We start from the raw sequence: 60,948 nt of genomic DNA on the forward strand, positions 1-60,948 counted from the left end.
TTCGTGTTCAGTGCCTGAGTCCGGTACTCCGGGGCGGGGCCCAGCAACCGCAGTGTAGTCCCCGCACGCGATTCTGATGCGCGGCGAGGAACGGGAACCACTGTCCTTGGAACAGGCGGTTGACCGAAAAGGAAGTACAAACAGTCAGTCAACATACGAAAAGATATTCAACCTCCCAGTTAGGGAACGACAAATAAAAATAACAAGAGGATATACATTTTTATCTGACAGGTTGCTAAAAATTAAGAAGATTGATAATATCTAGGATGGCAGTAGGAGACAGGAAGCCGATACTCTCGTATACGACGAGCGGAAGGATGAACCAACACATCCTTAGAGGGAAATTTGGCCGTTGAATTTAAAATTTGAAATAGGTATATCTCATGACCATGAAATTTCCCCTCTCGGCCGGCCTCCTAGAGAAAGACCTGGGGCCCGCGCATCAGCAGACACGCACACAGGTACTTAGTGGGCGGTTTCAGGGATGGGGGACACTGGAGAGCACCCACCTGTTTGGTCAACACAGGAGGAGGTCCGAGTACACTGGGCCCAGCCTTGCTGTGGGTCTCCGCGCAGCCGGGGTTCCCCGTGTGCCCGTGGGGACCCCGCCCCCAGACTCTGCAGAATGCAAAGTCATGTGGCAGAAATATATTATATATACGGTACCGTTTAAGAAAAACACACCCAAATCCTCGCAAGGATCCTCACCCAAGTCCCTTTGAGGGTGCATAACCGTGAAGACGCATAGAAAAGTCAAGCAGTTATTATTTGTTCGGGGGATAAAATTAAGGGGGACAGAGCTGGAATAAAAGTATGAGACTTCAGGCTTACCTGTCATTTTTACATTTCTTATAAGGTTTATGGATTTCTTGAGCAATGAAAAACAATTTTTCAGAGTGAAAAACGTATCTATGGAAATAATATATTAATTTTTTTTATCAATGGTTCTTAAATCACTTTTTGGTCATGACCCCTGAGAATCTAATGAAAGTCACTCCCCCCACCCCCCCCCCCCCAAAAAAAAATTCCATGATGGCATAAAAAATTTGGTTCCATTTCTGGGAACTTGTGGATACCTTGAAGTCTTGCATGGACCCCTGAAGGGGGAGAGAGTTTCTGGCCTGACATTTGAGGACCCTAAATAGCTTTCCTTTTTTTGCCCCGGGCTCCGTGACCCCTGCTCCATCTGTGTCCCGGAGGAGTCATCATGTCTGAACGCTATTTTTATGAGCGTCAGCAGCTCTCCTCCGGCAGATCGAATTTCCCCAGAAGGCAGATTTTCGCTGACATCTTAGTACTTGGAAGGAGCGGTGATCCTTGAGGAGTGAGTGAAGGCAGCATGTGGTGCGCGGAGCCGCAAACAGAAGCTGAGCCGTGTCAGGAGAGCGGCGAGCGCTCCACACTTGCTTTCGGGCATCAGCGCGAGCTTTTTTTAGGTTCTGCCGTGTCATTCTCCCTTCACGCGCCCACGGACCCTTTTCCACGTGGCTGTTGAGAGGAGCCGTTTGTTTTTTGTGGGTTTTTCTTTTCTTTTTTCTTTTATGCTTGTAAAGAAGCAAGAGGCAAGAAAAAGGTATCTTGCCTGACCTGTGGTGGCGCAGTGGATAAAGCGTCAACCTGGAAATGCTAAGGTCACCGGTTCGAAACCCTGGGCTTGCCTGGTCAAGGCACATATGGGAGTTGATGCTTCCAGCTCCTCCCCCCTTCTCTGTCTCTCTCTCCTCTCTAAAAAAATGAATAAATAAAATTTAAAATTCTTAAAAAAAAAAAAGAAAAAGGTATCTTTTCACTCCAGAAATCTTTATCAGTTTTCCTCCTGATAGTCCCAAATGGGTACACAAAGCAGGTTTTTATTAGTTTACTCTGAGCTGTCTCACAGGCAGTCAGCGCTCGTGAAAGTGAGGCCCTGTGCTCCCCTCCATCTTATTAATCCCTGAGCTGCCGTCGGAGGGTGGTCCTCGCGCACCGAGTCCGCTCACCGCGAATGGCTGCGCACGGGGTCCCGGGAAGCACTTCCGACCACCTCTCTGGGCCATCCCAGGTCCCCCGTGTCCCTCCCACCTGGGCAGGTTCCAGAGCACCCTGCCTGGGGAAGTGGGCTGGGAATGCGTCTCTTCTTCGCTTCTCTAGTTCTCCACTGATTCAGTCACATTGTCAGTAGGAGACAAGATGGCAACCCTCTATGGCATTTTCTAAGAACTGTGGATAGTCACCCCTTTAGAACAACTACAAACAACTATGAGATCTGTGCAAAAAGGATGCAACTGAGTGCTCTGTGAGTCTTTCTCCTCTTCAAGACTGTTTTCTGCAGCTGCTGCCTGGGCCAGGGCAGCCTGTCCTGTCGGCTGACTGCCTGCGTCCGTGCACTCTGGGAGCCAGTCCCTCTAGAAACCCCTTCCTGCGCTGAGCCCTTTGCTCAGGACCTTCGGACCCACCCTCCTGCGGCCCGCCCACATGGTGTTTCCTTTATTTACACGGTCCACGTCCCCTTCGCAATATTTCAGGTGGCCTGTGCTCGTCAACCCAGCCAACAGTGCTCATTCTCCTTTGTTTACACGGTTCGCTTCTGCTCATAGGTACTTCTCCGTGGAGTGCTGAACCGTAGCTGCCCTCAGCAAACGTGTCTGAGCACTCACTATATCCCAGGCGTTCTTCAGGTTCCGGGGATACAAACAAGGTTCTATTCCCGTGGGACCCATATTCTAGCACGCGAAACAGGACGAACAAGTCCATGGACGTATGTGGTGGTGTCAACGAGGGACGGGAACGAAGCAAGGTGATGTGCAAAGGGACTGAGGAGGAGAGAGGGACAGCATTCTCTGAGATGCTCAGGGGGGGTTTCTGTGAGGAGAAAGCGTTTGAACCGAGATCTGGAAGATACAAGGTACTCAACAGGCAAAATTAGAAAGAGAATATCAGGTAGAAGGAGCAGCAAATGCAAAGGCCCTGAGGCAGGAAAGAGCTTGGCATGTGGGTAATCCTAGGTTTCCTCTTAAAAAAAAAAAAGCACTTTTAAAAGCTGGCTCTATTTCCTCCAGCATCTAGCATATAGTGAGGCTGACAGACCGACATCTCCACGAGGGTGGATTTCCTGTCTGACTTGTTTTCTGTGACTAGAATATTGATTGGCACACAATAAACCATCAGCTTGATGACTGGACGGTGGATGCTCTTTGAATAACTGGGTGGCTTGTCTCTGGCCTGATAGCAGAGCCAGAACGGACAAAAGAACCCCATCTTCTACGTGTTAGTCTGTGCTGAGCCGATGCCCTCTAACCTCTGTGCCCTTCATTCAGAGAAGTGGGCACAGGGCCCTCACCTCCTCTTTGGAGGAACATTGGACATGAGCTCTCACAGGCGCAATGTCTGGACCTTTTGGAAGCCACTCAGTAAGTGCAGGTGATTCCTACTGCATGGCTCGGTAGGGAAAACCCAACTCACTGCACACTGAATTACTGCATGGCTCGGTAGGGAAAACCCAACTCACTACACACTGAATTACTGCATGGCTCGGTAGGGAAAACCCAACTCACTACACACTGAATTACTGCATGGCTCGGTAGGGAAAACCCAACTCACTACACACTGAATTACTGCATGGCTCGGTGGGGAAAACCCAACTCACTACACACTGAATTACTGCATGGCTCGGTAGGGAAACCCAACTCACTACACACTGAATTACTGCATGGCTCGGTAGGGAAAACCCAACTCACTACACACTGAATTACTGCATGGCTCGGTAGGGAAGACCCAACTCACTACACACTGAATTACTGCATGGCTCGGTAGGGAAGACCCAACTCACTACACACTGAATTACTGCATGGCTCGGTAGGGAAGACCCAACTCACTACACACTGAATTACTGCATGGCTCGGTAGGGAAAACCCAACTCGCTACACACTGAATTACTGCATGGCTCGGTAGGGAAAACCCAACTCGCTACACACTGAATTACTGCATGGCTCGGTAGGGAAGACCCAACTCACTACACACTGAATTACTGCATGGCTCGGTAGGGAAAACCCAACTCGCTACACACTGAATTACTGCATGGCTCGGTAGGGAAGACCCAACTCACTACACACTGAATTACTGCATGGCTCAGTAGGGAAAACCCAACTCACTACACACTGAATTACTGCATGGCTCGGTAGGGAAGACCCAACTCACTGCACACTGAATTTTACCCCAGCAACACTGGGAGGCTGTCTGACCAGATCCTGTCCTCGCCACCACAGGGTTCCAGAGCTGGCCCCTCTTTCAGGTTTTGGGAGTGTGGATAAAGCATTCTCTCGAGTCAGCAGGACACTGTTTTCCCCGCCCTGCTGCTAAATGTATCGTTGTGGGAACCCAGGGCCCCACCGGGCCTTTCTCTCGCATTCTCTCACGGAGAAGGTTGTGCTACAGTCATACAAACTAATCCCCAGTGGAATGGTGTTTTCAGTGTACCTTCAAGAAGACTACTTATTCACAGAAGCAGTAATGTTATAAGATCCGTATAGAACGAAGAATATAACCAAGAGCTTCGTTGAAGTAATGAACCGCTCTAAAACCGCCATCTCAAACAACAGCAATCGTTGGAGCTGCAGGTCCACCTCAGCTTTCCTGGGGACTCTCAGAAACATAAACCACTCTAAGCATTTTTCTTCATTTTTTGTTTTTTTTTATGAGAGTTGAGTTTCTTTGGGCCAAACTGACTCTGAACATCCCTGAAATGTATTTGAAAGTGTTCTGTTTCTTTCCAGTACCACTACTTAGGATTATAAAACAGTAGAGATAGTGGCCAGTCATTCAAATAGGGAAATGCATGAAGGAGTCCAATGCTCTTCTTCCAGTGACGCCAAGACGTGGTAGTTCACCTTCCCGAAGGGTCCCTCTTTCTCAGCAGCAAACAGTGGGTGCGCTAGGAGTGCTGTTTCCCAGAAAGAACGCTCAGCCTGTTTCCACACCCACTGTGCCGCTATTCCCACGGCTGACGGCAGACCAGACCTGGAGTGGGTGTGCAGGGAACGTCCGCTGACGACCGCGGAGTGATTCGCGAGCCAAGCTGAACCCACGGCTCGGCCGAGTGTCCGAAGAGCTGAACCCACGGCTCGGCCGCGTGTCCGAAGAGCTGAACCCACGGCTCGGCCGCGTGTCCGAGGAGCTGAACCCACGGCTCGGCCGAGTGTCCGAAGAGCAGCAGGCAGCCGGGCTGAGCGTTTCTTAGCGCACAGCGTCGCCGCTCTCCCCACTGAACTTGAACGATCAAGCCCAGCAGCGCCCGGCAGGGTGGCCGGAGTTGAACACGGTGTGCGTGCTGGTGCTGTCGAGGCTGGCGAGGGTGGGAAGGGGAGGCAGAGGGTGAAACGACAGGGCTGAGACCCCCAGGCTTAGCCCCTCTCTACCCCCCGACCATCACTCTCTGAGAGGGCAATGCCTCGCACACAGTGTGAGCTCAGACACGGGCACATGCTAACCCGGGGCCTTGTCATGTGATACACGCGTATTTGCTGGTTGAATCAGGGGTCAGTGTGGCAGCTGGATTCCCTAAGAATTCCCTGCTGCACGAGCACAAAACACTGTCCAGCTTCCGCCTGCGAGGGCCTCTCCCCTCCCAGGGCCCACAGTCCAGATGTTCCTAGGCCAGGCACCGGGGGCCCCGTGCGAGCAGGCCCCAGGCCTCTTCGATGGAGAGCCATGTGGAATGAACTGGGAAGGCCCACAGAGCAGCACAAGGGCACATCAGGACGGGCTACCACTCGCCACATGGTTATAGTAGACTTATTTCTAAATGGTTTCTATTTATTTCCAAAAGAAGCAATTTCCCCTCTTTGTCAAGAGGGCCCAGGAGGGAAGGTTTGACTGTGAGAAGTCAATAAATGAGGAAACTCTCCTTGAATCCATCTAAATAAAACATCTTCCCATTACACCTCGTGTGTCATCAGATAAATCCAGTTTTCAGAACATCTGTTCCATCCTGAACTACTTTTTATAAGAACAAAATTCACAGCTAGATGAATACAAGCTCAGGGTTTGCTCAGTGGACGAGCACTGGGTCTAATTTAGCTTTTGCCTTGAATTCTTTTGTTATTTGGGCAATATGGTTCTGAGACAAACAACAATGATGAGTCTTAGAGGTGCAAATGCGAATGCAAAACAAGGATGTCTAAACTCCTAAATATATGATAGCTTCCATTTAAACTCACTTCATGCACTCACTCATACCACTGATACTTTGAGCACCCAGCATACATTTAGGGAAGCAGTACTTACCACAGACATGAGTAGAAGAAGGCGAGACACAAACAGATTTGCCTCCCCAGTGGGCAGGGCAGCCGTGAACACAAATGATAAAAAGCACTACACTAGAGGCTGGATGTGACAGTCTAAACAGTGTGGTAAAGGCACCGTGAGGACAGGAAAAGGTATTCTTACAAGACTCGGATGGGTTTCTCTGACGAGGGGACAGCGTTGGCCTTTGCCAGACAGAGAACAGAGAAAGCACATTCCTAGCATGTGGGACCACGTGGGCAACATATACCACAGGGAGAGATAAGAAAGCGGGATAGGTCTGGAGAGAAGTCCATGGTCCGGGGTAGCTATTGCCTGAGGTTTGGCAGAGAGAGTGCACGACAGAATTATCTGGAGAGCTGTGTAGAGGTGAAAGACAAAGGCTCTTCGGTTAGTTCAGTTCTGGACATCAAGAAACAGATGCGACCATTAATCAAAACCAAAGGGCTCTCCTGCCTACCTGTACACCTGTTGTGTCACTGAGACCCAGAGGTCAAGATTTAGGTGGTAAGAGGGTGGGCTTTGGTGTGTCATGGAACTGGGTTTTCTTCCTTGGACCCAAAACCTACTGTAATTGTGTTTTTAGAAAATGATTAGCTCTCCCCAACCCTCAGTTTTAGTATCTTGTAACACAGAGAAGAATAGCACCTTAACCAGGAACGTAAGAACATGTAAGAGAGGCCCTGGCTAGTTGGCTCAGCGGTAGAGTGTTGGCCTGGTGTGCGGGGGACCCGGGTTCGATTCCCGGCCAGGGCACATAGGAGAAGCGCCCATTTGCTTCTCCACCCCCCCCCCCTTCCTCTCTGTCTCTCTCTTCCCCTCCCGCAGCCAAGGCTCCATTGGAGCAAAGATGGCCCGGGTGCTGGGGATGGCTCCTTGGCCTCTGCCCCAGGCGCTAGAGTGGCTCTGGTCGCAGCAGAGTGACGCCCCGGAGGGGCAGAACATCGCCCCCTGGTGGGCAGAGCGTTGCCCCTGGTGGGCGTGCCGGGTGGATCCCGGTCGGGTGCATGCGGGAGTCTGTCTGACTGTCTCTCCCCGTTTCCAACTTCAGAAAAATACAAAAAAAAAAAAAAACACGTAAGAGAATGTAAGCTACACACGGAACAAATGTTGACTGGCGAGCAAGCACTCTACGAGGAAGACTAACTAATGTGACCGATAAGAGTGTTTCCTTTGTCAAGGTCAGTGGAGAAGCCCAGGGTCAGGCAGGTCACCTGAGGGGAGATGAGTCCATCAGTCGGTCACTGAGGACAGTCTGGAAGGGGTTTACGGCTATGATCCCGTCTCTCGGCCAGATTTGTAACGTCAGGAGGACATGCCCAGCAGGCTCACTCTGTCCTTAGATTTCTTTCCCCACGGGGATTAAGAAGGGGGAACTGAAGGCTCGGATTATGAAGACATTCTTGCATCTGCCTGTGTAAGATGATAATGTCAAAGATTCCTGGCACCAAGCGAGGGAATGTGTCCCCTGTCCAAGGCTCCTTGTCCTCACAGGATTACCAGGTGCCTGCAGATATTAGACCGTGGGGACCATCTTCAAAGTCCTTGTTTCTTCCCCCTTCTGCCTTTGTGTATTTAATAGCTAAGTTGTACAGGTGGGTACAGGCTATGTTTCCACCTCCTGGCAGTAATTGTTGACTTAAAAAATTTTTAATAGACTTTATTGAAAGACTTTTTAGGTTCACAGAAAAATTGAGTAGAAAGTAGAGAGTTCTCACCTACACACCCACCCCACATACAAGCACTGCCTCCGCACAATGAACATCCCCCGCCGAAGCGATACATTGTTACAGTCACTGAGCCTACATTGACTCTCCTCATCACACAGATCCCATAGTTCACATTAGCGTTTACTCTTGGTATTGAACCTCCTGTGGGATGTTGTTGATTTTTTACACTGGCAGTTGTCCTGGGAAGGTCTATCCAAACAATTTGGGACATGGCTGGTGATGCTAGTCTGTTTCCAAATAATATATTTTGGAGAAGAGCATTTAAGATTGAGTTGAACTAGGAAAGCAAGAGCAGGGTGGGGAGGAAAAAGAAGGAAGGAGGGAAGGAAGGAAGGAAAGAGGGAAGGAAGGAAGGAAAGAGGGAAGGAAGGAAGGAAGGAAGGAAGGAAGGAAGGAAGGAAGGAAGGAAGGAAGGAGAGAGAGAGAAAAAGAGAGAGAGAGAGGCATAAAGAAGGAAGAAAGAAGAGAAGAGAAAGGACCATCGGCTCACGAAGGCAAGTCCCCCCCTCAGTTTCTGAAGCTCTTCACAGGTAGGGGTCAGTGATAATTCTCGCCTAGAACGTCCACACTCTTCTCCTGTTTCCTAAATCGGCTTCCTCCGCCCTGCAACCATCTCCGGGTCCCCCTCTCCCTGCAGAGATAACACTGACTTGTATCTTTCCTTTGCAGGCTTCCCCCACACGTCCTCAAGGGCTACAGGATGGAGCCCCCAAACTGAGACAGGGGAACGTTTGATTTGGAAATACAGCTCTCAGAAAGGGGCTGGGCAGTTTTAGAAAGATTTTGTTTTCTTAAGCACCTAAGATTTTTACTTGCTCTTGCAGAGTTCTTGTAAAGAAATCTAAGCCAGCCTCCTGCGTTGACAGACGAAGCCCTGTGGGAAGTTGGCTGTCCCAGGAGCCCCAAGGAACACTGACATGTCCTCCCAAACGGGGGTGCCAACAGCTGAAGGGCTCTAGTTACCCGAGAGGTGAGTGACAGGGACGCTTTGCCAGTTGGAGAAAGGAACGGAGTGGGGCAAGGAAGGTGATGGAGGGAAGGACAGAGGAGAAAGGACGGTGACAGGAGGGCGGGGGTGGGGGGTGAAGACAGAGTGAGGAGGATGTGATGAGCCACAGCCGTCAAACAGCCTGGAGGAATGGAGTGGGAGCCCCGGTCCCCGGCCACACCCCTGCTGCACTTTGGGGGACCAGTGTGGCCCCCACCTTGGACCTCAGTATATGGTTGGTGATTTACCAACCCAAATGACACCTTGCTGGAATGGAAACCATGCTGGCTGATGTCCCCAGGACCCTGAGGACCCTCTCTCAGCAGACAACTGTCCTACAGGAAGCTAGCCACCTGCAGCTGGGAAGTGGCATCTGTCCTAACCCTTCGATTCAGGATTTAAATATATACACTAAGTGTTTTCAAACAGCAAATGAAAGCGCACACCCAGTTAAATGTTTTTATTTCACCTTGTTTTTGCTCATTTTGCGTTTCCTGTATTTTTCTAAACTGAATAGGGATTGCATTGGGAATAATAAAAATAAATTGTTTTCAATTATAAAAACTGAATCAGCTTGGAAAAAGTTCACAAAGCAATTTTTTAAACACTTATAGAAAAAGTGGTGAAGGGTTTCCTATCAAAATTTTAATTTTGATTGATGCGTGAGATGGAGGTGGCATTGGGACAAAAGGTGGAGTTTGTTAGCTTTTTCAACTGTCTCCTTATTGATTGACTTGTTAAAATAGTGTAATAATGTTGTCACTATTAAAATAAATTCAAGGAAAAAAGAAATTAAGAAAAACATTTTGCAATGTGTGTTTGTTTGTTTTTTTTTAAAAAAAAACTGTTTCACTAAGTGAAACACTTTTAATTCACTATTTTTTAAATTGTGTAAAAAAGTGTTTTTTTCCGAAGTTAGTAGTGAAGAGGTAGCCTGACAGACTCCCGCATGCGCCTGACAAGGATCCACCTGGCACGCCCACCAGGGCGCGATGCTCTACCCATCTGGGGCGTTGCTCTGTTGCAGCCAGAGCCATTCTAGTGCCTGAGGCAGAGGCCATGGAGCCATCCTCAGTGCCCGGGCCAACTTTGATCCACTGGAGCCTTGGCTGTGGGAGGGGAAGAGAGAGACAGAGAGGAAGGAGAGGGGGAGGGGTGGAGAAGCAGATGGGTGTTTCCCCTGTGTGTCCTGGCCGGGTATCAAACCCAGGACTTCCACACGCTGGGCCAATGCTCTACCACTGAGCCAACCGGCCAGCGCTAACTTGTGTAAAATTTTAATTAAACATTATTTTCTGAACTTTTTAGTAAATCTTTGCTGCCAATCTTACACATGTCAGCCAACAGTCAAAAGCTGAGTTTTGCATTTATCCCTCAGTATGGACCATACAGGCCTTTTAAAAATATGTATTTCTTTATTTTTCAGTTACAGTTGATATACAATATTATGTTAGCGTCGGGTGTAGAAATCAATGACTAGTCACTGTATCACTACGTACTAACGAGCATCCTGATGAGCCAGCACCCATCTGGCATCATGCATAGTTATGACCACATCAGTGCCCATTATTCCCCAGCTGTACTTCAGGCCCCCATGACTGTTCTGTAACTACCAACCTGCACCTCTTACTCCCTTCACCAGCTTCCGGTCCCACCCCCACGCCCCTTCCACTGGCAGTTTTCAGCTTCCGGTCCCACCCCCACGCCCCTTCCATTGGCAGTTTTCAGCTTCCGGTCCCACCCCCACGCCCCTTCCACTGGCAGTTTTCAGCTTCCGGTCCCACCCCCACGCCCCTTCCATTGGCAGTTTTCAGCTTCCGGTCCCACCCCCACGCCCCTTCCACTGGCAGTTTTCAGCTTCCGGTCCCACCCCCACGCCCCTTCCATTGGCAGTTTTCAGCTTCCGGTCCCACCCCCACGCCCCTTCCATTGGCAGTTTTCAAAACGTTCTCTGTGTCTATGAGTCTGTTTCTTTTCTGCTTGTTTGTTTATTTTGTTATTTTAGATTCAATTGTTGATATCTATTTATTGTCATTTTATTCTTATTATTCTTTTAAAAAACCCTATAAAATTTCATGTAATACTGGTTTGAGGATGATGAATTCCTTCCTTTAGCTTTTTTTTTTTTTTCTCTGAGAAGTTTTTTATGACCTTTGACTCCAAATGATAACTTTTCTGGGTAAAGTAATCTTGGTTGTAGGTCCTTTCTTTTCATCATTTTGAATATTTCATGTCGCTCCTTTCTTTGGCTTGAAAAGTTTCTGTTGAGAAAGCCGCTGACAGTCTTAAGGGAACTCCCTTGTAGGTAACTAACTGCTTTTCTCTTGCTGCTTTTAAAATTCTCTCTTGGTCTTTAATCTTTCGCATTGTAATTCTGATGTGTCGTGGTGTGGGTCTCTTTGGGTTCATCTTGTTTGGAATTCTCAGTGTTTCTTGGACTTTTATGTCTATTTCCTTCACCAGGTTAGGAAGATTTTCTGTCATTATTTTTTCGCGTAGGTTTGCCATTCCTTGCTCTCTCTCTTCTCCTTTTGGCTCTCCCATGATGCAAATGTTGGTATGCTTGAAGTTGTCCCAGAGGCTCCTTACACTATCTTTATATACATATTTTTGCATTCTTTTATTCTTTTTGCTGTTATGATTGGGTATTTTCTGCTTCCTTCTCTTTCAGATCTCTGATTTGATCTTCTGCTTCATCTTCCCACTATTAATTCCCTTCAATGTATTATTTTTCATTTCAGTTAATGTGTCCTTTATTTCTAATTTGTTCTTTTTTATATTTTCTAGTTCAACTTTGTTTCCTATCTCTTTGTTGAAGTTCTCACTAGGTTCATCTACTCTTCCTTTCAGTTCATTGAGCATCTTTACAACCAGTGTTTTAAACTTCTCACCTAATAGATTGCTTGCTTCATTTTGCTTAGTTCTTTTTCTGGAGGGTTTTTTAATGTTTATTTGGGACACCTTTCTTGTTTTCTCATTTTGACTACCTCCCTGTGTGTATTTCTATGTATTATATAGAGAAGCTACATCTCCTAGACATCGTAGGGTGACCTAACGTAGTAGGTGCCCTGTAGGGTCCAGTGGGAAAGCCTCCTCATTCACCCAAGCTGTGTACTCCAAGTGCATACCCCGCCCCATGTCAGCTGTATGTATCCTCCAGTTGTAGTTGAGCCTTGATTGCTGTTGGCATATCAATGGGAGGGATTTACCTTCAGGCCAATCAGCTGCAAGAACTGGTTGCAACCACCAACTATCTTGGAGGATTAGCTATGAAAGGGTCCACTCTATAAATCAAGGCTTGCATCAGCAGGGCTCCGGTACTTACTGAGTTCATGCCATGAGAGTGTTGCGTGTGCATGTGGTTGTGTGGTGCTTTGATGTTGTCTGAAACTGTCTATTGAGTGTGCCGGCTCTGGGGCCTCCCCAAAAGTGCAGGCCAAGAGCAGCTAAAACCTGTGTTATACCTGGCATGAGCTACAAAGTGATTTTCAAATAACTGTATTTGTGCCGGGCTGACAGGTGCCCAGTAGAGCCCAAGCTGTGAACCAAGGCTGGCTGCCACTAGTGCCAGGCCTGGGACCACTTAACAAGAGATGCAGGGCAAGGTATTGCTTGTTTGAGAGATTTTAGGAAAGTCTGAAGCATGAGACAAGAGAGGTCATTCATATGGGAAAGCCACTGGCAAGAGCTCGAGTGGGGCCACAAGTTAAGTGCAGTGGGGTCGCAGGGAATCACCAAAGTGGGAAACAGTGACAGCCAGGTGGAAAGGGACTCCAATGTGGTGCCCGCCTGCTGGCTCTGTGGGGGAGGCTCAGCAGTGGAACAATGGCCTTTGCCAACACTTGGGTCTGGGAGAAAGCTGCCCCTCCAGCTCTCAGCAGATGCCAGACACTTCAGTTCCTCCTTGTGTGTTCTGGGTGCCTTTTGAGCTGCTGGCCCTGGGCTGGAGCTCGGAGAGAATGAGCCCAAGTAAGTCTGAGCATGGCCTGTTTAAGAGGAACACCTGGGACTCCAGCTGCCCTCTGTCTTGCTCAGCCACCGTCCCCATTGGTTTTCACAATCAGGAGTCTCTTCCTGGCAATGGAACCCTGAGCTGGGGGACCTGGTATGTGCCTGGGACCCCTCATTTTTCACTTTTCAGGGGTGACCTCCACCACTGAGATATTTCTCCAGATTTTACACCACTGCACTTGGTACCAGCCCATTCCACAGCTCCACCCCTCTACCAGTCTTTTTTTTTTTTCTCTTTTTTTGTAATTTTCTGAAGTGAGAAGCAGGGAGCCAGAGAGACAGACTCCCACATGCACCCGACCAGGATCCATCTGGCATGCCCACCAGGGGGCAGTGCTCTGCCCATCTGGGGCATTGGTCTGTTGCAACCATAACCATTCTAGCACCTGAGGCGGAGGCCATGGAGCCGTCCTCAGCACCCAGGCTAACTTTGCTCCAATGGAACCTTAGCTGTGGGAGGATAAGAGAGAGATAGAGAGAGAAAGGAGAGGGGGAAGGGTGGAAAAGCAGATGGGCACTTCTCCTGTGTCCTGGCTGGGAATTGAACCTGGGACTTCCACATGCTGGGCCAATGCTCTACTGCTGAGCCAACTAGCCAGGGCCCCTCCTACCAGTCTTGATGTGGCATCTTCTTTAATTCCTTGGTTGCAGGACTTCCGTGCAGGTAGATTTCAGGTGTTTCTGAATGATACTTGTTCTGCAGTTTAGTTGTAATTGTGCTGTGGTAGTGGGAAGTGGTGAGTGCCACAGTTACCGACTCCACCATCTTGACTTGAATTTTCCACCAAATCATTCATATATTTGCATTTAATTCAGAGCTTCAATAGCTTAAATAACTTTTCTTCAACTATGAAGTTTCAGGGTGACAGAAAATTCAGGAAAAATAATTTAATAAATATTCACAACCCATTATCTAGATTTAATGAATGTCATTTTTCCTTTTTGTTTAGACCCTTAATAATAATTTTAGTAAATAATAATAAAATACTGTCTTTTCCCCAATGTTTTATACTTTTTTATCTGTGTATCCTTAAACTATATAAATTATTATTTTATATTTTCAACCTATACTAAAATAGTTATGGCACTTTACTGATTTTCTTTTTTTTTTATTAATCAATGCTTTTTTGAGATTTATTCAAGTTGATGCATGTGGCTCTGGTTCATTCATTTTAAATGCTGTATATCATTTCATTGTATCACTCTACTGTAACCTATTTATTCTCTTATTGATGGACATTTAAGACATTTCTAATTTTTTTCTGTTATTAAAAATGCTGTATGAACACTCTTGTCTGTGTCCTCTTGTGCACTTGACTCAAAGCCCATCCCAAGATTGTCTTAGCAGCACAACTGCTGGACATTGAAACACCTTTTTCAATTTAAGAGTGAGAGGGGAGAAAAACGCACCAAGTCTTAGGTCTTCTGCAGGAAGGTTGGTTTTAATAAGGATTCGGGCCATTTTGTTTCATGTGAGGATGATGCCTTCACTTCCTTTTACCACTTTTCTCCCAAATTTGAAAACTGAGACACCTGTTCATCAGAGCCCTGATTGTGAAGAATTTGTTACTTGAAACTCAAAGAGCTAGCTCATCCTGAAGTGAAACTGATGATGAGACTAATGAATATGTCATTTCCCCTCCTTTTTCTCAGAATGTTGCACAGCAAGGGAAAACATGTTAAACAAGATATGAACATCAGTGAGCGTATTCATGAAAGAAAAATGTCTGCATAAGTAGTATGAAAAATTAAAAATTCTGAATCTTTATGAACCCAGACTGAAGAATATCCGTGTGCAGTGACTTGATGAGTCTCCTGTAATAGAATATTCTTTCTTTCTTTCTTTCTTTCTTTCTTTCTTTCTTTCTTTCTTTCTTTCTTTCTTTCTCTCTCTCTTTCTCTCTCTTTTTCTTTCTTTCTTTCTTTCTCTCTCTCTCTCTCTCTCTCTCTCTCTCTCTCTCTCTCTCTTTCTTTCTTTCTTTCTTTCATGTGAGAGGAAGGTAGATAGTAGATAGAATCCCGCACATACCCCAACTAGGATCCGCTGGCAACCCCGGTCTGGGGCCAATGCTCAAATGAATGGAGCTATCCTCAGCACCTGGGGCTGATGCTCAAACCAACTGATCCACTGGCTGTGGGAAAGGAAGAGAGAGAGAAGGGGGAGAGGAAAGAGAAGAGAAGCAGATGGTGGCTTCTCTTGTGCCCTGACTGGGAATCGAACCCAGACGTCCATATGCCAAGCTGACGCTCTATCCACTGAGCCACTGGCCAGGGCCACAGGTTATTAGTTTCTAACAGGAACCATTCTGGATCCAAGAAATGGAAACTGTCTTTGCCTCCATGCAGTCTCTTTGGTGAATGGGATCAGAGTGTTACTTGGTGAGCACAGAATAAAAACTGGAAACAGCCCAAGTGTCCATCAGTGGACGAGTGGATTAAAAAGCTTTGGTAAATATATACTATGGAATACTACTCAGCCATAAGAAATGATGACATCGGATCATTTACAACAACATGGATGGACCTTGATAACATTATACTGAGTGAAATAAGTAAATCAGAAAAAACTAAGAACTATATGATTCCATACATAGGTGGGACATAAAAATGAGACTCAGAGACATGGACAAGAGTGTGGTGGTAACTGAGGGGGGGGAGGAAAGAGAGGGAGAGGGAGGGAGGAGAGAAGGGGCACAAAGAAAACCAGATAGAAGGTGACAGAAGACAATTTGGGTGAGGGGTATGCAACATAATCAAATGTCAAAATAATCTGGAGAAATTTTCTCTGAACATATGTACCCTGATTTATCAATGTCACCCCATTAAAATTAATAAAAAAAAAAAACAAAAAAACTGAATCTTCTTACATGTTATTTCTATCAAGCTCTGCTTATCTTATCACCTGGCGTTCAGTTCTGTGACTCTATTTTTCACGTAAAGGGCCAGGATCAGTCATCCAGGCGCAGAGGGCCCGTTGGACCTCCTGGTGACACACTGAGGGGTGCTCGTTCTCCAGCTTTTCCCTTCAGATATGGATGCAGACCACCGTCCTGCCGCTGACCCTCGTTACCACAACACCCAGCCCCCTAAGTGTCGGCTCGTTGCTCACTGAGATGGGCGGCTTGCTAATGACACTTGGCACTTCCATCTCCTCAGTAAGGCCACTGCACATCTCTGTGCAACACGGGCTGGTTCTGGCAGCGGTCCTGTACACAGCTAATCCCCTCCTTCTTGCAGACTTGACTTACGGAGGTGCTGACCCTACGTTTTGGGAGACGCCTTATTTTGAGGGCCATGGTTCTTTTTGTCTACCATCTACAATTACCACACTAAGAATACTTGGAAGGGTAGAGAATCTTCAAGGGGACTTCGCAACTGGACTGGCATGATAATATTTCAAGGCTACAGCCTTAGAATAAGCTGCCTATTACCTGCTTGATCAATAGTTCGTGTTATAGTTATTTATAAACCAATTTTTATGCTGAACCTTGTGATTATATTACCATTTCCTTGCAAATGGCCCCGGCAACCATGTCACCTGCGATTTTCCTGATCAAACCTCACTACCCAGAATTAGCTACCTTCCCTGTGCAGATGCCAACACTGCGTTTTCCTCGACAGCGGCAGTAAAGGTAAGCCTCCAGCCACGTGTATCAGCCACAGTCCTCCTACATGCCACCTTCACCCCCTCCCGCCGAGAGCACGATTCGTGAGCTTCCGCATGAACCCCACCTCCGAGAGCAGGGATGGCTTTGTGGGGCACAGGCGCTGGTGTCGGTCTAAACACCGAATGTGGATGACGCTGCTACAGGTTCAAACTGAACTGCGGTAGGTTTCTAAATCTCCGTGTGTCACTGATTTAATGAACCCTGAGTCCCTAAGAGTCACTCGGGTACCAGCAAGTTGGCCGTCAGGCTCGCGGGCAGGAATGTGCTGGGCTCCGCCCCTTGCTTTAGTGCACTTCAACCAGACGAGCTGCTCCCGCCGTCTGAAAATGTTGGGGCGACTCCGAGGACCACAACACCCAGCTCTCATACTAGGGAAGCTCTCTCCCTTAAGATTAATTTACAGTTTTCCTCCTACGTGATTTTCAACCTTTTTCATCCCACGGCACACACACATAGAGTAATGACTAAAATTCTGCAGCACAGAAAAATCTATATTTTTTGCCAATCTGCCAAAAATAATAGGTATAATTTTGATTCATTTACACTGGGCGGCTACTGTTGTGTACATTTATTTGACACTCTAAGAGAAAAGAAGTCAGCGCCCCTAGCTGAATAGGCATCACATGTTTTAAACATTCTTGCAGCACACTTGTTGAAACTCGTTGGTCTAACTGAACCACGGGCCAATGAATGTGCGTGTGGGTGTGGTGGTGGGGGGGGTACTTGTACATGAATAGGACATTTATGGAAGGCTATACAAGAAACTAGAAACAGTGATTACTTTAGGGATGGGAACTGAAGAACTGAGGTAGGAAAGAGAGTTTTTTTTTTTAATTTAAAAAAACCTTTTTGCTATTTTAGATTGCTTCCCATCTATTAAATAAGAGATTATACCCAAACGATCATGCAATCTTCTAAGTCCCTTCACTAAAAGTCTATAATTCTCATGAATTGAGTACATTTGGTACTTTCTTTCTCTAAGCTCTACGGAGTTCAACTCTGTTGGTTATTTAGAACACTTCATTTTCTCAGCGTTGCCTGAGAATGAAAGTTTTACACTTTGAATTGTCCAAGTAAATTAATCTAATCTCTTTAAATTGTTGAAGTTTGGAATCATTTATAACAGACTATTTATAGGTTGTATCACATACATTCCTATCTTCCTTTTTTTTTTTTGCACCTTTGTCAATATGTTTCACATACTGTAACATTCACCTGTTAAAAGTTTAGTGGTATTTAATATATTCACAGAGATGTGCGAATATAATACTATTTGATATTATTATCACCACAATCTAATATTAGACTATTTCAACATGCCCAAAAGAAACTCCATCCCATAAGCAGTGACCCCCACTGATCTGTTTCCGTCTCTATGGATTGGACTATTCTGGACATTTCACAGATGTGGAATTATATACAACGTGTGAGCTTTTGTTCCTATCCTCTTTAACAGAATCAAAAGTATCTTACATTTTCTTAATAATTTAAGCTTATTATTATTAACAGTTTATTCATCGTGACCTCAAAAAATACCGAGACAGGAAGGCTGTTTGTTTGCCTCTAGATTCCATGGCCCATTAAAACACACAAGACTCTGTCAGAGCTTTGTTGCTCAGGTCATAAGGGGAAATTTTGAACACCTTATCTTATAACTTTTAACTCTTCTTTTATTCATCATTCTTTTCTGGTCCTCCCATTTTTACAAATTTGGACATTGGTACATCATTCAGGTTAGGCCTGAGGTCTCATGTCTTCTCTTGGCCCAAGCTCATAATGGAACTCAACTCTGAATTTCTGGTGGGTTTCTCTCCTCCTCCTAAAGTGATTAGACAGACTGAAATCTTTTCTTCTTTTAGTGCTACCTTGAGCATCTTGTATGATTCAGTCAGCTAATATTTTATGAGCTCTCCGGTTTACGTGGCGCTAAGAACCCTTAGATTCTGTATATCCTCCCCCTTTCTTAAAGTAGCCTGTAGCTCGAGATCCAAGATGGCAGCAAAGTAGGTGGAGGCTACACTCACCTCCTCCCAAGACCACACTGGAGTTATAACTGAATTTAAGAACAATCATCCTAAACTCCCTCCCCCAAAAAAACTCAAGACTAAATGAAAAGGAGTCTTACAACCAAGGATTCACAGAAGAAGCCTCATCAAAATTGGTAGAAAGGGCAGAAAGCCGAAAAGCAGTGGCCCCCTCCCACGTGGCTGCAGTTCTGGAGGGACATCTCAGCTGCAGAAAGGGAACGCTGGGACGTGTTCATAGCATCGTATGTTATGAACAGCTACATGCCAACAAACTGGACAATCGGGATGAAATTGAAACACATAACCTTCCAAAACTGAATCAGAGGATCTGAAAAGACAGAATATAGTCAGTGAAACTGAAGCAGTAATAAGAAGAACTCTCAACCAACGCAAGTCCTAGACTGGATGGCTTCACCGACGAAGCCATCTTCTGAATGTTTCCCAAACTTTCAGAGAAGCATTAACATCTGTACATCTCAAACTATTCAAAAATATGTCAAGAGGAGGGAAGGCTCCTACCCTCATTTTATGAGTCCAGCATTATCCTAATTTAAAAACCAGATAAAGACACTACAAAAAAGAGAAAATTATAGGCCAATATTCCCGATAAACATAGATGCTAAAATCCTCAACAAAATATTAGCAGATGGCATGACACTGTATACAGAGGGCCCTAACGAGTTCACCAAAAAGTTACTAGAACTGATAAATAAATTCGGTAAAGTAGCAAGATACAGAAAAAAAATTCATTTGAATTTTTATACACCAATACTGATCTATCAGAAAGGGAAATCAAGAAAACAATACCATTCATAATTGCTTCAAAAAGAATACAATGCCTAAGAATAATAAATTTAACCAAAGCTGTAAAACACCTGTACTCAGAAAATTATAAGACACTGAAAAGGGAAATTGAAAAAAACAGACAAGTGGAAGCATATACTGTGTTCATGGATAGAAAGAATTAACATCATCAAAATGTTCATATTATCCCAAGAACCTATAGATTCAACAAAATTTCTATCATGATACCAATAGTATAAATCACAGACCTGGAACAAAAATTTCAAAAATTTCTGTGGAATTAAAAAAAAACCAAATAGCCACAGCAATCTTGAAAAAAAAAAGAACAAATTTAGAGGAATCACACTACCTGATATCAAACTATACTACAAGGCCATAGTAATCAAAACAGCATGGTACTAGTATAAAAACAGACGTTTAGATCAATGGAACAGAATAGAGAGCTCAGATATCAACTCATGCCTACCTAGTCAATTAATATTTGACAGAGGAGGCAAGCACACACAATGAGGTAAACACCATCTCTTCAAAAAATGACGTAGGAAAAATTGGAAAGACATATGCAAAAAATATGAAACCAGACCACTTCTTATACCACACACAAAAATAAACTTAAAATGGATCAAATACTCAAATATGAGACTCAAAACTATAAGAATCCTAGAAGAAAACAGGCAGTAAAATCTCAGACATTTCTTGTAGTAATATCTTTTTAGATATATTTCCTAAGGCCAGGAAAATGAGAGAAAAAATAAATAAATGAGACTACATAAAACTAAAAGTTTTTGCACAACGAGGAAAACCAACAAAATGAAAAAACAATGCACTGAAATGGGAGAACATATTCACCAATACATCTGATAAGAGATTAATATCCAAAATTGATAGAGAACTTTAAAAACTCAATACCAAAGAAACAAACAGTACAATTAAAAAATGGGCAAAGGACTTGAATAAACACTTTTCTAAAGAGGACATACAGATAGCCAATAGACATGTGAAAAGATAATCAACATCATTTATCATCAGAGAAATGCAAATTAAAACCACAATGAGATATGACTTCACACTTGTCAGAATGGCTATCATCAACAAGTCAACAAACAAGTGCTGGTGAGGATACACAGAAAAGGGAACCCTCCTGCACTGTTGGTGGGAATGCAGCTTGGTGCAGCCACTGTGGGAAGTAATATGGAATTATTCCAAAAAAAACTAAAAATGGAATTTTCTTCTGGGAATAGATCCTAAGAATCCTGAAACACCAATTGGAAGCATACCCCCGCCATGTTCATTGCCGTGTTATTTACAGTAGCCAAGATCTGACAACAGCCCAAGTGCTCATCAGGAGATGAGTGGATAAAATATGTGTGGTACATTTACTAATAGAATACTACATGGCCGTAAAAAAGAAGGAAATCTTACTTCTTGTGACAGCATGAATGGACCTGGAGAGCATTGCGCTAAGTGAAAGAAGCCAGTCAGAGAAAGACAAGTACCGTGTGATCTCACTCATCTGTGGAATCCAGTGAACAAAGTGAACTAACAGGGGAAATAGAAACACTCACACACAGAGAGCAGGCTGTCAGGAGGGAGGGTTGTGAGGGAGGTGGAGGATCTTACAAAACAGGACAAAATAAATAAATAAGTAAATAAACCCTCCTGGACACGGAAAACTGTAGAATTTGCTGGGGGGGGGTGGGGAGGAAGGTGGAGGGGGATACATGGTGATGGACGAAGACTTGACTTGAAGGGGGGTGAACACACAGTATGGAGTACAGAGATGTGTGGCGGAATTGGGCGCCTGGAACCTGTTTCATTATGTTAACCAATGTTATCCCTACAGATTCAATTTAAAATAATAGTCTGTAGCTCTCGTGTCCAAGACTTTATTGACTTCTCTGTCTTTAAATTACATAATTATATAAGAACATTTTCCTTATTTCCCTTGAAGTTGATGCATAATCCAAATACGATTGGGTGCAAAGCTCCGGGCGGGCGGGCAGGGCAGCCCTCACACCAGCAGGGCACCTGTCTGCCGTGCCTGAGAGCATGGTTGTTTGACAGGGAGACAGGGCCTTTGACATCTGAACTGTAGGGTTTGGAAAGCAGTCCCTGTATTTTTTTTTACCTTTTGATGAGAATGGGGTGAAGGGGAGTCAGACTCACCTGGGGCACCGTCCCAGGTCTGGGTCACACTGTTACAGGGCTTGTTGGAGGTTTGGGTCAGTCTGGCGGGTGTGTGTGTGTGGGGGGGGGGGGGTGTTGTCGCCATTCTGAATCTGGCTGGAGGAGCAGGGCACGGTCTGGCCAGGAGCCTGTCTTGGGAATTTAAGATTTCAGGGCTTCTCCTCGTATACCCACTGTCAGGACGAGCCCAGGGGTTTGGGGCACGCTTGCTGAAAGCAGCCCTGACTTGTGAATCTGGAGACCCAGGGAAATGCGGTCTGTGTCAGGAAGCCAACGCGCCGTCGGGCCGACACAGGCCGGGAACCCAGGGCAAGCAGGGGAGTGCCTGGCACACAGCACATGCTCAGTGAGGATCTGCGGGGCCCCTGAGTCTCTGCTGTTGGGTGTGAGCCCTCGACAGCGACTGTCTGGCATGGGGTGCTGGGGAAGACCCTCAGGCTCCCCTGGGCGGGAAATGCTGTGACCTGGGGTGGATCGGTCATGGGCGCGGGTGAGCGACCGGCGAGGAGCCTGAGAGGAAGTCCTGCGGTGGGAATGGGAACGGGAACAGAAGCCCAGCTGGAAGGCATTGGCGTGGCCCCGCATTGCACCTGGGCACCAGGGAAGCTGAGCGGAGGCCAGGGAACTCCGCTGAGCTCAGACCTGGGGAGAGCAGCAGGCAGGATAACCCCAAGGTGACCGGAATTGGGGCAGCCTCCACAGCCGCCATGCCTGGTGGGTCTGCACTCATTTGACGGACCAGGACCACTTCCTCCATAAGTGACCCTGCGCTGCCCTCTGGTGGTGAGTTCCATCAAATGGATTCTCTCCGGAGAATCTTTGACAGTTTAGCAGATGCCCTCCACATTGAGCTTTGGGACTAATTTTCTGACCTACATTAACCCAATACAGGGTGGTGTGAGCATGATAATCAGGAACAGTTATGTACTGTATGCTTCAGTCTGGTTCCACCAATAGCCTGAGCCAAATTCTGTTAGCATTTAAGAACTACCACTTAGGCCTGACTGGTGGTAGCGCAGTGGTTAGTGTACACCTGGGATGCTGAGGTCCCAGGTTCAAAACCCTGAAGTCTCTGGTTTGAGTGCAAGCTCACCAGCTTGAGCATGGGGTCTTGGGCTTGAGCGTGGGATCATCAACATGACCCCATGGTCACTGGCTTCAACCCAAAGTCGCTGGCTTGAGCCCAAGGTCGCTGGCTTGAGCAAGGGGTTCACTCGCTCTGCTGGAGTCCCCAGGTCAAGGCACATATGAGAAAGCAATCAATGAACAACTAAGGTGCCGCAACTATGAGTTGATGCTTCTCATTTTTTTCCTTTCTTCTCCTTTCCTCTCTCTTTCTCTCGCATTCCCTATCACAAAACAAACAAAACTACCACTTAGTAAACACGCATTGTGATTGGTCCTACGTCTTACAGATGAGGAAACAGGATCAAAGAGGCAGTGTCGCTCTTGCTGCGAGAATATGGCGTTCAGTTCTGGGGGGGCCCACCGCGCCCCACCCCCTCAGCCCAGAGAGTGGAAACGAGAGGGCAAGGAAGGGGCAGGAGCACCTCGGTTTTATGTTTGACAAACAGTTTAGTAATGAATATAGATTACGTTTCTCCATGTTGTACAATGTAGACTAAACTCTGAGTGTGTCACGTGATGAAGGGACATGACCAGTCACGTATGTCCCGAAGAAGAGAGGAACTTTATCCGCGGGAGGCGCAAGGGTTCATGGGACCGTGGTGGCCGCGCTAAGCCCGCGGGAGAGCCAGCGGAGTAGGGTCATCGGTGCGTCTGCAGCGCGCAGGCCCGGAGCCGAGGGACCAGAGCCCTCACGGCAGATCTCGGCGGGCTGCCTGTCCAAGCATGAGACTAGCCAGCCAGGAGCGGCTGCCCCTCGGGTGAAAAGGGTGGCCTGCGGAGGTGGGGCATCTCCGGAAGGGCTCTGGACGGAGGTCCCTGCCCAGCTCACACAGGAGAATCCTTTGTGGGGAGAAGACAGGTTCTAAAGCCTTGAGGTTTCCTAGGTCCACGTGCCCGTCCAGCCTGAGCCTGCCTGCGGGCAGCGGCACCTGCTCCAGCCTGGCCGTAGCGGGTGGCAGGTGGCAGTCTTGCTCGGTGCGAGCCCAGTCCTGTTTGGTTGCCTGGCGTTCCCGTTTGGGGCTGGGCATCCTTTCACTTGAGGGGTTTACCAACTTCCGATGGGGGGGCAGTGGGACCATCTCAGCAGAGATTCTGCTTTCCTGGGTCCTGCGTGAGGCCTGGGCCTTGGGAACTTTAGGGGCTCCAGGCGGTTCCTAAGGGGGTGACTGTCTGAGTCAGAGCTTTGTCCTGCGGCATCTGTTGGCTCAACGGGCAGCTTGTTTCTCTTTCTTCTCTCTCACCGTAGCCTGCAGGGGGTCCCGGGCCCAAGGGAAAAAACTAGGAGCCTCAAAGGAGATGCCAGCAGGAGCTGTAAAGAATACTAGCTCATCAAAGAAAAGAAAAGAGAAAGGGTTCTCCCAAAGCCAGAGGGAGGGAGGACTTGGAGCCAGTCAGCGCACAGGGCGGAGTGAGAGGCCCCTGGTTCCCTGGGGACAAAGACTGGAGTGGTGCAGAGGGCCAGGGAATTCTCCAGAAGGCAGGGTGATATACTGGGCTGGGGCAGGAGACCGTTCTTCTCCAGTAGCAGGGGCATCGCTTGTGGCCAGGCAGGGGCGGTTCTGGGATTCAGGAGTCTTTGGGGACCGGGGATGTGGGCTGGTCGAAGTGGGTGTGCGGGGACGTGAGGTGCCTCCTGAGGCAGAGCTGTCCTGGGAGGCACGGGGCTCCCACTGGTGACAGTGAGCTGCCCCAGCCCACAGCCGCCACCCCGGGCTCAGCCCTGCCCCAGGTCAGGATCTCACAGACAGAAGGCACCGCCCCCAATGGGCAGAAACAGCTATTTCCACGAGACTTCAAGACAGGGGGCCACAACCCACGTTGCTCCGGCCCAGGCCGGGGCTGGGGTCAGGCAAGTGATCGTAATGTTTAAGGGGACATAACAAAACAAAACAAAAAACCTGGTGATTAATAACATTTCAATGTAATTTTTTTTTTTCAATCAAAATGAATGTGAAAGAATCCATGGTGAACATTTTCTATTAAGACGGGAGGGTATCAGTGGGTATTCCCTCTGCTTGAGCTCCAGCATGGCATGTCACTGTCTGGACTTCTCTGCCAAGGGTAGGCAGAGGGCAGAGGGGACGTCCTCGCCCGCTTACACCGCCCCTTCTCCAGAGCCACCCTCAGCCGTGGCCCCTGGAGAACTTCATGACTTGAGTCCTGTCTGGGGACTGCAGCGGCTGGCAAAGCCGTGGTGCCACCTAGTGGGGACTCCGGGCGCCAGGGAGTGAAGGTGATGCCAGCAGAGTGGCCGGGTGCCCAGAGGCTGCCCAGGAGAGAGGAGTTGTCCAGGAGAGAGGAGGTGTCCGTGCCGCAGGAGACGCCCCCGGGGCGTGGTTGAGGTCGGGCAGCCAGGGGCTGGGGAGCACATGGGCCCGGAGGTGGGACGTGTGACCAATCGTTCCTGAAAGCTGGGCACCCCCAGCAGCAGGAGATGCCCACTACAGTGTTAGCCCTGCCGTGAGCAGGTGGGGTGACCTTGAAACGGTCACTTGTCCTCTACGTCCTCCTCCGGGACATACGGGGTTGGGGTATCTCCGTGGCTCCCCTCTTCTTCAGCGTTCTGTGACCAAGCCTCTCGTTCCAGGGACCAGTGAGAAAACCGGCTCTGGGGAGGACCAGCGTGCTCCCGGCAGGAGCTCCAGGGGGCTCCCCCGGCAGCAGTGGGGAGCAGTGTCGCCCCACCACCAAGGCATACCCACGTGTGTAGGGAGGGGCGGGGGCGGCACCCAGCCGCAGGGATGTGCCTCACTCCGGAAACCTTTCCGATATCTGTGTCAGACTACTCAGCGCCTAACTAGTTATCCTGGTAATGAATTCATAGACCCTCAGGCCCTCGGGTTGGTGAGTAGGAGTTTGTGAGTGCCCGAGGAGATGACGAAGAAGAATCATAGATTCATAGAATCTTTTTTAAAGGCTCTTAGCTTGAAAGATTCTGAGGACTCGTCCAAGGCAGTCATTCTCAAGGTGGATTCCCCGGACCAGGAGCGACGGCGTCACGTGTGGACTTGCTTAAAATGCTAAGTCTCGGGTTTTACCCCAAACCTGAAAATCAGAAAATGGGGGATTTGGACCCGCTGATATGAGCTTTAATTGAACCTTTCTGAGGACTCGGGGGCATGTGCTGATTGAGAGCTACACTTCTCAATCTCTAGGGTGCCTACTAGTCCCCGGGGGACCTACGAGAGCACAGACCCGATTCAGTGCCCGATGGTGGGGGGGGGGGGTAGGAGAGTCTGAGGGGTGTTAGGTCCCGGCAGGAGGTGGCCAGTGGGAGGAGCAAAGGACAGCCGTGTTTGTGGGCATGTGGATGTCGGATAGGGTGTCGGTCAGAGGCATGTGGGCTCAACAGAGAGGGCGAGGGGCCATGGTGGTGTCTGGGCAGAGTGAGGGCCAGTGTGGAGTTCTAACCGGGAAGACTGGCGAGGGCCACGCTGTACCAACTAATCTGGATGGGCTTGGCTCTGACCTCAGTTGCTTTAACCTGACACCCTCTTCCTGCCGAATGGCCTGTGACCCACGTAGATCACCACACCTTCCTGTCCCCAGCCTTAAAGTCCAAAAGGGGGTTCAGTGAGACCACAGAAGGTGGGAAGGGACCATTGAAAACTGCTTCTTCCTTTTGTCTTTAGAGTGATGATTACCGTTCGCACCATCTTTTTTTTTTTAATCTCAGGAGCTCAAGATGATTTAAAACAGGGGTCCCCAAACTTTTTACACAGGGGGCCAGTTCACTGTCCCTCAGATCGTTGGAGGGCCGGACTATAAAAAAAACTATGAACAAATCCCTATGCACACTGCACATATCTTATTCTAAAGTAAAAACACAAAACGGGAACAAATACAATATTTAAAATAAAGAACAAGTAAATTTAAATCAACAAACTGGCCAGTATTTCAATGGGAACTATGCTCCTCTCACTGACCACCAATGAAAGAGGTGCCCCTTCTGGAAGTGTGGCGGGGGCCGGATAAATGGCCTCAGGGGGCCACATGCGGCCCGCGGGCTGTAGTTTGGGGACCCCTGATTTAAAATATAGAACTGCTATAAATGTTTCCTTACAGAGATAGTTTGGGCCACAAGAAAAAAAAAGGAGGGGCCTGCATGCATCTTCAATCCCATATTCCAGACAGTGAAGCAAAAGCAGCAGTTTATTCGGGGTTAAAGGCAAGACAGAGCTGAACAGAAGGGGGAGGCGTGAGAACCCGGGTCAAACGAGCAGCCTCTGTGAGCCAGCCTCGCAGAAATGTCCCTGGGGGCGGAGTCAGGGACTCAAAGCTCAGCCTCGGGAGCCGTCTGGGGTTCCAAAGTTTGGGGGTCCCTGCTGATTGGTGAAAGGACTGACTCCAGGCTAAGGGACAGCCCAGCTGGACTGCCCTCTGAACCCTTCCTAACGGGATAGAAGGAAGGGGCAGAGACAGGGGGTGGGAGACACTGGTTTAAGCTGCCCTCTGATGGCAGTAGGACCCACTGAGGTCGCCGCTGAAGTGTGGATCTCCCCAAAGGGAGCGGCTCTTCTCGGGCCTTTCTGAAAAGGTGGGAAGGAGTCTCCTGGGGTTGTGCCCTCGCTGTGGGAGGGTGACTGTGGTCACATCCAGTTTAATCAGTGTGTGTGTGTGTGCGTGCGGATCACGGCTTACACTGCAGGGAAGGCCCTGTTGTGGCCTGGGTCTACTGTGGGGCTGAAAGCAAGTCACTTCAAAAGGTAAAACCCTGCATCCTTTGAATTCACTTTCCAGCAGAGACCGTCTGTGTGGGACTCCGGCCGTAGTGGCCTCAGGATGGCCATGGGGTGAAACCGGATGCTGGGCATTAGACGAGGGCCGAAGCAGTGTGACCACAAGCAGGCGGGCTCCAGGGGGCAGCTGTGGGCGCCCCTGCCCCTGCGCTGCTGGCCCAGGGTGCCAGGCCTCGTGGTGGGGCTGGGGGAAGGGCGGCGTCTCCACCTCCCAGGCCTTCCTCTGCTCAGCAAGCTGCTCGCAGGCAGAGCAGGATGCCAATGGTGGGTGGAACATACACCCTCCCCTCTCGGACCCAGGGAGGGGCTCAAACCCAAACCCACCCCATTCCCCCAGCCCACAGCCTGTGAGGTGGAGATGAGACGGGCCAGGTGACCACAGTGGCTGCAGAGAAGGAGGAGGTTTTGTTTCTGGCTGAGGACCGTTACTTGAAGGCTGGCTTTGCCCCTAAGAATGGTGCCTGGACCCAGAGGCAGATTAAGGTCGGTGAGGCCCTGGGCGCAGAAGAAAATATTGGGCCCTTTAAAAAAGAGAGAGAAAATAAAAATATATGTTAACCATAGTTTTAAATAAATAAAAAATATGATGTACTATTCATATTAAAATTGCACATAGGAAACCAAACTTGGTGTCATTAGAAAAAAGTGTCACGTTGGGGTTTTGCGGGGCCCTTCGGAAGTCAGGGCCCAGGGCGTGGCCCGGTGCGCCCGCCCTTACGTCTGCCTCTGCCTGGATGGCCGCCTACTGAGCACCACGTCTTAGGCCTGTTCTCGGGGGTCCGCACCTGTGGCCCACAGGACACAGACCCCAGGCCCAGAGATGGAACAGATGCCTCGATGCTAATCTCGCCCAGGACTGAGGACGAACCACGCTGGGAATGTCTGTCCCTCCAGCCACCCACCTGCTGTCCCCCCACCCCAGTCTTGGGGCCCCGAGACAAGTGTTGGTTCTCTGTCCCTTCTCCTGGTCTAGCTTCTTGGGGACTTCTGAGTCGCCTGTTCCCCGTTGCTGGGCGCGTAGCAGGCAGTTGGAAAGTGGCAGGTGAGTGAGTTACGTGTAAAAGGACCCCAGCTCAGGACTCCCGGGGTACAGAGCCTGGGGAGCTGGGCCGCGAGCAGACCAGTCCTGTCCTGTCTCCACAGCGGCACCTGGCCCCAGGGCCCTTCTCTCTGACACCCAACTCCCTCCAGGCTCATCAGCCTGCTCAGACTGCAAACAGCTATGCCCACACCCTTGTTTCAGAAAGCCAAGAAGATCAAGTTTGTGGTCAGAATCACTCACAAGTTTGCAAAGAGCCGCCTCTGTGTTGTTAGGGTCTCTTTATTGCTGACACGCAGAGGCAGAAAGTCAGGGCAGAAAAAACTTCCATCCCTCGTGTTACTTTTCCTACTCAGAATTCAGTTCCAGGTGTGCACTGAACACCAGCTGTGTACACAGACAGCACCTGGCTCATTGCTAACGGAACTGACTCCTTTGGTCTCGGACCATGAAAGCATGTCGCCCTGTTGCCTTCCTCAACTTCCCAGTAACTCTGATTTGCTTCCCATCCTTCTTGTTTGAGCTCCTAGATTTTCTTCACCGTCCTTGAGTGTCAAGGTTCTGTCTCATTGATTCTCGTGTTCCTGGGTCACAGGGTTACGCTGGTGACAACAGACCTTTTCTTTATCTAAGCTGCCCCTGCCCTCAGCATGCTGCTGTCAGGATTCTTGACAAAGGTGGCCAAAGGTGTCTGTCACCTGCTCCCGCCTCCCCGAGGCTCCTGAATGGGGGGCGCATCTCATCAGAGAACATGAAGCAGGCCCACCCAACGCCAGGCGCGGGGGGCTTCCTGCTCACTGCACGGGAAGCCTGAAGCATCTCAGCTAGAAACAATCCGTGCATCCTGGGCCCCAGCTCCCGACGGACGGTGCCTCCGGACCTTCTCAGCGTTGCCCGGGGACCTGGACGGCAGCCTCAGAACTCTCCCTGGGCTGTTTTTAGCAGAGGGATGGTTGGCAGGGGTGGAGGCAGACCTCCTTGTTCCGGGCGGCTGCCTCAGCCCGCATTCCCCGGAGCTCTGCGTTATTAAAGTGCTCAGCTGTCGCGGCTGTGTGGGTGTGGAGAAGGGAAAGGCTGCCCTCACCAGCTGGGGTGGGGGGCAGCCTGCAAACCGCAAGTGCGCCCCCCCATGAGGCCATGTTACTCTTCTTAGAAGCCGCGTCCCTCACATGTCCTTAAGAAGGGGGCCACCTGCCAATCGTAAATCAAGATCTCATCTGTTCCAAATAAGGAAGGAGCCTACCATCCTAGCTGGTCTCCCTTTTATGGCTGACAGCCATAAAATATATATATAATATATATATAATCCTGTGCTTGAGTGTTCTTTCCTGTGTAATTAAAATTTTATTAAAAATAATAAAAAATAGAAATCTGGTGCTTAAAAACTTGAGGCATAGGACAGAATTCAGAAAGTCAGAGGTTTCTGGATATTTTAAAACTTACAGTAGGAAAATTAAAATAATAATGAAGGAGAAAAGTGAATCTATTTATTTATTTATTTATTTATTTGCATTTTTATGAAGCTGGAAACAGGGAGAGACAGTCAGACTCCCACGTGCGCCTGACTGGGATCCACCCGGCACGCCCACCATGGGGCCACGCTCTGCCCACCAGGGGGGATGCTCTGCCCATCCTGGGCGTCGCCATGTTGCGACCAGAGCCACTCTAGCGCCTGAGGCAGAGGCCACAGAGCCATCCCCAGCGCCCGGGCCATCTTTGCTCCAATGGAGCCTTGGCTGCGGGAGGGGAAGAGAGAGACAGAGAGGAAGGAGGGGGTGGGGTGGAGAAGCAAATGGGCACCTTCTCCTGTGTGCCCTGGCCGGGAATCGAACCCGAGTCCTCCGCACTCTAGGCCGACGCTCTACCGCTGAGCCAACCGGCCAGGGCAAAAAGTGAATCTATTTAGAAAACAGATTCACTTTAAATCAGTGGCCCTGATTTAAAGTGGCCCTTCCTTTGGAGAGAGTGGGAAAAGAAGTCAGCTGGAAGAGAGAGGACCTTGCACTCCTTCGGCCATCCTATCTGGGGGGGCTCATGTGCCGAAGAACCAGTAGATATCACAGATGAGCTGAAGACCATCCAAGTTCCTGCCGAAGGACCAGACGGCCCGCTGAGGGGACAGCCTGTGAGGACGGGGCGGGCTGAGCCCGTGGGCAAGAGAAAGGGTCTAGTGAGGTGCCCGGAGGAAGGGAAAATAGTCTCCAGGCAGAAAGGGGCGGGGGGGGGGGGGTGGGTGCCCGGTTGTAACAGCCTTGCCCGCGCTCCACCTGCTCAAGGTATGTCTCACGTGTCTCGCCAGCTGCCCGGGGCGGCGGCGCTTTGTGGTGGGAAGGAGCCGAGGGGTCTAGAGAGAAGCAAGTTATTCTGGGCTTCGGTTTCTCCTTCCTCCGCAAGGCAGGGCTGACAGACCCGTCCCCTCCGGTCATGGCGCGACCTGGGGCCGTGCGTCCCGGGAACCCGCGGCGAGAGCTCAGCAGATAGTGGCTGAGGTCACCCTCCTGGTCTCCACGCCAGGACCAGGCCACCCCTGCGGCTGGGCTGGGCTGGGCTGGGCGGGCGCACGGGTCCTCGTGTGGAGTGAGACGCCTGCTTTCATCTTCCTCTCCTCGGTGACCCGGCTGATGTTTTCCACCGTCACAGGCACCCTTCGCTTTGTGGGATAAATGAACACTGGCAAAGGTGCTCATAATATGAATGCTTCGAAAATGAGTTTTTCCTTTGATAGCCTTCATAGAATCAGAGCCTGAGATGAACAGGGATAAGCTTCCCAAACCCAGCTCCTCCCCGCCCCTCTGTGGGCGGTGGCATGCCTCGCCGGCGCATGCGCCCAGCAGCTCCTGCAACCTCAGCGGTTCTCACGCCGGTGGCCCCTTGTTGCCTAAAGCGCATCAGGGGCCTCTTTCATCGATCCTTTCTGTCTGAAATTCTATTACACAAGTTCACGTCAAAGATGCCACCCTTCCTTCTTCCCTTCCTTTCTCCTTTTGTTTTCTCCCTTTCTTCTCTGTATTTCTGTGTGTATTTTTAAAATAATGACTATTTGAGAAAACATAATTGCAATATCACCTCCCCCATATCGTTGTGAAATATTCAGTCGATTTTCAAACTTCACCAACTGGGTTAGGAGGATGTGTGCACGTGCGTGTGTGTCCTAACAAAGTCCATGCGGTGCAATTGGTGGGTAGTTTTCATTTAAAAATCTATTTTAATCTATAATCTATAGTCACCTCCCTTCTATTTCTTTGATATCCTTTTCTTGCAATTTATTTACTGAAAAACTAAGTGGTATGTTCAGTTGAGCTCTCCATATCGTGGAGTTTGTTAGTTGTGTCCTAGTCCTGCATTTCCTATAAGCTGGTGGTCCCATGTGGGGGCCTGCTCAGATCCAGGTTAGGTTGCTGGGCAGGAGTCCTCCCGTGGCAGTGGGAAGCACTTCTCCCACGAGGCGTGTCGTGTCTGGTTGTCTGTATTTTTTGTGAGACTAGTAGTCACAATTTGCTGTGGACTCACGACTCACATAACAGTAGTGATGGTCTAGTTCTTTCATTCCAATTTGAATACCAATTTGAATACTTCTGTAACAAGAAACTCCACTTGCTTTCTCTGTTACCCACTTTCCACGGAAGGCAACCCCAGGAAGTCCCGAGAGGCTCTGAAGGACTACCGCTCACGGCACCCAGCCCCATGCCCGGGTCAGACTTGTTCTCACTGCTGTGATGTCTGTGTGGGGACAGCCACCCCCAGAAGGACAAGCCACGTTTTGTCGCAGTGTTACCATGAGTATTGAAGGCAAGTAAAAAAAAAAAAAAACCAAACAAACAAACAAAAAACACAAAACAAAATGTGGTCTGTGAGACAGAATTATACGAAACCATGGATAGGCCAAATCTAACATTATTCATGGCTTCCTTTCTGTAAATGACCAATGTAGGAGGTGCTCAACTCGGTGTTGGGTGCCAGAGAGCCCCCCCCCCCGGGTCTGTAATTCTCACACAGTCAAACGGGTCCCCCCGTAATCTTCTAGAGTTAGACAAAGAAGGGAATTTACAGCTATTCCTGATAAGTTTAATGACGGCAGCAGACAAATGATGCTAGGTTAGAAGATGCTATTTCAAGAAGCAGATCAGCCAAAGAGTTATTCTGACTTCCTGCCACATTTTATCTGTTAGGGAAAGGACAGGGTTGCTCTGGGGAAGGGTAAGCCTTTCTGTTGTGTGGCTTTGTAATAACGCAGACCGAGCCGAGGACTCAGCGGCAGACTATTCGTTGATATCCTTCATCTGTGTGATTCTAAGAGTTAGCGCGGGGTTCGTGTGGAGTCTGCCCAGCAGCCGTCCCAGAGGCCCCCTGAGAGAACTGGGGGCGGTACCTTTGCCCCAATCCATTTCCCTCCTGTCCTGCTGCGAGATGCCTCCTGATGCAACCCCCCCACCCCCCGCCGAAGCCCTGGTGAACCTTGGAGTACTCTCCCTTTCTGATCTAATCTCAAATTTCAACCAAGAGCGGCCTCTTCCGGTCCCTGCAGATGCACAGCAGTTGAACCTATCAAGCCACCTGCTTCCTGAGATTTCAACATTAGGTATGAAAACCACCAAGCAATGAACTGCTTCCCGGCCTGGAGACAAGGAAGCAGATCCGAAACTGAGAACGAAGCAACGTTTATTGCCTGTGAGGAGCATCCTGTGGAAATGAAGCAAAGAGGTCAGGAAACGGTGAAAATACGCATTTTGCATATTCTCTGTCCTGTCCCAGAAGAGGGCGGCTCACTCCTCACTCTCATGGACCACCATCTGCAAAGACAGGGGGCGTTGGTCGTTGTGCCAACGGGCAGAGACACATTTCCTGCTGCTCCCTCTCCTGGCAGGGACAGGGGTTGCTTGCTTACACAGTTCAGTAGGACAGGGGGTATTTTTTCAGACCTGAGAAGAATAAACAATTGCCTGCATGGAGGAACTCACTCCATTCCACAGCAGGAGAAATGGGCCCTCAGAAAGGACTGGCCCCGGGCATGGGGACTTCCTGCGGACAGTTACCTGCTCACAGGTAAAGTGACTGAAGACAGTGCCCGCAGGGGGCGCTGAGAAGACGTCAGTGGGCACCGTTCATTCCTTTTCAGAACGGTGTGATTTAAGTCTTTGATTGCAACTTACAGGCCTGGGCTCTGACCGGGCTGTTCTCAGTTAAGTGACCTGGAGCAAACCCCTTCTTCCCTCCCTGAGCGCAGGATGGACCAGTCCCAAGGTGAGGATCCTCTAAGGTTCCTCCCAGTTCAACACTTTCTCCATCACAGTGGACTCTTGCTGGGTCGTCCGGGGCTGTGGGGGCGGGGGGTGCGGGGTGGGGCTGCAGGTCCAGCCCACCCCTGCCCACCGGCTCCACGTACCCGGCTGGAGGTGAAGTCCCGGGTCTTAGCTCGGAGCTTGTTGACCTGAGACTCCGCGATGTCGGCCCGCTCCTCGGCCTCCTCCAGCTCGTGCTGGGCCTTCCGGAACTTGGTGAGATGGGCGTTGGCTTGTTCATCCTGGAACCAGAGAGAGCCGCGGGCAGGTAAGCTCAGCGCTCCCTGTGAGAAACGGACCAGGCTGCTGCCCGAAACCATCGGCGCGCCCGTCCGACTTACAGCCTCCTCGGCCTGCCTCTTGTAGGCCTTGACCTTCACTTGAAGTTTATCCACCAGGTCCTGCAACCTCAGCACGTTTTTCCTGTCCTCTTCACTCTGAGGATGAGAACACAGGGATGTCGAGCTGCCCGGGGCTAGCGCGTGTCTCCCTGTCTGTGTCCCGGAGAGCGCGCACGGCCGGGTGTGCGCTCCGCGAGAGCCCCGCCCCTTACCTGGTAAGTGAGCTCCTTGACCCGGCGCTCATACTTCCTCAGGCCCTTAACAGACTCCGCGTTCTTCTTCTGCTCCCCCTCGAGCTCGAACTCCAGCTCTCGGATCTGGGGGACAGGGTTGGGGAGTCAGCCCAGGGCGGCGGCCCCCACGGGAGAGGCTGGCGAGCTCGGGATTGGCTGGGGCTCTTCCTGGCAAGTACCCGCGTCTCCAGTTTCTGGATCTGCTTCCTCCCGCCCTTCAGGGCCAGCTGCTCCGCCTCGTCCAGACGGTGCTGCAGGTCCTTCACCGTCTGCTCCAGGTTCTTCTTCATCCGCTCCAGGTGGGCGCTGGTGTCCTGCTCCTTCTTCAGCTCCTCGGCCATCATGGCCGCCTGCAAAGCAAGCCACCGGCACTAAGACGCAGGCAGGGACCCAGGGCCTCCGTCCGAGCTGTCAAAACCTGGGCCACCAGAGGGCCGGGGACAAGCTAAAGAGAAAAGGCAGTAGGGAAGGCGATTGAGCCCTCCCTCCCTCAAGGGACTATGAAATGGGCTACCCGGGGACTATAAACTAACCCAAGAAACGAAACTTTCAAGGACTGAAATGGGAAATGGGTCCTTTCTTTCCTTAAACTGGCCCTCCTTGGAACGTAGCCCACCCAAGGAAATTCTTTCTTTATCACCAAGATCGCCAATAAACTTTTTTTTTTTCAGAGGAAACTGAGATTTAGAGAAGTCTGATGTGTTCAAAACCCTGGCTTGCCTGGTCAAGGCACATATGGGAGTTGATACTTCCTGCTCCTCCCCCTGTTCTCTCTCTATCTCTCCCTCTCTCTCTAATAAAAATGAATAAATAAAATTAAAAAAAAAAGAGAAGTCTGATGTGATGCTCAGCGTCGCAGGTTTGGAGATAGTGAGGTTAAGGAAAGGCCTCTAGGGAATCCGGGTGTGCTGCTTGAGCCAGCAGGAAAGCAAAGCAGCGGCAAGGTCGTGTCCTCCCTCGGGCAGCAGATGGCGCCGTCGGAGCGGTGGCCGCCGGGGGACCGCACCTGAGACCCGGAAAGGTTAAGCGCCGCTGGAAGAAGCAGAGCCCAATCGCTCCGTGAAAAAAATGAACTTTGGTGGGATAGTGACATCTGAGAGCCTCGTTTCTATATTTGGAATAAGTCATGTTGAAGGAAAGAAGAGCGTAGTTCCCCATGGGCGTAAGAGAGAGAAGGTAACCCTTTCTGGTCTTGTTTTGTCTGCGCACCCTGATTTCTCATCTCCCCCTGTTAAATGTGCGGGAGGGGCCGTGCTGAGTCGGAGGGAGGTGGGCAGTGGTCTCTGAGCAGGATGTACACCAGGTGGGGCCGGGGGCGGCCCCAGCCGTCTAACGGGAACTATCTCGGGATGGGAGAGGCAGGGGCCTGAAGTCTGGGCAGCCTCAGGAGCGGGAAGGAGCCTCAGGAGCCCTACGTCCGTGATGGCCTTCTTTGCTTTCTCCTCGGCGTTCCTCGCGTCCCGGCTGGCATCCTCCACCTCGCTCTGGAGTTGCAGGAGGTCTGTCTCCAGCTTCTTCTTGGTGTGGATGAGGCTGGTGTTCTGGGGAAAGGGGAACCGGCGTCAGGCAGACGGGTCCAGCCCGACGGCCCCGCCCCCGGCCTCCCCGCCCCCACCTGGGTGTGCAGCAGCTGTGCTCTCTCGTTGGCGTCCAGGAGCTCCTGCTCGGCCAGCTTCCGCGCCCTCTCCGTCTGCTCCAGGGAGGCCCGCAGCTCCTCCACCTCGGCCTGCAGCAGGTTGGCTCTGCGCTCCACCATCGTCAGCTGCTCCTTCAGGTCCTCCTGGCCCCGGAGCGCGTCGTCCAGGTGCAGCTGGGTGTCCTAGCCGGAGAAGAAAAAGAAGAAGTCTAGCGGAAGGCCAGGTGTTTGGGCCGTCAGCCTCCCTGGCATCTCCAGGGGGGCGTTTGAGGCCAGGAGGGGTTCCCCAACCGGGAGGAGGGGCTTCCCGCCCGGGAGGAGGGGTTCCCCAACTGGGAGGAGGGGCTTCCCGCCCGGGAGGAGGGGCTTCCCGCCCCGGAGGAGGGGTTCCCCAACTGGGAGGAGGGGCTTCCCGCCCGGGAGGAGGGGCTTCCCGCCCCGGAGGAGGGGTTCCCCAACTGGGAGGAGGGGCTTCCCGCCCGGGAGGAGGGGCTTCCCGCCCCGGAGGAGCGGTTCCCCAACTGGGAGGAGGGGCTTCCCGCCCCGGAGGAGGGGTTCCCCGCCCGGGAGGAGGGGTTCCCCAACCGGGAGGAGGGGCTTCCCGCCCCGGAGGAGGGGTTCCCCGCTGGGCAGCGACCCCACACCTTCAGCTGCCCCTGGACGCTCCTGAGGTGTCTGAGGGTCTCAGCGGCCTGGCGGTTGGCATGATTCAGCTGTATCTCAATCTCATTCAGGTCCCCCTCCATCTTCTTCTTGATGCGGAGGGCCTCGTTCCTGCTGCGCACCTCGGCGTCCAGGGCGCCCTGCATGGCCTCCACCGTCCGCTGGTAGTTCCGCTTCAGCTGCTCCAGCTCCTCGTCCTTCTCCGCCAGCTTCCTGTCCACCTCCGCCTTCACCTGTGTCAGTTCCAGCTGGATGCGGAGGATCTTGGCCTCTTCGTGTTCAAGGGCAGCCTTTACCCAACAAGAAACAGAGACAGGAGCAGTGATCTCGAAGAGCGCTCCACACTGCCCTCCGGGGCATAAAGCTATAATGGCACAGTCATAGCTCTGGCTCCCTGATTCACAGCTATCATTTTAAAGAACAAATCCCCTGCCTGATCGGCGGTGGCGCAGCGGATAGAGCATCAGCCAGGGATGGTGAGGTCCCTGGTCGGAAACCCTGAGGTCTCTGGCTAGAGCCGGGCTCCTCAGCCTGAGCGAGGCTTGCCAGCTTGAGCCCAAGGTTGCTGGCTTGAGCAAGTGGTCACTGGCTCTGCTATAACCCCCTAATCAAGGAACATATGAGAAAGTAATCAATGAACAACTAAGGAGCCACAACGAAGAATTGATGCTTCTCATTTCTCTTCTTTCCTCTCTAAATAAGTAAATAATAAATAAATAAATAAATAAATGTCTAATTTATCTTCAGTGCAGAAATAGTGTTTCATTGCTATTTGTTTATATCAGGGGTCCCCAAACTACGGCCTGCCGCCGCATGTGGCTGCTAAGGCCATTTATCCGGCCCCGCCGCTCTTCCGAAAGGGGCACCTCTTTCATTGGTGGCCAGTGAGAGGAGCATAGTTCCCATTGAAATACTGGTCAGTTTGTTGATTTAAATTTACTTGTTCTTTATTTTAAATATTGTATTTGCTCCCGTTTTGTTTTTTTACTTTAAAATAAGATATGTGCAGTGTGCATAGGGATTTGTTCATAGTTTTTTTTTATAGTCCGGCCCTCCAAAGGTCTGAGGGACAGTGAACTGGCCCCCTGTGTAAAAAGTTTGGGGACCCCTGGCTTATATGATCCAAAGATAATAACATTTAAATTATTCTATTCCTTAGGAGTGTAGAACAGCTTAGGGATACTTGAAATTCATCTAAGATTTTGTAAAAATCTCATTTTAGGCCTATTTCAGTGTAATAATTTATTTTCCAATGAATTTAAGAGAATTCACGGGATTCACTGGTTCAGCCGTGCGGGTAGGCGTTCCGAAAGAAAAGGAGCTGACGTTAGTACTGGGATCCACCGAGGCCGAGGTCAAGGCAGAGGGGCTGCCGCGCCCTGGTGGAGCCCCGCCCTGACTGGGGGTTCCGCTCCTGCCCCTGCCGCCCCCTGCCTGGCCTTCCACTCACCTCCGCCTCCTCCAGCGCCAGCTGCGTGTCGGCCTTCTCCAGCTCGACCTGCTTCCTCGACTTCTCCAGCTCGTGGATGGCTTTGCCATTTTCAGCGATTTGTTCTGTGAGATCGGCTATCTCCTCTGTAGAGAAGAAAGTTAGGATTGCATCTGAACACCTCTGTGCGGGCATCTGAGCGTGGTGGGCATGGGCATCCACCTGCCCCCCTTTTAACCACCTTATTATAGTTCTAAGCGTGCTGGTGCGCGGAGATAAGGTGTTGTAGAGAGAAAGACTCGAGAACCCCTCTGAGGACAGTTTCTGTGTGTGCTCTGTAACACACACACACACACACACACACACACACACACACACGGGTGCAGGGCTGTGAGCCTGGAGTCACACCCTCTCCTGCACTCGCTCTGGCCATAGTGGGGCGGGGATGGAGGCGGGAGGCCTTTCGGACGGTTTTACACTGCTTACGCTCTAAATTCTTGTTCTCTCGTTTTGCAGTTTCAAGTTGATCCAAGGCCTCTTCATAGGCGTTTTTCAGCTTGAAGAGCTCGGTGCTCAGGGAGCGGGACTCCTTCAGAGATGCCTCCAGCTCCGCCTGGCTCTCCTCACACTTCGTCTTCCACTCGGCTAGCACCTGGGACAGTGTGACAGAAGGCACCACTGACACAGCCCCTGAGGTGAAGCCTCCAAGCCCAGGGCTGCACTCTGTGGCGTGTCCCTCGCCTACCTCCTTGGTCTTGATCAGTGGACTAACCAAGATTTTGCTCTGTAAATATTACTCAAAATTCATGATCAATCCGCCACAACTGTCTCCAGAAAGCAAACTGATCCTTTGAGAAGCCATTAGCCGGCCAGAAGTGTCCTTTTCCTGATATGAAAATGGCCCTGCCTTTTTAAATGTTTCATTATAACTTTGATTCAAGTCAACCTATTTGCCGTACCAAAAGGGGGGGCGGCAAGAAGCTTGCTCAGGGGCACCCAGGTTAGATTCCTGCATGCCGGCCACACCGACGGACAGGCAGAATGGGGGTGGGGGGAGAAAAACATCTGGGTCTGAATAACATCGTAGAAATGGGTTTGTCTCCACTGACAGTGTTTGAGAGGAGCTCCCCCCCCATCCCTTTCCCATTTCATTTGACAGATGAGGAAACTGCAGCTCAGTGAGGTTCAGGGACCTGCCCAAGCTCACGCTGCCCATGTGGGACAGGGTCAGGACAGGGACCCAGTCCCCTCCTCCCAGGGCTCCAAGGCACTCCGCACGCCACGGCGTCCAGCCAGCCCAGAGCTGAGCCCACACCTTGTCAAAGTTCCGCTGCTTCTTGTCCAGAGCCGCGGCCATGGAGTTGGCCCTCTCCACGTCCACCATCAGGTCCTCCACTTCTCCTTGCAGCCGCTGCTTGGTCTTCTCCAGGGAAGCGCACTTCGCATTCACCGCCTCCACCTGTTCCTCGGAATCTTGCAGGCGCTGGGCCAGCTTCTTCCTTGAAGAGGGCAGAAGAGAAGCGGAGGTGACTTAAAGTTTCAATCCCTTGGGACGTCCCTATTCATCACGTCGGAATCACTAACCCTCTGACTCAAACTCCTGTTAGCGTTCACAAGCGCAGGAGAGCTTCCTGGCTGCAAAAAATCAGTGCTCAACAACCTGTGCATCTCTCCCCAAGATCAAGCTGCTTGTTTAGAGCCAGTGGTTCTCAAAGTATGTGCCCTAGATTTCCAGGTGCGCCCTATGCTATTCCAGAGAAATATGTGCCTGTTGGGGACCAAAAAACCAACAGGGTTTTTGGAGTTTAGATTTTTGGGGGACAGAGGTGTGGAGAATTGGCTGTAAGCTGACAGTCTGCCCAACCCCCCACCTCACTTGTCTGATTAGGTTGCAAAAGGCTGTTAAGCTGTGGTGCTGGATTGTTTACACTGCCCCCCATGTTCCCCGAAAAGACTGGAGGCAAGTTTCTTCTATCCTTTGTTTGATGTCAAGTTAAGATGATATGTATAGTGGGGTTTTCTGCACTCAACACAATTAAGAGTAAAAAGAGAGGAATTCTTCAATGTATTGACCAGGAAATGAGAGTTTGCCTTTCAAATAGATGCCCAAACATTGAAGAAATTGCTAGGACACATCAGGCTCTTGTTTCTCATAAACACAAGAATGAAAAAACTGAACACATTCATGCCGGGACCTGCCGAATTTACTAAATCTTACTAAGAATGTATCTATATATATAAAAAGATCACTTTTTTTGTCTTTTTTTTTATTTTTTAACCCCTCTTTTTTATGAATTCTAAAAAGCATAACTCAAAAACTGTAACATAAAAATGTCTTTTAATGTCAGCTAAATTTAATTTTGTCATATTTATTTCATTTAATTACCATAAAAGCATGTTTGGACTTTATATATTTTTTCTTTAATATTTGACTTAATTATTATAACGTATTTCTCAGAAATTTGTATATAGTGCACTTACAATTATTTGTAGGATTTTAAATGTGCCCCGACTTCAAAAAGTTTGAGAACCACTGGCTTAAGGAGACGCAGGCTAAGGCCAGATCCCTCCTGTGGCCCGACAGTGCATTGAGCAACACGGGACGGGAAAAGATCCAGGCACAGAACAAGTCCACTCCCCAGGGGCAGTACTTCTACAGTGAGAGCCCTCTATCAGTGATCGTTTAAGGGTCCAAGTTCTTCTAGAGGTAAACCGAGTCACGCACTTGGCCTCCTCCAGCTCCTCCGTGCGCTGGATGGCGTCCGTCTCGTACTTGGTCCTCCACTGGGCAACCTCACTGTTGGCCTTGGACAGCGCCCTCTGCAGCTCGGCCTTGGACTCCTGCTCCTCCTCGTACTGTTCCCGCAGCAGGTCACAGTCGTGGCGGGAGGACTGCAGGGCGTGGGCCAGCGCGTTCTTGGCCTGAAAAAAAGTCACGATAGTGGAGAGCATGGGGGGGGGTAACATGCTGAGGCCGCATGCGTGATACAGTCCCAGTTCACTCCTCCCCTCATCACCTCCTGAATACACTTGCCCCGCTGTGTGGTCTGCGGGTGCTACCTGAAAATTATTTTGTTTTGTTTTGTTTGTATTTTTCTGAAATGAGAAGTGGAGAGGCAGAGACAGACTCCCGCATGCGCTTGACCAGGATCCAACCAGCATGCCCACCAGAGGGCTATGCTCTGCCTATCTGGGGCATTGCTCCGTTGTGGCTGGAGCCATTCTAGCTCCTGAGGTGGAGGCCATGGAGCTGTCCCCAGCGCCCGGGCCAACTTTGCTCCAATGGAGCCTAGGCTGCGGGAGGGGAAGAGAGAGACCGAGAGGAAGGAGAGGGGGAAGGGTGGAGAAGAAGATGGGCGCTTCTCCTGTGTGCCCTGCCCGGGAATCAAACCCAGGACTTCCACATGCCAGGCTGGCACTCTACTGCTGAGCCAACAGGCCAGGGCCACTACCTGCACATTGAGTCACAGCAGCAACTCCCTCGGATGCCATACCTTGCTCTCCTCCTCCAGCTGCCTCTTCAGCTCCTCCATTTGCTGGGCGGACGCCTGCTTGCTCCTGGAGAGCTGGGATACTATACTTTCCTTCTCTTCCAGTTGCCGACTCAGCTCACCTGTGCCCAGAAAGACATCAGTTCCTCCATTAATTCACTCGCGTACCAGGTTCCTCCTGTGAGGAAGAGCCTGTGCTAAGACCTGGGAAGAGAGGAGATCCTATGGTGTGGTCCCTTCTGAGGGGTGACGAGCCCAGGAGAAAAGTGGGAGCACCACCCCATCAGAATTGTCCTCAACGGCTAGAAGTGTGGAGTGGCTCTTGTCAGTGAAACCCCTGAGGACAACTATAAATTTAAATCTGACCGGCCACACCTAAAGACTCCCACCAGCCCTCCCGGTGGCTGGCGTTTCCAACGGTCCATCCATTTGTCATTAAGGGAAATAGCGCTTCCCCAAGGACTTGAGGTCTCTGATCATTTCAAGGTAGACTCTTGGGTGAACAGGGTCAGTTCAGGTTTATACACTCATAGGGAGGAGGTAAGAGAAAAAAGAGGGGGTGAGAGGCTTTAGGACTCTGTGACATCAAGGTCATTCTGAAATGGAAACTAAGCTGCTCTTCTCCATTGTCTTGGTTGTGGTGGTGAGCAAAGGATTGATCCACCCATGTTGATGCCCTGGGGGGCCCCGTGCTGGGTAACGCCACGTTTCTGGGTGACAGTCCCAAATAACGTGTCCCGACATTTGTATTATGCAGCAAGAGCCCTATACAAATTGTCCCTGTTTCTTTATTTACTGTCTTGACTGCGGACAATCTGAAAAGACATCCACAGGAAGCAGAAAGGCCACGGGGCTCTGTTTCTGGTCCCCTTTCTGCCTTCTAGAGTCTTTTGATGCAAGGTTATGTTGACTTGGGAAGAGTCTGAACCAGGTGACAATTCTGAGTCCCGTCTCTATCTGGCCTACTCTCTCTTGCTTTGACTGAACTCTCCGTGTCCTCCTCCTTCAGGGTAACGGAATGGCTCTGTTTCTCCCCAACGAGGTGCTTCAGTGTTGACGAGTGGCCAGCTCTGAGGGCTCCCTGAGTGAGGTGTTGCCCTTCTGGTCCCCCGCCCCCCCGCCCCGGGCACTCACCGGCTTCCGTCTGCAGACGAGACTTCTGGGTGGTCAGCTCACTCATGCTCCTCTGAATTTCCTCGTTCCTGCCTCTGGCCTCACTCAGCTGGTCCTCCAGAGATCGGCATATTTTTTCCAGATTGGCCTTAAAGATTGAGAAAGGGGAGAAAACTTAAGTCCGCATGGAGATGCGAACGACCCCAGAGGTCTCTTTAAACCGAAGCCCCGGCCCCCTCTCCCGCCCGTCGGCCCAGGCACCTTGGACTTGGAGACGGTCTCCACGTTGCTGGCCAGGTCGTCGATCTCCATCTTCATCTCGCTCTTCTCCTTCTCCAGCTTCTGCTTGACCCTCTGCAGGTTGTCGATCTGCTCCCCGAGCTCGGCCACGCTGTCCGCGTGCTTCTTCCGGAGGGTGGCCGCCGTGGCCTCGTGCTGCAGGGTGGCCTCCTCCAGGTCCCGGCGCATTTTCTGGAACTCGGCCTCCCGCTTCTTGTTCATCTCGATCTGGGAAGAGGTCGCCCCGCCGGCTTCCTCCAGCCGCTCGCTGATCTCCTCCAGCTCCCGGGACAGGTCGGAGCGCTGCTTCTCCGTCTTGGCCCGGGTCGCCCTCTCCGCCTCGATCTCCTCCTCCAGCTCCTCGATCCGAGCCTGTAGAGCCAGTCGGTCCCAGAGTGACTTGCTCTGAACGTCAAGGACAGGCGAGCTTCCCTTCCCACTAAACAAACCCGCTCTGGAACTAGAGAAGTATCACTAGTTTCCTTTAGTCTGACATTTTTCTCTTCTTTTTCTTTTCTTTTTTTTTTAATTTTATCACAAGGAGGGGAGGCAGAGACACTCCTGCATACACCCTGACCGGGATACACACCAAGCAAGCCCACTAGGGGGCGATGCTCTGCCCATCTGGGGCCCTTGCCCCGTTGCAACCAGAGCCATTTTTTTAGCACCTGAGGTGGAGGCTATGGAGCCACCTTCAGTGCCTGGGGCCAGCTTGCTCTAATCAAGTCATGGCTGTGGGAAGGGAAAGGGAGAGAGAAAGAAGGGTGAAGAGGCCCTGGCTGGTTGGCTTAGCGGTAGAGCTTCGGCCTGGCGTGCGGGGGACCTGGGTTCGATTCCCAGCCAGGGCACATAGGAGAAGCGAATATTTGCTTCTCCACCCCACCCCCTACTTCCTCTCTGTCTCTCTCTTTCCCTCCCGCAGCCAAGGCTCCATTGGAGCAAAGATGGCCCGGGCACTGGGGATGGCTCCTTGGCCTCTGACCCAGGCGCTAGAGTGGCTCTGGTCACGGCAGAGCGACCCCCGGGAGGGGCAGAGCATCGCCCCCTGGTAGGCAGAGCATCGCCCCTGGTGGGCGTGCCGGGTGGATCCCGGTCGGGCGCATGCGGGAGTCTGTCTGACTGTCTCTCCCCGTTTCCAGCTTCAGAAAAATACAAAAAAAAAAAAAAGAAGGGTGAAGAGTGGAGAAGCAGATGGGCACTTCTCCTGTGTGCCCTGGCTGGGAATCGAACCCGGGACTGCCACATGCCGGGCGACGCTCTACCACTGAGCCAGGGCCTAGTATGACTTCTCGCACCAACGAGGTCATTACCCTGCAGTGATCACCCCGGGATGTTATCCATTCGACTAAATGTTGACTCAAAATACTTCAGTTATGTACTTTATTTAAAATCATAGAGAAAAAGGAGTTATCCGTCGCTGCTCTGACAGCCTCACCACGGCAGGCGGTCCCCCGGTGCTGCCACCGGCTCCCGGGCGTTGAGCGCACGGAACACCAGCCGCTAGGAGGGACCCACACAGAGAAGAGAAGATCGGAAACGCTCCCCTTACCTGTAGCTCTTTGATCTTCTTCTGAAAGTGGAGGCCCAGCGTCTGCTCGTCCTCCACTTTGCTCTGCAGCTGACTGTACTCAAAGTCCTTCCTGGGAAAGGAAGCAGAGGAGGTGGGAACGCGAACACGCAGCCACTGGCCGCACAGGAACCGCCCCGGCCCCGGCAGGAACCGCCCCGGCCCGGCAGCCGGGAACCGCCGTCTGAGGGCTGAGCACCCACTTCTTGAGCCGCTCGTCCAGCTGTTGCTTATCACTCTCCAGATCTGAGACGGACTCCTGAGCCAGCTTCAGGTCCCCCTCCAGCTTCCTCTTGTTCCTCTCCAGGTCCACGCGGAGCTTCTTTTCTTGTTCTAGGGAGCTCTCCAGCTGCAAAGGGGCGGCGTTTCCTCGTGAGAACCGGTGCTCCGCCCCGGAGGAGGAGTCCCGGGGGCCCCTCGGGGCCTGAAGCCCGAGGACCAGGACCGGCGGTGAGCAGGGCGCACTCACCTCCTCGACCTGCTGCTCCAGCTTGCCCCTCACTTTACTCAGCGAGGTGACTTTGTCCTCTTCTGCCTGCAGGTCGTCCAGGGTCTGCTGGTGGGCCTCTTGGAGGGCCTTCTTCTCCCTGGTCAGCTTCGCGATGGTCTCATCCAGCCCGGCGAGCTCCTCGGTCAGGTTTTTAACCTAGGGAGGAGCCCCGGGTCCCCGTGAGAAAGAGACGCAGTTCGGTGTGCAACGACGCTGGCGAGCTGGCCATCCCACAGGGAGAGTACCTTGTTCTCCGTGGCGTGCTTCTCCTTCTCGACCTTGGCCAGAGTCAGCTCCAGGTCGTCGATGTCTTTTTTGAGCTCCGCACACTCGTCCTCCAGCTTCCTCTTCTTGGCCGTCAGCTCCGCGTTGAGCTCTTCCTCGTCCTCGGCTCTCTCGGTCACCTCCTTGATCTTGGCCTCCAGCTGGAATTTGCCTTTGATGAGCTGGTCACACCTTTCCTCTGCATCCAGCAAGTTTTCACTTTCCTTAAAAAAAAAAAAAAAAAATTTTTTTAAATCGTGATTTCCTTCAACGAGATAAGGGTTGCGACATTCCAGTATTTTGCTCTAGACCGAAGTTCTTGAGGAAGATCTGAACTAAAAAGCAAAAATCCCACCGAAATTCTAGTCCTCTTACATAATCACACCTAGATGGAGAACGGAAACAGAAAAGATTCCGCGACACCTACGGCTTGCACTTGGAGCTGCAGGTCGTTCTTCTCCTGCACCAGGGTCACCAGCTTCTCCTCCAGCTCCTTCCTTTTCGCCTCCGACTTGGCAAGTTCATCTTTGGTTTTCTGAAACTCCTCCTTCATGGTGGCCATCTCCTTCTCGGTCTCCGCGCTCCTGAGCAGGGGCTTGATCTTGAAGAAGAGCTTCATCCAGGGCCAGTGCTTGACGTTCATGAAGGCACGGACGTTGTACTGGATGCAGAAGATGGACTCCCTGGAAACAAAATACAGGTTGTTTCTAAGGAAGATGCCCCCCTCCCCCCACCACCACACGCTTCCTGAAAAGCGCTCGTGTTTGAACAAAAGACCCTACTCAACCTTCTCTGCACCATCTTCTGGAACTCCATGCGCATGAGAAATCCCCGGCACACGGCTTGTGTCCGAGTGATCAGGGTGGCCAGGCGGTCGTCACGCATTTCTTCCAGGGTTCCTAGCAAGCCAGCTTTGAAGAACACCTTAGAGGGGAGAAGGGTGGTGTGAATCGGTGGTCCGCGGACGTCTAAGAGGGACTAACGGCCAGCATCGGTCAGAACTGATCGCCACCTTGGTGTGTCCAAACTTGTACTGAGTGTGGTCGATATCGATGGACGCCAGCAGCTTCTCACAGGCCTTCTTGCTGTCGATGAACTGCCCCTCGGGGATGGCGCTGGCGTTCAGCACGCGGTACCTGCCGTTGTGGGCACAGAAAGGACCAGAGGCTGTTAGCAGACACAGCAGCAGCCCTGGAGACTGTCCGGTGCAGGCCTCCCTTCCTAATAAGCAAGTAAGCCACGGGCCAGAGAGGGAGGGAAGCCTGCTCGGAACAGATCAGAGCCTAGACTCTAGGCCTCCTGGTTCTCCGTCCAGGTGTGTTTCTGCCGTGTGCACATCAGATGAGCTCCCGGGACAAGGCGGAAGAAAGAAGAAGTACAACAGCTTCTTCGGAAGAAAGTTGTTGGCCAAGCTGGTAGGTTATTCGTTTTACACGGGAGTCCATCTGTCGCTGTTCGGTTAAAATGGGTCTTCTCGTTGGTATTTCTCTCTCTCTCCCAAAGGCCGGCGTTGGCACAGCATGGGAAGACGCATACAGAACTTCCTGTGACTCACCTTTGTTTGAAGTCCCCGTAGAGGATACGGTTGGGGAAGCCCTTCCTGCAGATGCGGATGCCCTCCAGCACCCCGTTGCAGCGCAGCTGGTGCAGGACGAGGCTGTGCTCCATGGCCCCTGCCAAAGGACACAAGACACATCCGTGTGACACAGAGCCCCCCCACCCACCCACCCACCAGCCGGGAGCCGGCTCGCGTCTCACCGGGGGTCTTGGTTTCGTTGGGAATGATGCAGCGCACAAAGTGAGGGTGAGTCGTCCTTAAGTTCGACATGAGCTTGTTCAGGTTTTCCTGGAAGGAGAAGGTGACCGTGGACAGCGAGCCTGCGGTAGGCTTTTACAGACACAGCACTGTGTTCTGTAATACTGTAGTATCGTGGTGAAAGGTAAGATACAGCTTTGACACTTATCATGACTTCTAAAGAATAATAAGGTTATTTAACTCTTTCTTTTATTAGTCACATGGCTAGAGGAGTGGACCAAAAAAAAAAAAAATCTTATACAATAGTCTTTTGATTCACAGTGAACCAGAGACTAAGTAGAAAACGCCCTCTGAAATCAACTCAAGAGATGTTTGCTCCCCGCCGGACAAAGGAGACACTGCCGCCCGCGTCCTTCCAGCGGGTCAGAAAGCTTGGGCAGTGGACTCAGCACCCTGGCCGGCCAGCCCAGCCTGTTCCAGTACGAGATGATCATCAAGTGCCGGTCTTGCATGCGTTAGCCCTCATTTAAATATCGTGACACCAGACCTGAACGTCACTAAGGGACAGCGATAGGATGAAGGCCACGTTGTTATTCTTGGATAAAAAGGAGAGAATCTCTACATTTCTCGGTCTGTGATGATGTCAACCAGCTACGAACAGATAAACCGGCATTTTTCTTACCCTGAAAAGGGCAGAGACGGTTTGGAAGGAAGAGCCCTTCTTCTTGGCAACTTTCTTCTTCCCGCTGTCAGCTGGAAGGAATGACAGAGACACGTGCCTGTTAGCGGGGCAGGAGGGACGTTCGGCCCTGCGGACGGGCCCGGGCGGGGGCGGCAGGGCCGCAGGGCGCTCTGGGGAGTCGGGTACCGTCCGTGGTGGCGAAGGTGGCGTAGAGGTGCGCCAGGAGCCTGTTGGAGGACTTCTGGTACAGCCCGACCACCGTCTCGTTCAGGGGGTCCTTGTTCTTCTCCAGCCAGCCCGAGACGCTGTAGTCCACGGTGCCTGCGTAGTGCACCAGGGAGAAGTGGGCCTCCGCCTTGCCCTTGACGACCTTGGGCTTCTGGAAGTTGTTGGACTTGCCCAGGTGCTGGTCATACAGCTTGTTCTTGAAGGAGGTGTCCGTGGCCTTGGGGAACATGCACTCCTCCTCCAGGATGGAGAAGATGCCCATCGGCTATAAGAAACATAACAGGCTATCCCTCAGTGCTTAATCCTAGTACATCCCAGTGACTCCACTGTCTGCAGGAGCCAAAGACAACTTCTAGTAACGGTCCCAACACAAGAGGAGCTTCCCCTGGGAGTAGCATGTATCTCTACCTTCTCGATGAGCTCGATGCAGGCGGCCAGGTCCATCCCGAAGTCGATGAACTCCCACTCGATGCCTTCCTTCTTGTACTCCTCCTGCTCCAGCACGAACATGTGGTGGTTGAAAAACTGCTGCAGCTTCTCGTTGGTGAAGTTGATGCACAGCTGCTCCAGGCTGTTGTACTAACGTGGAAAGAGAGTGTGCACGTAACAAGTTAGACTTCTTTCAAAGGCCAAGACCGCCGAGCTCCTCCTGATGGCTCAGGCCCGGGCCAGCTCATCTGTGTTCTCAGAAACAGCTCATGATCTTCAGGACGTCCCCGAAACTGTAGCTGCTCTGTAACCCCCGCCAGAAGGGGCTCCTCCCACTCCTGAGTGCTTGTGAGCGGCACCCCTCCTGTGCCCGACCACAGACGGCCTCAGTTTGTAGTTACTCTCTGGTAGACCTTATACCAGGGGTCGGGAACCTTTTTGGCTGAGAGAGCCATGAATGCCACATATTTTTAAATGTAATTCTGTGAGAGCCATACAACAACCCGTGTACATTACGCATTATCCAATAAAAATTTGGTGTTGCCCCCCCGGAGGACAGCTGTGATTGGCTCCAGCCACTCGCAACCATGAACATAAGCGGTAGGAAATGAATGGATTGTAATACATAAGAATATTTTCTATTTTTATCATTATTATTGTTTTTATTAAAGATTTGTCTGCGAGCCAGATGCAGCCATCAAAAGAGCCACACCTGGCTCGCGAGCCATAGGTTCCCGACCCCTGCCTTATACAGACTCCTCATCCTCCTCTGTAGATACAAGCTCGTCTTTGATTTACCCACCTGTCTTCTCTCTGGGACACAAAATAGATACTTTGATGAATGGCTCTATGCCTCTAACCCAGAACTAGTGGGATATTTATGTAAAATATTGCACAATTGACTTATTTCTAAATTCTCCATCGCCCTGGCTCTCTGTAACTCCGCCACCGCATTTGAGTTTTGTGGGTTTTTTAAGTCATTAAACTATATCCTTTAAAATTGTATTTGACAGAAAGTTTCCCCTCTCTTAGAATAAATACAAACCCTCTCCACATTCTCTTTCGTCTGGATGGACGGGTCCACCCTCCCTCTAGTCTTCCTAATTGATGTGATGTTACGGCACGCTGGCCACCTCGACATCCTCCCCACGGTCACGCAAAGCCACATAGAAGCATGAACGCAAGCAACACCAACCTCGAAGATCTCAAAGCCCGCGATGTCCAAGACCCCGATGAAGTGCTGTCTCGGCAGCTTGGTGTCCAGCTGCTGGTTGATGCGGGTGACCATCCACAGGAACAGCTTCTCGTACACCGATTTGGAAAGGGCGTTCACAGCATGGTGAACCTGTGGGGAGAGGTCCGCGCTGAGTCCGAAGGCAGTGACCACGGGGCAGCCCGCGTCCCTTCCCGGCCCGGAAGTGGCTGCCTACCTGATCCACAGTCTGCCCTTTGGTGACGTACTCATTGCCCACCTTGACCCTGGGGTAGCAGAGGGCTTTCAGCAGGTCTGAGGAGTTCAGGCCCATCAGGTAGGCTGTCTTGTCGGCCACTAGCAAGAAAAGAAAGACGATGGCCAAGGGCCAAGAGGAAGAACCCCTTGGAAATTCTTTCATCCAGATGTGGCCAAGCTTGCCTAACTCTGTGTCAGTGTTTTGTTTTGTTTTGAGTTTTTGTATCTCTGAACCGCTTCTGTGCGGCCATGGGAGCGAATTCACTCAGAGGATATGACGGATTTTATGCAAAGGCTGGATTGGGTTCCAGGAAGCCCTGGTCACCGCTCGCCGCTACTGAAATAGGGACATTCTAACGACTCAGTGAACACAGGTGCAAGGAGGATTGGTCACCCTCCCAGGAGGCGCCAGAAAGCCCCAGCAGGACACCCACCCGACCCCGGCACCTGGACACCCACCCAGCCTGGCTTACGCCCGGTCCCAGGGTGCCCTCACCTTCGGTGCCGTCGGGCTCGGCCTGCTCCTCCCGCTGCTTCTGCTTGAACTTCATGTTCCCGTAGTGCATCACGGCGCCCGTCAGCTTGTACAGGCCGGATTTCTCTTCCGGACTGAAGCCCAGGACGTCGATGGCGCTCTGGCATTGGAAGGACACGTATGTCAGCCGGCCGCCTGGGTGGCCGAGAAGGGGCGTGCCCCGCCTCGCCCTGCCGCCCACTCACGTCCGTGGCCAGCAGCTCCTCCGCGTCGTCGATGCTGGCCACCCGGATCTCGCCCTGGCTGATGAACGGGTAGTCATACGGGTTGGTCGTAATCAGCAGCAGCTCTGAAACGAGGCGGGGTTCGACAAGGTCCCGTAAGAGACAAAGCAGGCAGACACCCAGCGGACTTGAGCTTCTGCGTTCTGGTTGAAACTTCTTCTTCCGGAGCCCAGACTGAATTTTAGAGTTGGCGATCTCTTTCCAACAGCCTCACCGCACTCAGACTATGACAATGTGCGTGGAGGCCCGGTGTGTGTGGGGGGGGGTGGGGGGGGACGACTGTGCCGCTGCCCCGCCCCACCCCGTGCAAATGTCCATTCAAGACCCCGGAGAAAATGCAGAATGGACATTCCCTTGCTTGGCATGTGAATGCGGCTTTTTGTGAGGGTTCAGAAAAGCTCGAAGGGAGGCTGGCTGAGCGTGGGTCTGGGAGGAGCCCACGCTGGCTGGGGTGGGGCACAGGCTGAAAAGCGGCACCCGGTGTCCGGGCTTGGGAGCAGAAGGCTGAGCAGACACAGCCAAAGGGCGCAGAAGGCCGTGTGCGCAAGGCCCCTGTTCAGTGCAGAGCAAAGGGCAGGGTGGCCCTACAGGCTGGATTGTTCCTCCAAGCTTGCACCCGCCTCGCTTGCTGCGTTTGGTGCAAGGCTGGTTTCCGTTTTGAAACACAAGGGGGCGCCAAAGGACAACAAAATGCTTAAGTGTTCAGTTTTTATATATATATATATATAATATACACATACACACTGCTCACAAAAACTAGGGGATCAGGGAACGTACAGACACTCCAGTACTTTCAGCCTTTGGTAGAGTGCATTTTCACCAATGAAATAAAAAGTTGGTTTTGTATCTCATTTGCATAAGCAACCAACTTTCTTTGACTGTCATTTGCTTTTCTGATGTTCTTGCTTCATAAAAAAAATAATAAAATGCTTCTTTTTTTTTATAGCTTCATATTCATTTTTAAATATCCCCTACTCTTTGGGAGCAGCATATCGATAAACCTGTGCTGAATTCAGGAGTGGTTTGCTTTTGTTGTGCACTGGATTCTGTTTCTTTCAAATCAGCATGTCCGTACGGCTGCATCTCATTTCAGAAGCGGTCTCTGTTGCCCGTCGAGAAGGCCCCTTGGTATAGATAGGCTCAGCCCTGCCGGGTCCAGGGGCATCAGAGCCCGAATGCCTGAAGGACCTACCCCACCGGGGACTGGGGACTGGGGGCTGGGGGCTGGGGACTGGGGACTGGGGACTGGGGACTGGGGGCTGGGGACTGGGGGCTGGGGGCTGGGGACTGGGGGCTGGGGGCTGGGGGCTGGGGGCTGGGGACTGGGGGCTGGGGGCTGGGGGCTGGGGGCTGGGGGCTGGGGACTGGGGGCTGGGGGCTGGGGGCTGGGGACTGGGGACTGGGGACTGGGGACTGGGGACTGGGGGCTGGGGGCTGGGGGCTGGGGGCTGGGGACTGGGGGCTGGGGGCTGGGGGCTGGGGACTGGGGGCTGGGGGCTGGGGGCTGGGGGCTGGGGACTGGGGGCTGGGAACTGGGGACTGGGGACTGGGGGCTGGGGGCTGGGGACTGGGAACTGGGGACTGGGGGCTGGGGGCTGGGGGCTGGGGACTGGGGGCTGGGGACTGGGGGCTGGGGGCTGGGGACTGGGCACTGGGGACTGGGGACTGGGGACTGGGGGCTGGGGGCTGGGGACTGGGGGCTGGGAACTGGGGACTGGGAACTGGGGACTGGGGGCCGGCTCACCGATGAGCTCGGGCTTCTTGTTGGACAGGATCTGGTAGAAGATGTGGTAGCTTCTCTCAGCCTTCAGCTGGAAGGTCACCCTCGACTTCTCCAGCAGATCTAGGGTCACAGACACGGGAGTTCCCCACGTGGCTCCTTGACACCAGGAGACATCTTCTGAGCCCAGTGGTCTACTCACAAGTTTCAATGTCTGCGGAGGCCAGCTTCCCAGTGGTGCCGAAATGGATTCGGATGAACTTGCCCTGTGGGGGGTGAGGGGTGGAGCAAGGGAGACCAGCGTTTACCACGGCTCCAAGGGTCCCAGCTAGTCTCCTGGGTCCCATGAATAGGAGCTTATTTTCCTACAGTTTGAAGTTAAATATGACCTCCTCTTTCTCCCTTCTTCTCTCTCCCATTTGATGTGACTCCCTTTTCCCGTCCCCTTAATGCTACGCTGCCTCGCAGCCTCCCCACCCCGCGCCATTAACAGAATAAGCCACTGCTTTTTTCCAGGTGTGGATCAAACCCCAGCACGTCCCTGCCCACAGAATCCTTTAGTGGCTTCCTGAGTGACATCAGGCGCCTTCTCGTGGTCTACAGACACCTTGGTGACAGGTCTCTTTCTGCTTCTCCCCTCCCATCATGGGTGTGCCCCCCCCACCACCTCTCTGCTGCCACTCAGACCCTCCTCCAGCCCCTCGACCAGACCCCCCCACTGCAGAGCTACACTTGCCCCGACCCCTCGACGAGACCCCCCCACTGCAGAGCTACACTTGCCCCGACCCCTCGACGAGACCCCCCCACTGCAGAGCTACACTTGCCCCGACCCCTCGACTAGACCCCCCCACTGCAGAGCTACACTTGCCCCGACCCCTCGACTAGACCCCCCCCCACTGCAGAGCTACACTTGCCCCACCCCTCGACTAAACCCCCCCACTGCAGAGCTACACTTGCCCCGACCCCTCGACCAGACCCCCCCCACTGCAGAGCTACACTTGCCCCGACCCCTCGACTAAACCCCCCCACTGCAGAGCTACACTTGCCCCGACCCCTCGACCAGACCCCCCCCCCCCACTGCAGAGCTACACTTGCCCTCTGTTCCTGCTCCTTCTGCGGTCTCAGGGCTCACAGACACCCCTGTCCCCGCAGACAACTTGCCCGCTGACACCGTCTACAGGAGGCCTGGTCCCAATTACTCTGTCATCGCTGTCCCTGTTTATTGAACTTCACACCCATATATCGTTAGCCGGAATGTATTGTTATCCAAAACTGCCCCATTGATTTGTTTCGGTCCTCCGCTGTCTGTCCCCTCTGGACTGTCACCTCTGTGAGGACGAGGACCCTGCTCATCTTGTAGGCCACAGGGAACATCCCAGCGTCACTGAATCAGACTCACAAAGCGAGAGGAGTTGTCATTCCTCACGGTCTTGGCGTTCCCGAAGGCCTCCAGCAGTGGGTTGGCGCTGATGATTTGGTCTTCCAGAGTCCCCTGAGGCACAAAGTCAAGGGATCAAGGGGAGAAAAAGCCACGGAACGGCCGTAAGCAGCGGTCCCTAGCTGTGTCACTCCCGCCTGTCCGGCTGCCTGGCAGAGCCAGTCCCTGCCTCCCTGACTTCCCAATCGGGGAGGAACCGCATCAGCACGGCGCACCCAAGCCCGCGGTGCTGTCTTTGGCTACGGGGTAGTGTCTCAGCTGCAGATTCCTGTGGGGCTTCGGCTCCCTGCTTCTCCAGTCAGGGAGGCTGTCTGACTCACTTCAGACTGGTGTCACATTTTCATTCAGAAAGGTGACTAGAGTCCTCTCAAGTGGGCGTATGTCATTCTGCCACAAAAGAAGCCGCTCTCTGGGATTTTCCCAAACTGACCCCTTTTAGAGACTTATTTTCCAAAAAGCAGACAGGGTCCGATCCTGTGCCGTCACTCATACACTGGGTCGTCAGGAGACTCTGGCCCCTGGCCCACTCCCTCTCTGAAGGAGGGGGTGCCGCCTCCCCGTGCTCCCCCGTCCGGAAGTGAAGACACAGACAGCCCCCCTCACTCCGTACCTTCATTTTGGAGTCCTTCTTCTTGGCCAGGTCGCCAGTAGCTGCAATTGTTGCAAAGTACTGGATGACCCTCTTGGTGTTCACAGTCTTCCCTGCCCCGGATTCTCCGCTGAATGTGGAGTGATCAGAAAAGAAGTTCTGATAGTATAAAGAGTGTCTCCAAGGTGTCACAAGGAGGCCTGGACATGCTCTAAGCCACATCACACACACGTCGACCAAACACACGTGAGACCACACAGAGGCGCAGCGTCCCAAGGGACGGCTCCCCAGCTGGGCTGAGCCGAGGGTGGGTGGCTCCAGCAGCCTGAGGCCTTCCACAAGGTTCTTGCCCGTCCCCAGATCTAGCTTCTCCCGAGAGACGTTGTTCTAAGCACGTTCTAATGGACAGAACATGGCAGGTGGCACCTCTGCCTTCAGCACGGGAGACAGGGAGCCCCCACTAAGAAACTGCCTCGGGAACTTACGTGATCAGAATGGACTGGTTTTCACGATCTGTGGAAGGCAAGAAGAAAGGAGAGCTGATGGCAGTATATGACAAGAGCTTCCCTGCGTTACCCCGTTTCTCAAGCAGTCACTGGCCAGTGCCCGGCACGAATCCTCCACCCTCTGGAGTGTGTCGGTCCTGGGTAGGGGCCTGAGAATGAGACTCAGGAGGCTGAGCCCCTGCTTAATACCAGCCAGTGGGGGTCACCAGTCAGTGACTTCTGATCACATTAGATCGAACCATATGAAAACGTCAAGGCTGGTTTGTTTGTTTGGCCCCTACAAATAGTTGTTTCATAGGGTCTAACCAATCCTTGCATTAAATGCAGCCTGCTCAGCGGGGCTGGCAAAGGGTTCGCAGATCTGTCCTCTTCCTGCCTCTTGCAGCATCTTCCCTCCTCTCCTCTGTGTGAGGTCCCCGGCCAAACAGAGCAGGCCTGGGACCGCGTGACACTTCTCCCGGGCCCCCCCCCCCCCCAGCGCCTGCTCTAACCACCCCAGGCTGCCTCCCTGGGCACCTACCGGTCAGCATGAACTGATAGGCGTTGTCGGAGATGGAGAAGATGTGGGGCGGGGCCTCCTGGCGCTTTTTGCCTCGGTAGGCGGCCACCACCTCGGGGTTGTACACCGGCAGCCACTTGTAGGGGTTGACGGTGACACAGAACAGGCCCGAGTAGGTCTGCGGGAAGGTTAAAAAAAAAATGCATACGTAGGTATACATCCAACCTTTTGCCTTTATTAGTTTTGCACTTTTCTTTACAATAAACTAGTAAAATAAGGGAGATATAAAAATAACTTCTAATGATGAGAGACAAGCGAGAGGTGAGGAGGGGCGTGGCGGGACCTCCCACCGCGGGTGAGTGACAAGGCTGAGACCCTCTGCGGTCCTCCTGCCCCACCCATGGCTCTCCTTGCCCCCTCGCAGCCCTCCTTCCTCCAGCCTGTCTTCTGCCTGTCCCCCCCCCCCCACCCTTCTCTCGCTGTCTCCTCTTCTTCCTCTTCCCCATTCTTCTTTTCCCCATTTCCCTCCTTTTGTTCAACAGCTGGTTCGGACACTCCGCCCCCCCACACAGGCGTCCCGCCCCCGGCCCCGCCACGCGCCCGGGGAGAGAGGCGCCCACTCAGACACGCACATAGATCATCCAGGAGGTGTAGCGGTCCTTGAGGTTGTAGAGCACGGCCGGCTCGTTCAGGTGCGTCAGCATGGCCATGTCCTCGATCCGGTCGAACTTGGGCGGGTTCATGGCGAACACGTCCTCGGGTTTGACCACCAGGGTCTGAAAGGGGAGCAGAGTGGTGTCACCTAGTGCTCTCCATGCCGTCCGCCCGCTGCTCACCTAGTGCTCTCCATGCCGTCCGCCCGCTGCGGACGCCTGCCACCCAGGAGGGGGCTGGTGAGCCAGTGAGAGGGGCAGGCGGGCACGAGAGAGAGAGAGAGAGAGACACCCAGGAGGGGGCTGGTGAGCCAGTGAGAGGGCAGGCAGGCACGAGAGAGAGAGAGAGAGAGAGAGAGAGAGAGACACTCAGGAAGGGGCTGGTGAGCCAGTCAGAGGGGCAGGCGGACACGAGAGAGAGAGAGAGAGAGAGACACCCAGGAGGGGGCTGGTGAGCCAGTGAGAGGGCAGGCAGGCACGAGAGAGAGAGAGAGAGAGAGACACCCAGGAGGGGGCTGGTGAGCCAGTGAGAGGGCAGGCAGGCACGAGAGAGAGAGAGAGAGAGAGAGAGACACTCAGGAAGGGGCTGGTGAGCCAGTCAGAGGGGCAGGCGGGCACGAGAGAGAGAGAGAGAGAGAGAGGGGGGGGGGGGAGACACCCATCTGACAGCGAGTGGCGCTCACCTAGTGCTCTCCATGCCATCCGCCCGCTGCGGACGCCTGCCACCCAGGAGGGGGCTGGTGAGCCAGTGAGAGGGGCAGGCGGGCACGAGAGAGAGAGAGAGAGACACCCAGGAGGGGGCTGGTGAGCCAGTGAGAGGGCAGGCAGGCACGAGAGAGAGAGAGAGAGAGAGAGAGAGAGACACTCAGGAAGGGGCTGGTGAGCCAGTCAGAGGGGCAGGCGGACACGAGAGAGAGAGAGAGAGAGAGAGAGAGAGAGAGAGAGGGGGGAGACACCCATCTGACAGCGAGTGGCGCTCACCTAGTGCTCTCCATGCCGTCCGCCCGCTGCGGACGCCTGCCACCCAGGAGGGGGCTGGTGAGCCAGTGAGAGGGGCAGGCAGGCACGAGAGAGAGAGAGAGAGAGAGACACCCAGGAGGGGGCTGGTGAGCCAGTGAGAGGGGCAGGCAGGCACGAGAGAGAGAGAGAGAGAGAGAGAGAGAGAGAGACACCCAGGAGGGGGCTGGTGAGCCAGTGAGAGGGCAGGCAGGCACGAGAGAGAGAGAGAGAGAGAGAGAGAGAGAGACACTCAGGAAGGGGCTGGTGAGCCAGTCAGAGGGGCAGGCGGGCACGAGAGAGAGAGAGAGGGGGGGGGGGAGACACCCATCTGACAGCGAGTGGCGCTCACCTAGTGCTCTCCATGCCGTCCGCCCGCTGCGGACGCCTGCCACCCAGGAGGGGGCTGGTGAGCCAGTGAGAGGGGCAGGCGGGCACGAGAGAGAGAGAGAGAGAGAGACACCCAGGAGGGGGCTGGTGAGCCAGTGAGAGGGGCAGGCGGGCACGAGAGAGAGAGAGAGAGAGAGAGAGAGAGAGACACCCAGGAGGGGGCTGGTGAGCCAGTGAGAGGGGCAGGCGGGCACGAGAGAGAGAGAGAGAGAGAGAGAGAGAGAGACACCCAGGAGGGGGCTGGTGAGCCAGTGAGAGGGGCAGGCAGGCACGAGAGAGAGAGAGAGAGAGAGAGAGAGAGAGACACCCAGGAGGGGGCTGGTGAGCCAGTGAGAGGGGCAGGCAGGCACGAGAGAGAGAGAGAGGACACCCATCTGACAGGGAGCGAGACAGGATAGATGCCGCTTGAGAAGACAGACGGGACTGGTGGCAGCCACGCGGGGCCTCTGTGTTTTCCCTGGGTGACGGGCACGCGTGGGGAAGGGAGAACGGAAGTGAGGAGCGAGAGTGTCCAGATACAGGGGACGGGGGGATGTTCGCTCGCTCGCTGGGGAACACCAGCTGGACCCAAACCCTGCTTGGTAGCTGGTGGGCTTGCTCTCATCTACTCAGAGAACGGCACGTGGGCAGCCCCTGAGCAGGGACAGGAGAGAGCGAGGTGGCTTTAGAGCAGCTGGCTGGCAGGCTGGCACCCGCTCGGGGAAGGCCGGGGTGCGGCCGATGCACAGGCCAGACCCGGCAGCTCCGAGGCCGGGACACAGCCCAGCAGGGCAGCAGGGGGCACGGAGGAGGCTTACGCGGCTGTCCTCAGTCTCCACGGTGACCTTCCCATCCTGGGTGCTCTTCATCTTCCCCTTGGCGTATTCCTCCTTGGAGTCGACCACAAAGCAGTAGGTTCTGGCGTCGAAGGGCTGGTTCTGAGCCTCGATCCTCTCCTTCTCTGACTTCCGGAGGAAGGGAGCGGCGGGGCCGAACACTTCCATTTCGGTGTCGCTGCTCATGGTGTCAGCTGGAAGGCAGACCCCCCAGGTGAGCCCCGCGGCTCCCAGGCCGGGCTCGCACCTGCTCCGAACCCTCGGTCCTCGGAGCTCCACCCATAAGACGGAGCTGCGGGGAGGGGGGGGGGCACCGAGCAGGCCCGTGGTTACGGAGTGGCTGTTCTGTGCCAAGTGCACAGGGCACGTGCAACCCCGTCTCCTCGATGCTCCGAGGCTCAGCCTGGTGACGGACTCAGGGTGGGTGCCTCTCAGCATCCCACTTTCTCTAAAATCCAGGCAGGTGTTACGGGGGGAAGCTTTAAAAATAAGCACTATTAAAAAATAAAGGCCATTCTTCAAAGTGACTCTGCTCAATGGCAAAGAGCTAAGGAATCTCAGAACCACTTTGAGTCAAGGTGGCCACCTCCTCACACCAGGAACCCGGAGGGTGCCTTTCTCAGTGGCCGAGACTAGAAGCCACATCCCACCTCCGCGCCCCTTCGGAAAGTCTCCTCGAGTTAGGCCTCCTCTCTGCTCCTCCGTGGCCTCCCTGTACCTGCCTGAGCTCTCCCTGTACCTACCTGAGCTCTCCCTGTACCTGCCTGAGCTCTCCCGGGCTCTCTGCTCCTCCGCGGCCTCCCTGTACCTGCCTGAGCTCTCCCTGGACCTGCCTGAGCTCTCCCTGTACCTGCCTGAGCTCTCCCTGTACCTGCCTGAGCTCTCCCTGGACCTGCCTGAGCTCTCCCTGTACCTGCCTGAGCTCTCCCTGGACCTGCCTGAGCTCTCCCTGGACCTGCCTGAGCTCTCCCGGGCTCTCTGCTCCTCCGCGGCCTCCCTGTACCTGCCTGAGCTCTCCCTGTACCTGCCTGAGCTCTCCCGGGCTCTCTGCTCCTCCGGGGCCTCCCTGGACCTGCCTGAGCTCTCCCTGTACCTGCCTGAGCTCTCCCGGGCTCTCTGCTCCTCCGCGGCCTCCCTGTACCTGCCTGAGCTCTCCCTGTACCTGCCTGAGCTCTCCCGGGCTCTCTGCTCGTCCGCGGCCTCCCTGTACCTACCTGCCTGAGCTTTCCTGGGCTCTCTGCTCCTCCGGGGCCTCCCTGTACCTGCCTGAGCTCTCCTGGGCTCTCTGTGCCCTCCAGGCCTTTGGGAGGCAGGAGGAACCGTAACCTCGGATCCCCCGGAGATCTCCACCTGCTGCAGATGTGGCCCGAATTCTCACCTGAGAGTCACACCCACAGGAGGACAGCAGAAGGCCACAGCAGCCGGGGAAAGTCAGACCTGCCATGAGCACGCAAAAAGACAACTCAGGTGGGTTTCTCCGAGCGTCTGGTCCAGCTTAGAATCAGCTCTTGATGAGTTAACTAAATAGGCTAAAGGACCAGTAACATAGAAAGAGCCTTACCCCAGAGGGAAGCTGGAGGAACAGATGGGATGCCACCCCCAGGGGAGCCACTAAGGGAGTAACAGCCCCTGCCCACCTGCCCCCCAAACCCGGCTCCTTCCAGCCCAGCGGGGACCTTTTGCAGCGCCTCCCGTTTAGAATTGGGGGGTAGAAATAGAATCTCTGTTTGAATAGCGTGTGGCTCCAAGCCCGGGCCAGGGAGAAACCTCTAGGACAGGCCGAGTGACACCCGCCTGTGTGGTTGGCCGTGAGAGGACAGGACGCAGACGGGCACGTGCAGCCCAGGCGGGGACAGTAAGGGCACAGGAGGGTAGCAACCCCCCTCGGGGTCCCCTGCGGGGGACGGTAAGGGCACAGGAGGGTAGTGACCCCCCCCCGGGTCCCCTGCGGGGGACGGTAAGGGCACAGGAGGGTAGCACACCCCCCCCCCGGGTCCCCTGCGTGGCTCAGAGAGGCAAAGGGAGAAGGCGATCACGGGGCACAGGCCAGTGGGCACGGAGTGTCCGGGGGAGCCGGACCATGAAGGGGGCGTGGGGAGGAGCAGAGAAGGCTGCAGGATTCCTGCTCCGGTGGCAGCGAAGGGTGAGTGGGCATTAGGGCCTAAGCAGGTCTACCTCCACATCTGACTTTCTTCTTTGTCTTTTCTTTTAGGGAGAGAGAAGGTGCAGAGTGGTGGTGGTGGGCGCATAGTACTTGCTTGTCCTATGTGCCTTGCCCGTGCGAGCCCGGGGCTTCGAACCTGCGACCTCAGCGTTCCAGGTCAATGTTCTGTCTACCGCGCCACCGCAGGTCAGGCCACATCTAACTATTTCTTACCAGATCGGGCAGCGCTACACACAGGGCGCTCAGCCACACGCAGGAGAGGAGCCGTGCAGGAGGGACTGGGACTTACCTCCTCCCACGAGAGAGCAGCCACAGGGGCCGAGCTGGCCGGAGCTTTTATAAGTCCTGCCCGCCCCGGGGCGCTCGTTCCTTCTCTATATTTGGAAAGAGAATGACGGACACCCCGGGCTGAGGAGCAGCTCCTTCCTGACGTTTTGTTGTTGCTGTGGTTGCCAGGGGAAGGTATATATAGAAATGAGCGGGATCACC

At 52.5% G+C, this 60,948-nt stretch overlaps 1 protein-coding gene and 1 non-coding gene across 2 annotated transcripts; both read right to left on the minus strand.

Annotated features, from left to right (window-relative positions):
* Positions 1 to 30,411: 30,411 nt before the first annotated feature.
* TRNAS-AGA (transfer RNA serine (anticodon AGA)) lies at positions 30,412 to 30,487 on the minus strand. The gene has a single exon. It is a non-coding gene; the product is annotated as a tRNA-Ser (tRNA).
* A 2,831-nt stretch (positions 30,488 to 33,318) lies between these two features.
* On the minus strand, positions 33,319 to 60,742 carry LOC136392600 (myosin-3). Its single transcript, XM_066364885.1, has 41 exons — positions 60,673 to 60,742; positions 59,674 to 59,732; positions 58,278 to 58,489; positions 56,074 to 56,217; positions 55,463 to 55,619; positions 54,922 to 54,949; positions 54,458 to 54,566; positions 53,809 to 53,901; positions 52,612 to 52,675; positions 52,434 to 52,532; positions 50,651 to 50,754; positions 50,427 to 50,565; positions 49,911 to 50,029; positions 49,676 to 49,825; positions 48,460 to 48,630; positions 48,010 to 48,316; positions 47,824 to 47,894; positions 47,144 to 47,231; positions 46,941 to 47,058; positions 46,398 to 46,521; positions 46,173 to 46,309; positions 45,813 to 46,068; positions 45,367 to 45,609; positions 45,101 to 45,277; positions 44,835 to 44,980; positions 44,614 to 44,704; positions 43,047 to 43,436; positions 42,807 to 42,933; positions 41,676 to 41,794; positions 40,907 to 41,103; positions 39,497 to 39,680; positions 38,668 to 38,833; positions 38,203 to 38,327; positions 36,734 to 37,042; positions 36,069 to 36,272; positions 35,869 to 35,994; positions 34,633 to 34,803; positions 34,433 to 34,537; positions 34,221 to 34,316; positions 33,984 to 34,121; positions 33,319 to 33,390 (listed from the first exon to the last, which is right to left on the minus strand). Exons 3-41 carry the CDS (start codon positions 58,479 to 58,481, stop codon positions 33,364 to 33,366), a joined length of 5,823 nt encoding a protein of 1,940 aa, XP_066220982.1. The 5' UTR covers positions 58,482 to 58,489; positions 59,674 to 59,732; positions 60,673 to 60,742; the 3' UTR covers positions 33,319 to 33,363.
* Positions 60,743 to 60,948: the final 206 nt, after the last annotated feature.

Source organism: Saccopteryx leptura, chromosome 2, assembly GCF_036850995.1.
Source record: "Saccopteryx leptura isolate mSacLep1 chromosome 2, mSacLep1_pri_phased_curated, whole genome shotgun sequence".
NCBI classification, from domain to species: Eukaryota; Metazoa; Chordata; class Mammalia; order Chiroptera; family Emballonuridae; genus Saccopteryx; species Saccopteryx leptura.

Excerpts from the sequence above, each read along its gene's own strand:
- LOC136392600 (XM_066364885.1), bottom strand. The coding sequence starts at position 58,481 with ATGAGCAGCGACACCGAAATGGAAGTGTTCGGCCCCGCCGCTCCCTTC. Across the intron at positions 52,533-52,611 it reads CTCCGCAGACATTGAAACTT|ATCTGCTGGAGAAGTCGAGG; the intron begins GTGAGTAGACCA and ends CTGTGACCCTAG. Across the intron at positions 34,122-34,220 it reads AGAGGCAGGCCGAGGAGGCT|GATGAACAAGCCAACGCCCA; the intron begins GTAAGTCGGACG and ends CTCTGGTTCCAG.